The sequence below is a fragment of the Toxotes jaculatrix genome, chromosome 4 (genome assembly GCF_017976425.1).
Source record: "Toxotes jaculatrix isolate fToxJac2 chromosome 4, fToxJac2.pri, whole genome shotgun sequence".
Lineage (NCBI taxonomy): Eukaryota > Metazoa > Chordata > Actinopteri > Toxotidae > Toxotes > Toxotes jaculatrix.
Genome location: NC_054397.1, coordinates 2,104,003 through 2,167,500, shown reverse-complemented (window position 1 = coordinate 2,167,500; position 63,498 = coordinate 2,104,003). Strand labels below are relative to the sequence as shown.

Below are 63,498 nucleotides of genomic sequence, written 5' to 3'. Positions count from 1 at the left end.
AAATCTGAACGCTGTTTAGAAGATAAAGAAAGAGAAAACAGCAGCTTTACAGGAGAATAAGTATAAAGCATTATTTCTACTTGTGGTTTCACATCAGGCTTTTGATGGAGAGGAAGGTATTTAGTGTTTGTGGTGAATCCGCCTCAAGTCGAGTTGAGCTTTCATTTGCCAATTATTCCACACAGAATGGGCTACTTTAATCTTTAATCCCCGATTCACCGTTTCTGTCACCAGAGATCATAATGGAAAAGCCGTGTTGAACTGAGCACAAAGAAACAAACCGAGCTCTGAACTTTATTTACTCACTCATTGTTGTGTGATGAGCAGCGAAGCAGCCAGAAGACCTGGGCCTTGTTTTGGGACATGAGAGAATAAACAGCAGTGATCCGTGGTTTGCTCCAGGCCTGAAACCTTTTCATTTGTCTGTTGATGCAGAAACACGTGCAGCATGTAGTTATTATAAAATATTGTGTTGATTATAAATATTATACTTTCTTCAACATTATAAATTAAAAATGACGTCTGGTTCCTAAACCTTTAACCTGCTGAGCACTGGACTTATATATGTTTTTAAACCTATTTGTGGTGATTTTTATTTTATATAACCATTACATTAGCTTTGAGCTAACTCATCAAAATAAAACATTTATGTTTAGTGTTGTACATGCCCCTTTACAAATAAATGGAATTAAACATATAAAGAAATGCCATCCAGCGGAAATGACACAGGCACATCTTTGGTCATTAAACAGGTTTAATCAGTCATGAGAGACCAGGTCCTGCTTTACAGATTTAAAGCTGCATTAATCCAAATCTTATATCAACAACAGAATAATATGTGAACTCGTGCAGTGACAAATTAACCCAGACTCTGAGGTTCCCCTCAGCTCTGTGAAGCCTTTTAGCTACTTTCAGCTCACTGTGTTGGTTTATGGGCCTGTAAAAATTTACTGTCAGAGCTCTCATCATCATCATCATCATCATCATCATCATCATCAGCTGGTTAGAAAAAAAATGTCCATCATTCGTATATTATTATAAGTCAGGGATAGTCCTCTACCCTTGACATTTAAATCTTTCTCTTTCTTCTTTATTTGTCCAAACAGGTGGCGTCCTGCAGTGTCTCTGTTGGACAAATACCGTCCGGTCCAGTTTTAAACCTCCTTAAAGTCCCTTCTGTTTGCTGCCTTGTTGATATGAATGAAACCAGAACGCCCCCACTACCAGAAGCAAAAGGTCAGGGAGGGGTCGCCGCTGTCACCAGCGCAGAGATGGGAAACTATTATTGGAGCTATTGTGGAGTGGCTATAACTCATGTGAAAGGAAGTTGTCTTGTTGTGTATATGTGTGTGTATCTACATGTTCTAATGACTGTAGGTTTACACAAATCTAACTATAGACTACATGTTATTTATGATTTATTGTACGTCAGTGGCACTTTAAAACTCCCATGAATCCTCTCTGCTTCAGGCTGAGATACACAGAATAATGAGCTGAGACAAGAAGTGATGATTGATCACTTATATTTCCTTTTTTTAGGCAAATTTACTTGATTAATTAATAATGTTAGACGCTTTCAATCTTTGTCCTTTGATGAGAAAATCTAAGAATTCAACACAAACATGTTCATGAATCTGCAACGTGAAAATATAAAGTTTTTATGTAAGTTTACATGCGTGCGTGGCAGTGTGTGTGTCCCTGTGCTCTGATGCGGCCTCGTGACCTTACAGGCAGTAAACATAGTTTCAGTGGGATGAACTCAGGCTGTTGCTCTCTCCCCCTGTGGCGTCGCCATCAAAATGACAATCTGTTATTGGGAGAGACTGCGTGACTCCTCCATCACACGCCAACGCTGTAAATAAAAAAGCTCCCAGAGTCGAGCTTTGGGCCTGGGCGCTGCGCTTTTTAGGCAAGAGATTCTTTTCCCCAAAATGTTTGGGGACAGTAAACTGCACATTAAAACACACACACACACACACACTTGCAGCTGCAGCTTTGTCAGATGCTCAGCGGACACAGGACAGCAGGCGTCAAGGTCTCTGAGGCAGAACGTGTTCACCTCCGACTCCTGTGGTCAGCGCTGACACCAGCAGGACACCATCACTCTCCAGATACTGGTACTGGTCCCAGTCTGTGGTTCCCATTGATTTTTTTTTTTACCCTTGTCATGTTGCTCCTGCCCAGAGAGCACACAGAAAGATAACACTCTCCCTTTTTTCCCTCTGAAGTAGCTGAAAGTGCTGAAAGATTATCGTATCACGTACTGTGTCAGCTTGTTTCAGCTCTTTGTTGAAGTTATCTGATGTTCACAGTGAAATATTAAATTCCCAGATGCTGTATTGTCTTGTCCCTGCACCATCCATCAAGTGGAAATATTACAGGTTTCCTGTGCTTTTATTTTATTTTTAACATTCCCTAAAAATTCAGTATTTTTTATTTCTCCTTTTATCAGCTTATATTCATTTTTTAATCACATTGTTTCATGGATTTTCTTAATTTATCAGCAGCTAAATTTACGTTTTAATGTTTAACTTCTTTTTGAACAGAAATATAATTTTCAATCTGATTTTTAAAACTTCAGATTCTACTTTTAAAGCTCCTCTGCTGATGTGCACTGAAAACACAGTCGTCCTCTAGTGGAGAGAGTCGGCAGCGTCCTCCTGACACAGAGACATAGAGATGTTTGGTGCTTGTGTGCTTTGTTGCGGTGTCTCAGTGGTGCATGCCAAGCTGAGGACAAACACACACACACACACACACACACTCGATCCAGTTCCCATCAGTCGCTGGCAATGCCGTGTCAGTTCCCCTAAGAAAGTGGCCATGGAGACCCAAAAATAGGAGCTGACTGTTCTCGGAGGTGGGACCATCTTGGAGCCCAGTAACCTTGACTATTTTTTTTTTTTATTGTGGACAATAAAAGTGCTGACAAATTTTAATGTTACGATTTTGCTTTGTAGTGAGAAGAAAGTAGAGAAGAGGGGTCATCTAAAGAACCTGAACCGAGGCGTCAAAACTCTGTGCTGTATCTTTCAGGATCTCTAATTCACTTCACGATTACCGAGTCCACTTCTTTAACCTTAAGCTCCGTCATTCCCACCAACTCTGGCTTATCTTCAAGCGCTCCTCTTCCTGCCTCGTCTCCTCTCCACGTCGAGCTGAGGCCTGATGACAGGCCAGGCCTCTGGTCAAACAAACAGCAGACACGCCGCTGCTAAAGGCTGTCAGTCAGCAGTCCCCTCCCACTCTGACCCCTGACCCAGCCAGCCACCTCCACCCTCCTCCTCCTCCTCACAGACCCAGGTCCTGTTTGTTGTTGTGTACACAGTAACACGGATCACTTCCTGTCAGAGATCACCCAGACTGAGCACAGTCAAAGATGGCGGAGAGGGAGTGTACGGTGTATGTGTGTGTGTGTGTGTACTGGGACATACTGTACACACACACACTACAACCTACACTCTGCGTAAGGTCTGGATCTCGGCTTAGCAGTGTAAATTACCGTGTTGACAAGTTGTTGTGCGCACACGTTTGACAGAGCAGGAAATGGGACGTATAGCTCGCTGAAAAACCACACCCCATTAACTGTCAATGGCAAACCACGTCCACAGAGACACAGAGACAGTCCAGGAGGCCGTGACCGAAGAGGCTTCCAGGGAAACTCAGAGGCCCCGTGGAGGCTGAGAGGTTAGGAACAGCTCTGTGTTCCACTGATGTGTCTGTCGGTGTTTTCATCAGTTTCACCTTCAGCAGGAGCTGGTATTTAGTTTGTTGAATATATTTTTAGGAAACATTTCATGGCATTTATTGGAGATTACAGAGTACAGCTTATGTACTTATGTACAGCACATATGTGGATGTGTGTGTCTTGGTGTGTGTATGCATTCTTGCGTGTTTCTTCGTGTGTGTCAGAGCTTGTTGGTGTGTGTGTGTGTGTGTGTGTGTTTGTATGTGTGTTACTGAGCATGAGCAGGCAGAATCTCCCTCTAAGCAGCTGTCAGAGCAGCGCTGGCTATCGTCTTCCCCGGGGGGTCGGCCTGTCAACTTGTCCCACTGACGTCTCTCCTCTCTCAGCCTCACCTCGTCTGGCCCGGGGCTGGTTAAGATGTGTGTGTGTGTGTGTGTGTGTGTGTGTGTGTGTGTGTGTGTGTGTGTGTGTGTGTGTGTGTGTGTGTGTGTGTCCTGCTCCTGCTCCTGCTGGGGCCCTGGCAAATCTGATAATTACTGACCTGACAATGAAACCCCCCGACCCCCCCCACCCCCCAAAAAACATACCCTGAAACCCTTGCGCCCACACCTCCCCTATAGGCGCTGAACAGCCTCCACAGAGAACAGGCTTACAACTTAATACAGACGTACAGTGGCTGATACACAGCAAAGGGCACATGAGATCCCTCCTTTACTTTTCCATACATGAAATACAAATACACACACACACACACACACACACACACACACACACACACACAGTTTTCTCCCCATTCCTCAGATGTTTCACACATGAAACGTCAGAGGAATGAAAACATTTGAAGCCTGAAAGAAAGTTTCGGGGGGAGATGGTGTGTGTTAAAGGGGTGGGAACAGTATGGAAGTCATCATGCAGGTGCTTCGCCCCCTATATGCACTTGTTAAACTCACAAACACACACACACACACACCAGTCACTGCTGTTCAGAGGGCCTTGGTGCAGGATAACGGGTGTTGACTGAGAACAAGCAGCCGTAGCGGCTTTTGTTTTTCCAGCTGGATGAAATCAGATCATCTGACTGTTCACTTCTAATTATTATTATCATTCCTTTGACTTTATGATCTTTGGTTCTTCAGCTTCCTCTGCACCCAGTGGGGTGTTCACGCACTTTAAACAGGGAGCTGATTATCAGTCGTCATTTACACACGAGATATTAAAGAGTTCAGCTCTGTCTGCTGCTGGATGGGATGAAAACATGAACGACATATCTGATTCTTCCTCTGTTGTTTTTCAGCCATTCTGGCAGCATGACTGAAAATCACAGCAGCTATCACATCAGGACATTTTGTAACGACATCCCTGGTCCCCCAGAGGATGAGGTGATCTGCTAACTTTACCTCCAGCGCCACCATGAGGTCGACTTTTGTGGTTTTGAGTGAAACGTCTCAACAACTTTTGCATGGATTGTTATAACATTTGCCAGACACATTCATGATCTCCTCGGGATGAATCATAGTTTATTGCTGCTACAAACCCCCGCATGAAGTATAGCTGCACTCCACTGCTACAGTTATTGGGGCATATAAAGTACAGTCGACTTTACCATTAGGGGAGCTGTACATACACTTGGTTATTACAAACCTAATACAGATTCAGATTCAAAATTGTCAAATCAGGGTTTGGTCGAGCAGGTCTTTCCCCTCTGACGCTCACCGGCCACTAAAACATCACTCTCTTTCACCCTCCTGAAAAATGTCTGAAAAGCCTCTGTCAGCCCCGTAGCCTGAAGTCAGCAGGAGAGCAGGAGCCGGGATCACAAAACGTCCATCATGTCGACAAATTGACTCAATCAGCTTCATGCAGGAGCATTAGCCCCTCGCCCCTTTGAAATTCAACACTGTTGACGGTTCACCAGAGTGTTTCTGGAGAGGGAAAGGAAAAAAGTGGAGGAGAGAAGGAGGCCTCATCATCTCTGGCAGTGACAGAATGAGAGGGGAGCAGCGGGAGATGTGTGTGTGTGTGTGTGTGTGTGTGTGTATGTGTGTGCTTGTGTAGTGTTGTCCTTCTGAAAACCACTTTGAGTTTTTAGAAAAGTGAGGTCAGTTTTTATCTGATATGTGTTAGAATATGTGTGTATGTATTAATAATGTTTGGGTTAGTTTTAAACTCATGGGAAATGAAGGTTAGGAGTGTGTGTGTGTGTGTGTGTGTGTGTGTGTGTGTGTGTGTGTGTGTGTGTGTGTGTGTGTGTGTGTGTGTGTGTGTTGGAGAGTCACACTTCACTGACACAAAAACATACTACTCTAGCTGCAGGAGGGCTGGAAGTGGAGGCTATACAGAAGTGAAGCTGAGGCTATTCATCAAACAATTCAGATCAAAGACAGGAGAGAGAGAGAGAGAGAGACGGAGTGGTGGAAGAGGAAGAGGAAGAGAAGAAGAGAAAAACACACCTGGATGTGTGCATAAACCACCACACATGAACGTCACTAAGTACATCTACTCAGCACTTAAGTAACAGCTGTTTCGTGTTTCTTTATGCTTCTATTTCACCACATGTCATAGGCAAAGATTTCACTTTTACACATTGATCTAACAGCAACAATTACTCCCTACAGACTGAGGCTTTTCATCCAAGATGTCAGAGATCAGTTTGTGAAACATGACACGCTGTGTTAAAAATGCAACTACCCAACAGTATCTTAAGTTGCTGAAATTAGCTCTGCCTCGTCCGGCTTTAGCAATGTTGTTTACATGTTAATCATACAGTTAGGGCTGCAATTAATAAATATTTTCATTATCAATTAATCTTCATATTATCTTCTCAGTTCATTGATTAATTGCTTTGACTATAAAATGTTATACTGGAAAATGCCCAGAACAAGTTTCCAAAATCCAAGATGGCGTCTCCATGTTGCTTGTTTTGTCTAAGTCTAAAACCCAAAGATATCAAGTTTAGTTTAATGTAAGACAAACAAAGGCAGAAAATCTTCAAGTCTGAGAAGCTGGAAACAGCCAGTGCTTGACATTTTTTATTGATGAATCCATTATCATTATAGTTGCTGATTATTTTCACTTCAGCTCTACATACAATAATTTATCACATAATATAATACTTACATGTTAGAAGGCCATTTTGAATCATGGATACTTCAGATTTTAGGTTTATTTTGCAGAAAAGTCTCTTGTATTAAGTAAAATTTCAAATGCAGGACTTTTACACTGTGCCACCACTAGTTTTATTTCAAAAAGTAGAGAATCCGATTATTTATTTCATCAGTGGTGACGAAGACATGGAGGGAAAGATGGCGATAAAATACAGTGTATGAATGTGGTCTGAAAGTCAAGATGACTCCACAGAGACTGCACTGGTCCTGCACATCCCTCTGCATGCTCACACTGACCTCTTGTGGCAGAACACAGGTCCTGCTTCGACACGTCGCACACATTCTGATACTCATCAATACCGCGCTCTGATGATTTTGATAACACACTCAACTTATCTGAACCACTTACTGCTTATCACCCGGTGTTTAAGTAAATCATACATACATACATACATACATACACACATACACACATACATACACACATACATACACACATACATACATACACACATACATACATACACACATACATACACACATACATACATACATACACACATACATACACACATACATGCATATACATATACACGTATATATTTATATATTTATATTTTTTATTGTTTAATTTTTAAAAAAAAATTTTTTAACTAATACTTTTTTTTTTACATATATGTGATTTATTTATTTATTTTTACATTTCTGTGCTGTCATTGGCTCTCTCCGAGAACACGTCAGCGTTACGTGCCTTCCCATTGGCTGCCCGAGCTACGCCTGTCTAAGTTTGTTCTGAGCCATCGTCCTGATCCAGCTGGGTGAAGGTGAAGCCGGCCCCGTCTCGCCTTCTCTCTCTCTCTCTTTCGGCCCGTCGCTGGAAGCGCCCTCTCCCGTCTCCTCCTTCTGCACCGCACCGGGATCATCTGCTTTGCCCCGAGCCATGTCCCTGTTCAGCGATGTCCCGCAGGCCCCTCCCGTGGCGGTCTTCAAACTCACCGCCGACTTCAGAGAGGACAGCCACCCGCAGAAGGTGAACCTGGGAGTTGGAGGTAAGCGATGGCTGCTGTCGGCTGTAGTCGAAGCTAAGTTAGCTTGCTCTAGCAGTGAGGCCGCCGACTAAGCGCTGCTGCCTCCGACTGAGCTCCCTAGCCTCGTTTAGCTACCTAGCCTTGTGGGTCCCATTCGAAGCGGCGCTTGTGTAGCAGAGCTTTGGTTTGACCTTCGCTACAAGCTAGCTGTGAAGCTAACGAGCTAGCGCACAAGTTAGCCTCCCCTCACGCTGACAGCGACTCGTGTCAGCTGAGTAGAACCGTTACCGCTGCATCTCTGACACCGGATGAAGCGACACTTTAAGGAAGCGGAGCCTCGCTGTGTGACGGCTCTGTCTGTGAATCGCTTCTCGGCTGAAGAGATTTGCCGCGATGGAGCTAAAACATACATCAGGTGTCGGCCGCCGACTCACCTGTGTCCTTGAACGCATCATCCTCCACTGAACCAGAGCCACTGTCTAAGTAAGTGGTGACATTTATCATGTTCTCTAAGCTCCTACAGGAACATGAAGACCGAGACTTTCTGGTTTGGTGAAAATCTGATCTCGCTGCTCCTGTGAGTTGTGAAGCTGTCAGATCGACGCCTTTACAGGGAGCCTCAGGAACCAGCATTAGTGTAGTTAATGTGGTGTGACAGCTTGTTTTGAATCTAGGGCTGTACACCTCAAACTCAGTGGAGTACACGATATGAATAACAACAGAGCCCTTCAGTATCTCGCAGGCCATTTTCATAAGGTTGGAGTGGCTGAAAACATGAATCCTTTGAATTCTGGAATGTACAGATTAAAAAAAAAAGGATAATCACAACAACAGAAAGTCAAATCATGGTTTATTGTAAACCTGACATCGTTAGTCTTTTATCCTAGTTATAATTACACCACAGACCTCAGTTGAGATGAGCCCTGGAATTTACTGTCCTGTCATGCATGAAAACATGTACTTGTATGTAGTTGTGTGTGGATGTGTGTGTATTCCATCACTCTCATAATAGATAAAATAGATAATTGCAGTTAAACTTTAAAAAAACAGAGGCAGTCATTTATTGTTGGAGTTTATTGGCCTTAGAAAACTATAGATATATATAGTCTCATATCATGGAACAAATATTGTGTCAATAAATAGTTAAAACACTGCAGACATTTGTAGGTCTGTGAACAATCAGCATCAGTGCTTTCAGTTAGCAGGAGCATTGTGTTACTGTACAATCATTGTTATTTTCAGCTTTGTGTTGTTTTCTGCATCCTGCTCTTTACTGCTTTGGTAACTAAACACCTGCAGGGTTGTTAAAGTTCACCTCATCTCATGATGCAACGCGGACTCGGACCTTAGCTGCACTTTTGCGGCTCGTTGCCAAAACACGTCTGAGGGTACCAAACCAGTTTGGTCTGGAAATAATCAGCAAAGGAAAAACAAATCATCAGAGAGCCTTACTCACACGACACGGTATATTCCAGTCAAGGCTTCTGTGTGATGGGAAGCAGGAAGCAGCAGCAGCTCACACATGGCACAGAAATATTCCTCCAGGTGATCCACTCATCCAGGACCAACACACCTACCAGTTTTGATCTTATAAATGTGTGTGTGCCCTTTGATTCATAGTACTGGTCTACAGCTGTGGTGCAGGCCTGATATTTGATACGGCTCTGCACAGGCCTCAGTACAGTATGAGGGAGCACGAGTTCTTAAGGAGTCAAACATGTGCAACACACACACACTTAGTTTAGTCTGGTTATTAAGGGTGACCTTCAGAGAGTCTGTCTTTAGAGATATTGTTTCAAACTACAAGGTTATGTTGTTAACATTCACAGGTTTAGGCTCCACATGTTGAAATAAAACTAAAAATACTTTGTCCTTGAGAAATGGTGCTGTAGCATGAGGCAGTACGACGATATGCTCTTGACACGAGTAGAAGAAGGACGTACAGAAGCAGAGTGACGGTGTAGATATTGAAGGTTTTTTTTTTTTACTGTAGTGTCAGATGACAATAAACAGTAGCGAAACATATTTTTATATAAATGTCAAGATATTGCACAAAAGCTTTTATTGGTTTGTGTTTTGCTCCGATAGAAACCCAGATGTGATTGATATTCTGCTTTAACTGCAGGGTAACCAGAAGCTTTGTGTCCCTCCAGCTTACCGTACTGACGACTGCCAGCCATGGGTGCTGCCGGTGGTGAAGAAGGTGGAGCGGCTGATTGTGGAGGACGACAGCCTGAACCACGAGTACCTGCCCATCCTCGGCCTGCCCGAGTTCCGCTCCGCTGCCTCCAAGGTCGCCCTGGGAGACGACAGCCCCGCCATCAAGGAGAGCAGGGTGAGACACACGCTGGCGTAGAGTGATCTGCATACTGACCCAACCGTGGCTGACATGACAAAATGCCTTCATCCCCAAAGTTTCTGTGTGCTCAGTACCGCACAAAAACACAAAACAACCACACAAAACAAAAAATGAAGTCGTAGGATTCTGAGCTTTGCTAACCTGTGATGGGCATTTGTCCTTATGTTTGACAATCCTTGTGCTATGGACCATATTTCCATTATCTCTCTTTTATCCATCCTATGACCCTCCTGCTGTTGTCTCTCTCAGGTTGGAGGAGTCCAGGCTCTGGGCGGGACCGGTGCGTTGAGGATCGGGGCGGAGTTCCTGCGGCGCTGGTACAACGGCACCAACAACACAGACACGCCCGTCTACGTCTCAGCACCGACCTGGGGTTCGTAAACAGCTGAAAAGCAAGTGTGATATTAGTCAGTGCTCTAAACGTCTGCTGCTGACGTTGGAACAGGAATAGAATAATAACATGGTTTGCTTTTATGATGAGTGGGTGGTATTAATGTGGGCCACAGTCAGATTCATTGTAGATTCAGGGTTTTAAACATCTGCTTTATGTCCTTCTTCCTCCCAGAGAACCACAATGGTGTGTTCGCTGATGCTGGCTTCAAAGACATCCGGCCCTACCACTACTGGGATGCTGCTAAGAGGGGCCTGGACCTCACCGGGCTCCTGGATGACCTGGAGGTGAGGAGGGACCGGCGCAAAGGGTGCACGCTTGCTCCGTGTTAGCGTTTTCACATCATGATAGTGAATCTACAAAAAAAAAAAACATCTGTGTGAATCCTGTAGTTTGTGCAGTTTTTTTTTACAGGAACAGGAACAATTAAAACTAAGATCAGAAGTTTTGGGAACATTCTTTCACGTGTCTTATTTTTCCATCTTTGGCTCTGATTCCTTCCCTCTCCACAGAAAGCTCCAGAGCACTCCATCTTCGTGCTCCACGCCTGCGCACACAACCCCACCGGCACCGACCCGACTCAGGAGGAGTGGAAGAAGATCGCAGAGATCATGAAGGTGAGTGTGTTTTCTCTTCTGCACACAAATGTGCCGTGTCAAACTCTCCTTACATTTCCTGTTGAGTCTTCACCTTTCTTACACTGCACATACTCCACAGAATCTTTGTTATTTCTCTGTTTCCTTCTCCAGAGGAGGAAGTTGTTTGTGTTCTTTGACTCGGCGTACCAGGGCTTCGCCTCTGGCAGCCTGGACAAAGACGCCTGGGCGATCCGCTTCTTTGTCTCTGAGGGATTCGAGCTCTTTGTAGCTCAGTCCTTCTCCAAAAACTTCGGCCTGTACAGTGAGTACAAGTAACCTAATAATAACCTGTATAACCACACAGTATACGCTTTGTTAACAGAAGCATCAGTCGTGTAATTCCTCTCTTGCTCTGCCGCTGTATTCAGATGAGAGAGTGGGGAACCTGACAGTGGTTGCCCATGACAGCGAGAATCTGACCCGCATCCTGTCTCAGATGGAGAAGATTGTCAGGACGACCTGGTCCAACCCGCCATCTCAGGGAGCACGCATCGTCAGCAAGACCCTCAACTGCCCCGAGCTGTTCGCTGAATGGTATGATCCCTCTGACATTAGGCAGTGAGCATCAGCTAAATCGCTGCTGGGTGATGGCTGGTTGTTTATCCTTTCACCTCTGTCCTCCGCCCTGCAGGAAGGGTAATGTGAAGACCATGGCAGACCGGGTTCTGCTGATGAGGGATCAGCTGAAGACAAAGCTGCAGGCTCTGGGCACCCCGGGCACCTGGGACCACATCACCCAGCAGATTGGCATGTTCAGCTTCACCGGCCTGAATCGTGAGTATTAAATACACACACACACACACACACACACACACACACACGTTTAGTTACATCCAGCTGAACAGATGCTGTTATACAAGACTGCCATAGATATTCTCCCTCCTACAACCACGGAGCATCCATTTGTCTTAATGTAGAAAAGCAACAGAGAGCTGAGTATGTTCAGTAGAAAGTAGTTTCAGATTGTTTTACCAAAAGAAGAAGAAAGAATGAAGCACCATTTCTTCTTCTACACCCTGCGTGACTGTCGCTGTGTTGCCATGTGCCTTGCAGCCAAACAGGTGGAGTACATGATCAAAGAGAAGCACGTGTACCTGATGGCCAGCGGTCGCATCAACATGTGCGGTCTGACCACCAAGAACATCGACTATGTCGCTCAGTCCATCCACGAGGCCGTCACCAAGGTCCAGTAAAGGCCGCTTCCGTTGTCCGCCCACTTCCTGCCTCCTGTACGCCACAGGAAGTATCCTCATGCCCTCGTGTGTGTGCCCCCCTGTGCCCCTTCCTCTGCTTATCCTCTCCTCTGATTGGATGAACTGCAGCAGGTTTTTTTTTTTTGCAGTTGAACCAATAGGAGGACAGATGTGTTTCTCCCCCTCACACAGAAGTATAAATCTTTGGGAGGTGCAATGACGTTAGGGAAACTCTTGAACAGTTAGGTATCGCTGTCATCAGAGCTCTGTGTACCCACGTGTGTGGGAGATAAAAGTTAAAATGTCTTTTATCCAGGTCCCTTCATTTTTAGATTTCCTGCCTTTGTGCTTTCCCAATCATTTCTGCTCACAAACGGTCCACTGAGTTTTTGTTTGTCTCACGTTGGACATCAGAACGTGGGCTGATGAGAGACTTTTTAATGAAACTGTTGTGCTTCCTCAATAATGTATAGCACTTCCAGGGATTAGATATGTTGAATCTGTAGTATTGAACAAATGGCAGTACAGAGAAGTTCATGTAAATAGATGTAATCACGGCTACAGGTCCTACCATTTCCTGCAAGAGCACTGAACTCCTGCTTTTCTTTAGCTCTGAAAACATTTTAAAAAAATCAAACTCATGTTTTCAAGCATCAGAATTTGCACACAGTAATTAACTGCCCCCCGCAGACTGAATCCCGACGTGAGTGAAGCGACGGTTCGTTTTAATTTTAGACGTGTTGAAGAAAACCGGTCAGCACAATCAACTCATCCCAGCAGATTTATTATTCTGAAGTCTAAAGCAGGGCATTACGGGTTTCACGGTTATTGTCTCTGTCATGTGACGTGGTTGAAAGGTCATTTAAAGGTAATGCATGTTCCTGGTGTTGGGGTTTTTGCCTTGTCATTACTGTGCAGCTATGTAGAAGATCGTAACGTTATTTGAAGTCCACGACGCGACTGTGTGTGTGTGTGTGTGTGTGTGTGTGTGTGTGTGTGTGTGTGTGCCATCAGTGAACAAAAATCGCCTCTCCGCTCTGTCACTTCCTTCTCACCCTGCAGTGTCCTTACTGTGTCACACAACGCCTCTGTATAGCCAGGTGATGTTAACGAGCCACTCTGATCAGACCTCAGAGCCTGACACCTGTTAGCCACTCAGCCACACTCCCATTATGTGGTGTTGTCTGCAATGGCACGAAGCAGTATGTGTGTTCATACTGAAATAAACGATAAACCACAGGAACCGACCGATCTCTGCGCTGTGCCTGCTTTTTTCCACCCACACCTGCCTTAGGTTTTACAGTTTCTACTAACATCTGCATTTACAGACGCGATCGTGACAAAACCTCAGAAAAAGACCAGAAGACTCAGATTCTGAAGCTGACTCTGCTCTCAGCCTGCTGCTAAAGCAGCTTGGAACACCAGCTTTTGGTTCTGTTGCACTCACCGTCACTCACTATTTGAATTTCTGGTTCCTCCTGAAGAGGGTAAATTTTAACAGGTCACAAATATGGAGTTTAATGATTTAAACAAATGGTCAGTCATTTCCTCAAGCAGCTGGACTCTGTAGATTTTAGCACACGTTCCTCAGGCTGGAGGAAAGAGTGGGTTTGTCAGGGACTATTTTCAGTGGTGGATTAATACACATTTGGTTGTCCAGTGAGTGCTTCTAGCAGCAGGACAGAGCACTACAGTGTGTGTGTGTGTGTGTGGTCGATCTTATTTCTGTATATTTTGATGCAAAATACCATCACATGGTTGCTTTCTACTTTTGCGGGTATCAGGTCATCATAGTCTGTTCAGAAACACTTTGCTCTTTCATCCACACAGCAAAACAGCTGAAAACAACACAAATGTCCGCTGAGCACCAATCAGACGTCAGCAGAAATACTGAAAACTGATGTGAGAAATCAAACGGATCTGAAAAAACTTGTTCATCACACCCAGAGTCTAATCGACGACATCCTGCAGCAGAAGCAGCAATGTTCTGGTTTTGACCTCAAAGGATGATGCTGATTGGCTGTGGCCGGTGCTCCAATGCAGCAAAGTGACTCAGCAGGTTTGATATATTGCACACAGTGGGGATGCTTCCCCTCTCCCTCTCCGCCTGTTACATTAGCCAATGAGCACAGTTAGAAAGCACCGCTCCTCCCACTGTTTGATCCTCCCCAGCCTGCGATGGATTGATCCGGGTGTGTGAAAGTCAATACTACTGTGAGAACCCCCCCCAAAAAAACCCCCCACACACACAGTCCTCTGTGCTGCAATGGCACAAATGTGATCCTGCAAACTCAGTCTGACGGAGACACACCCGTCCATCTTGTCCTCTCAGCTCCAGTGGTGTGACTTTTCCCAGGCTTTCAAATTAATTTCACAAATTTTTCCTTCTGTTTTGAAAACATTTATTAGATCAAATTTTGAGATTTTAAGGCTCCAAAATTAGTTGTATGATAATGCTGTAACATCCAAGTAGGAATCTCGATAAATAAAACTCATAAAAGCCATATTTTTTAAAGAAGGCCCTACAAATGATCCTACCATAAATATTTAAATAATAAACCCTCAGTCTAAATATATTTGGAGCTCAGTGTGACCCTGTAGGCGTCTCCGACAGGTGAGTAAGGTTCATTTCACTCAAGCCACTGCCCAAAATATCTCTTACTGGACAATGGATCTATTTTTACTCAGCAAACATTTTGACTTGTCGTAGCAGGAAAAGCACAGATGTTACTAATAACTAGTGAATAACAAATTCAGCGTTTCTCGTCCACAAACTGCCGAGTCATTCACATTAAAAACTTTGCACTAAGTGTTTTCAGCTGAGCTTGTTAAAGGCATCCCACAGCATTTTACCATTCTGGAGAAACTCTGCAGTTCAGGCTCAGTTTGAACAACAAAGTGTGTCCAACCCGTATGTTCATTTTCAACTCCCGCCACCAGGGGGCAGCAAATATGATATGTAATCCAGAGAATAGTCATGTTGGATACATTCACCTCTGATCCTACACAGATTTTTACAAAAGGAATAAAGATGATAAAAAATCTTTATCCTCTTTGTATATTTCACTCCTCTTTTTATTGATAATCCCTGCTTTGTCATTTCCATCTGTCACTTTCTTAATTCCACTCTGTCAAATCCACGACCACTCAGACATTTCTGTTGGCACCATTCTGTTGGCCAATTATCTTCCTGCTCACTTTCCTGGAGCCAATCAGTGACTGATCTTTAAATGGCACTGTTACTTTCAGTCATACAATTGCCACGCCCACCTCCCACCTCCCCATCACCACCTGCATCCTCCTGCAGGTTGATCCAAGTGCTTCAGCTGAAAAGTTCCACCTGCCAAATTTACTCCACTAAAACCAGTGTCCAGACTCCAGTGGATTCTGTCTTTCTTGTCTTTATTGGCCTAAAGCCTGTCAAGATGCGTCCCAGTGATGGGCCGTAATCTCCAAAATCTTTCTGTGCTGATAACCTCACTAAACATACCACTTTCTGTTGATGCCTCCATTAAGAATTGTGCATGCAGATTTGACAGCAGTATCTCAAGCTGACCACAAACTCAGCAGTATAAATAATGTAGTGTTCATATGCTGTAGGTGTCCTATAGGGGTGAACAGTCCCTGCAGTCAGACGCTCAGTCTCACTTCACCTCCAATAAAGAATAGCCAGAAAGAACGAGCTTCATGTAAATAATTGAAATGGGTCTAATAAAAAAAAAAGGCTCGGGTCAGGTGATGATTATTTAAAGAGGCTAAGTAATCACAGATTGTGTGATGAATAAATCTGAACTGAAATGAAAGCCTGACCCCAGATTTCTAAATCTCTATGCAGGCAGGGAGCCTCCTCCACACACTGTGTACTTTGTTGAGAAGCGTGAGCCAATCTTTGTTTTGTAAAGCGAAGATTTCTTTTAAAAACTGACATCCAGACACAATTTGGATTTAAAATACTTCGTGTGTAGATAAATATAAGATTAAAAAAAAAAAAAGAATGAATCTAATTAGAAGGTGACAGGAATTAAACAGGTGACCTTTCAAATCAAAAGCCCAAACACAAAGCAGCTACTTCACTTCTGTTTAGTTGAGATTTCTCCTGTGCATTTCAGAGCAGAACAAAACAGCAGCATCTTTGGTGTCTTCCATCTGTTTCCTTTAGCTCCACTGGAGAAGTGACCACACGTGAGGAGGGTACATCGTGTATAAAAACTCTTATTTTTTTCTACAAATCTTTTACATTCGCAGTCATTCCTTTATATACGAGCATCAGCATGAAAAACCTGTGAAGACGAGAGACTACCCCCCCCCGTGATAAAATGGTGTCTTCCATCTGTGTTTTCTGTACATTCCTGGTGATGGGTCCACTTCATAATCTCCGGGCCGTGGGGGTGTGTGGAGTGTGTCCTCAGATAAAACTCTGATAGCTGTAGTTCAACCACATCGTCTTTACAAACAGCTTAAAGAACCATCAGATGATGGAGTGTTCGGGTCTGTTTCATACACGCCCTGCTAGGTTTTCACCAGCGGCTGTTCTGAAATGTCCTCTGGTGTTTTCTCTCCTTCGCGAGACTTTTTCCTCTTCTTGTGGCCTGAGGACACAAGACATGCTGTCAGCTATGGAAAAGACAAAAGAACTGAGCATCATTCGAAGATAAGGCAGCAGAGGACGGCGCTCTTCATCACAAAGTTGCGGATGCAACATAAACGATCATAAAGGTATTTATCAAAGAAGGAACCTAAACATGTTTTTAACATGACAGTTTGATTTTTTTTACAGTCATTATTGTGGAAAGCATAATAACTAATTTCATCATAATGTTGTGTTATTGCAAGTTGTAAATAAATGTATATAAATACAGAAACAATCAGAAATCAGTGGCTGCCCGGTGAGAAGGAAATACAGTCAGAGCTTAATGTCTTTGTATTTTTTCTGTCTGTATTTAGTTAGTTAGGTTTATGAGCTTTGCTTTGCTGACTGCTCAGCGGTAATGTTCACATCTATAGAGTGAAAAAAAAAAGTGGAATGGTCCTTGAAGAAACAACATGAGAATACAAAGTAGGCAAGTTCAAAACACGAATGTAAGCTTAAATAGGAGGCAGATTCTGGAGGGGAAGCTGTGATTGTGAGAGTGTATACATGTGGATCAAAGCCAAGGAGGGAGGGGGAGAGAGAGAGAGAGTGTGTAGAAAAGGCTGGTGAATAAGAGGCTTGTGTGTGTGTGTGTGTGTGTGTGTGTGTGTGTGTGTGTGTGTGTGTGTGTGTGTGTGTGTGTGTGTGTGTGTGTGTGTGTGTGACTGACTGAGTTTGAGCAGGAGTTTCTTGCCCAGTGTGTCCTCTGAGCCGCTCAGCGACAGGCTGCTGATGAAAGGGGATGTGTCCGTTTCTATGGGAACAGAGGCCATGTCTGAGAGAGAGAGAGAGAGAGAGAGAGAGACCTAGTCATGACCCTGTCTATGATGAATAAGGCTGGTCCCTGTTGGAGGACAGATTAAAGTCCTGCATGACTCTGAGTTTGTAAACAAGATGAAACCAGCGACGTCGTGACAACCAAGTTTTCAGAATTTGCTGCTTGAGGAAAGATTTTGATGAAAAAATGAAATGTCTGCACACGGTGAGGATCTGTGCTCACACTAACGGCCCAGCCCTTCGTCTGTTCATTAAACATGAAGGACAGACAATGAGGACGTGTTATGATGATGTGGAAATGGAGACAGACTTCGTACCAGTGTGCGTGTCCGTCTCAGATCTGTCCTCTCTGATGTAGGGGATCTCATCCATCCTGAGAAACACTGAATCGCTGGGACTCTTCTGGCCGTCAGATTTACTCCCTGAATCACACACACACACACACACACACACACACACACACACACACACACACACACACACACACACACACACGTACAAATGAGGCCTTTTAATCTACAACAAGCAAACACAAATCCAGTGTTTTAAAAGTCCCTGGAGTCCAGGATACTTACGGACGATGCGGTTCTTCTCGTTCAGCAGGGAAGTGCTGTGCGTGACCCCGGACTGCTGTCCCTGGGTTCTTGCCGAGCCGGGCCGGACGGGCTCCCTGGGCGGGGGCATGAGGGTGGCTGTGGCGTGCTCCCGGGGCATCCGCGTGGCCGCATGCTCCGCTGTCGGCGGGTCTGGGGTCGGAGTGTTGCCTTCTGTCAGACGGGTGTCGGCATCGGGCGTCTGAGGAGAGCTGTCCATCCGGGTGGCTGTTACAGCATTCTGGTAGTGGCTCCGGGTGATCTGACACAGGGAGCATTATGGGTATTATTCATTAAGAAATCATCTGACACTTTAAAACACTGTTTTAATGTTCCCCCCACTGAAGGTGTCACCTTGATGATCTGGAGATGTGTGAGCTGTCTGACAGAGTAATCTGGCAGGTAGACGTTCCCCCCTCCGTTCAGCTGTCCCATGCTTCCTCCGTACAGCATGGACTCAGAGCGGTCCAAACCACTGCTGCGAGAGGGGGATCTGTGGACTGCAGAGGGAGCAGAGGCTGTGAGTGTTTTATCAAACATGCATGTCCATGGGGGACGGAGCGGAGCCGGCGTTGTGCAGTGAATCACCAGTGAGCTCGGGGGTGCTGCTTCGTTTCTCCCCCCTCCTCTTAATATGCAACGGGCCCTGCTGCTAGCTGAAGGCTTTCATTCATGTGAGGCACTTCACTCCATGAATGCTGCATTCAGGTGTTTGGCAGTTAAATGACTTGGAAGTGTTCGCATGTTTTAATGCATTCAGACCAACTTAAATGCCACGGCCGAGGAGTGCGGGTGCTGCTGGTCGGTCTTTTTCACCCTCACAGAGCCGCTGCACGCTTAAGAATGCAACACCTTCAAAGTTTAAGGTGTGTAATTGTGTATTTGTACCTGTTGGCATGATGGCAGGTACCCCGAAGTAAGAGAACGCTCCATTCTCGAACCTCAGCGCCTCTTTACCAAACTCCACTTCAACTCGACCCTGAAGAAACAAACCAGAGGAACACAGAAACACAGAGTGTTGACATCATGGTTGATGGTAATTGCTTAGTGTTATTTAGGCTTAAAATTCTCGACAGCCCCATAGACAGGCACTGGCAGTTAGCTCTTCGCTAAAGCATCGGCTGAGCTAGGCGGCTACATCCAGAGGCCTCCAGCTACCTCCAGCGGTTGACAGGGGCTGCAGTGTCCGTGTTTGTTAGCCAATGTTCGGATAGGTTTTTGTGACAGTATGGCTTGTTGTAGTGTAGACTGTACTAACCGACCGTCGAAGGAGTCTGTGTTGCAGTTTTTTTCGGTAAGTCAATTTCTCACTATTTTACCTGGATGTTTACACTAATTAGCATGTATTAGCATATTTTGCCGCTGGCCTATGACTTGATTGCCGATTTCTGGTCGCTGCTGATACAGATAGAGGACCGGAGCAGCTAATGTTAGGAACGCTGCTGCGGTGTGTTCCGTCCGTTTATTGCCCCCCCACAACTCCACCAAACCCTGCAGCTCCACCTAAAACCTCTCCATCTGAAACAGTCATGTTTAAAACACAGCAGCAACATTATGATCTCTGTTGTATGCTGTGTGTCGCGGTTACACGGGGTCGAGCTAGTCGGGACTCGGAGACTGTCGTGTGATGGATGTAGCTGCCGCTTAGCTTGTTAGCCTAGCTGATTAGCTTTAGGCTAGCTCGGTTGCTCCGAGCTAAGTGGCCGGGTTCTCGGCCGGCTGACCTCGGCTGACCCGTAGAGTAACCGCCTCTTCGCCAAATATGGAAAGTACACTCCCACTAAAATCCAAGATGGCGCAGCTCTAATGTCCATGGTTTGGTCACAGAGCCGACTCCCCGAAACCAGTGGGTGACGTCACGGGTGCTACGTCCATGTTTTATAGAGTCTATGGTTGAAGGCAGATACCTGCAGCACCAGGATGAAGTAGTCCACTGGTTTGTTGCGCTGGAATAGAAAGTGCTGCTGCGCTCGCTTGTTCTTCTCATCAAACTTGAGCTCCTGAACCACGCTGGGGTGTTTGATCAGCCTCAACAAGATCTTCTCTGAGATGTGAGCTGGTTTGAAGGGCTCCACCTCTGATGGAGGGAGGAGAGGAGACTGAGTAAGTTAGGATGGAGATACAGTTACACAGACACACAGTAGCGAGGCGATACCCCTGTTACCTGTGGAGAGGAAGCGATGTGTTGCCAGGAGAAGCTGAGGAGAAATCTTCACCTTCATCTCGTTCTCGGACAGCTTGAAGATGGAGAAGTCCTGCTGCTTCCGCTCGTGGTGAGAAACGCGACGCTTGGTTCGATTATCAGCTGACGGCACAGACACACACACAGACTGAGCGTGTTCAGATCATACAGGTGCCAAACACTTTGACGCGTGTTTGTGTCGGAGCATGTGTGCGAGCCGTGCATACGTACTGTAGAGGTCGGTCTCATCCAGGATCTCTGATTTGATGATCTCCTCGATGACGTCCTCCAGGGTGACGATGCCCATCACCTCATAGAAAGGGTCTCCTTCGCCCTCGTTGTTCACTCGCTGCACGATGGCGAGGTGCGATTTTCCTGGATGCAGAAGGTGAAGAAGGAGCCTCGAGTCAGTGTCATGTTTAAGCCTGAATGAACTTTAGAAAATGTAAGACACTCGGATAAAGGAAAACATCAGTGACAACAAAAAAAAAATCTATAATGAGGGGAAAAGTTATGAAAAATACCAAAAAACTAGTCGAGAAATATGTCACATCTATGCTAAAACCCAGCACACAAGCTCACGTAGAGCGGTTGTGTGTCTGTACTGTATGTGTGGGTTTATGATTGGTACAATGATTCAGAGTCTTTGTGCGCACTGAGTGGGAGCAGAGCTGTTCAGTCTGAGGTTCAACAGCAGGAGCTGAATGGAGTGGGTGTAACAGCGGGGAGGATTCAATACAAAAACACACACACACACAGTCACTGGATGCAACAACACAATCCATCACACAAATACACTCAGGTGACGTCTCCAGAGTCTGCAGTTCTTCTGCTGCGTTCGCCTCCAGGATGATGAGTGTGTGTGTTTCTGGAGCTAAAATCTTGGGCTGTTTCCAAAGATAAATGGAGCCGTTAATAATCTCTGCAAAACTCATTCAGCGGCAGATTTTTACAGAGGAAGAGAATCAAAACAGAGCCATTATCAGAGCGGCTGAAAGGATCCGAGATGGCTTATTTCATTCAAGGAGGGAGGGGTCTGCCAACAAAGCAGAAGAAGAAGAAGAAGAAGAAGGCAGCGGGTTGTGTGTGTTTGTCCTGATGCCAACATGTGTCCAACGAGACACCACACTGCAGACAGCAGCACTTGAGGTTGCAGTCATCCATCTGTTGCATAATTCACAACTTTAGAAATGCGTAACGTGCACATGTGCACACACAGACACACACACACAGAAATATACACACTGACAGAAAACATAGAGAATCCTTGTTTGTAGAGTTCACTTCTCCTCAACCATCTGGATCTAAGTCAACTTCTCTCTCTGCCTGCCAAATCCACCCCCCCCCCCACACACACACAGGAACACACAGACACACACACACAAATGCACACGACTCTGGCAGAGATGCATTCAGCTAAGTGGGTCAGCCTTACATACAGAGCAGGCCAGTGGAGAGAGAGGAGAGAGCATTTACAGCTGACGTGCATCTGTTTTAAACTGTGTCAGACTCACTGGAGTCAAATCACATTTGGAATTTAATATTTAAACAACTGTTAACATCAAGTTTATCTTCATTTATCTTTGTGTGTCTGTAGGTGCACATGTGCGTTACTCACTGAGAACTTGATCCCAGAAAATCACGTTAAGTAAAATTCTGTGACATAACTGGGATATTGTTTCTGGAGAGAGAGGCTGTTGTTGTCTCTTTTGTGAATTGTGTAAATTGACCTTTTACTGTCGGACAACAGGTCACGCGGCACTTTCACCTGATGGACTGCATGAACATTTGACCGATGTTTAAGTGGAAGCCGTCCTTCAGTTTTGAAGCATCACGTTCTGTTTTCCACCAGTGACTCCACATCTGAATTTAAACTGGACATCAGAGTTAATCTACAACATCCCTTTAAATCTGGATGGTGAACTGTTCCACTGTGATTACTCCTGTTGCCCAGCGCGGCTTTAAAAACTGTAAATCCTGCAATGTGCTTATATACGACCCAGAAATAACACTGCCTGTCCCTGTAAAACTGGTTCAGCACCGCGCAAGAAACAGAGTCTTTAAAATTAAACAAGCAATACTGTACATTAGGGAGTCAGGAGCCCGTGCACAACAAATATTTAGAAATGGTCAAATTTGTCCCTCGTAATTATTTTCATTAATCAGATTCCTGTGTTTGTGCAGCTATTAGTCCTTTACAGGCCCCAAACAGTGACCTAACTCAATGCCGTGCTGCTAAATAATCATTCAAAGCAGAGGTGTAATTAGTAACATTAACAACGGTCCAGGTCCATAGAGGAGTCCCGGCGGCCAGGCTGTGAGCCAGCATCCATAACACAAGGGCCCGAGTGGCTGCACTGGAACACAGCCGTGATTAATGAGCCGCGCCTGGGCTGGTTCTCCTTTGACGAGTCAAAATGACGGCTGGAGAAAAGGCCACAGGACAGAACTCCATTAAAAAAAGTCAAAAAAGAAGAAGGTACTTCACTGAAGAGCACAGAGAATAAGGGTAAGATAATGATCGTTTAGTAAGTGTTGACAGTAAAGGATAAAAATCACTCACTGAAAATCTTTTAGGTTACTGTGGATGTCTACATACACTGTAAATGACACTTTATTCCACTGCTTGTGTTTGCAGGATAAGAGCCGATCAGCTGACATGTGTGGAAAGTAACATGAACACAGAGAGCAGATGGCAGGGAGACAAACTGTGGAAGTACAGCACACTGAATATTTCATACTCTGCCTCCTGGGAGACTGTGCAGTGACAAGGACAGAGGGAGAAGAAGAGCGGATGGAGGGGGAGAACATAAAACGCAGCAGGGCGTATATTTCGAGGTAAAAGGGCATTCCTGTGTCATTAATCAGTTCCTGTTAATGGAGGAATCGATTAAATCAGGATTCATCCCTTTTATGTCTTATATGTTCTGTAAGTTAGAAAGTCTGAGGCCTCAAAAGTCCTTAAAGTCACACGCAGACATTTATTATCTTAATTTTGATGTTCTTGTCATTTTGGCTCATTGTTGTTCTGGCAGTGGGGGGTGGGGGTGGGGGGGACGCAGACATGCGTGTGATATTCATCGTTCAGCTTCCATCTGTCTAAACAAGACGCTCCTGGCACTGGAAAAGTTCCCCCGCACCAGCACGCTACTGTTGCTGTTGTTCACAGCGGGGGAAGGTGCTACTTGGCCAATTTGATTTGTGCCAGACATACTGCTTAACATTCAGGCCAAAGAATCCCTCTCCAGTCTCAACAGACCAGCTGACTCTCTGCTACAGCTCTGCAGTGTCTTTAAATGGACTGAAGTCAGTGTTTTACGATGTTTGACAAGCAAATGGACATGTTTTTCCATCAGTTATAGTTTTCTATCCAATAAGATCTTCCACTGCAGTTGATGTGTTCTTTCAGGAACAAAGGATTTGGTGAAAAACCAGATTTAACAGAGGTTTAACCACGAGGTCTCAGTGAAACTGGACAGATTACCCAGACCAGACGTCCCGGGCTGACGTTCACTGTACGTACACTCAGTAACGCAGTAGTTCAGTCTGCCAGCTCACAGAGGAAAGGTTATTTACAGAGGCGGTCGTCTTGTCATGATTCCCAGCACCGTTCATTTACTGTAAGCACAGAGAGACAGAGTGGGGAGTGGCGGCAGCAGATATCTGCCCCTGGAGACACAGCATGCAGGAGGATTCTGGGGATGCTGCAATAAAGCAGTGGTGGCAGTAAATCAGCGGAGGCAGAGCAGAAGAAGTGACGTCCGTCCTCTGACAGTTTGAACAGACTGTGAAAGTGAAAGGTTGCACTGGACAGGTGATGCAGAGAGTGGAGTATATTGGGCGCAGCAGTGCGGGTCATGCTGACTAACCTGAAGCAGCCGAGCGGCGTGGCTCCGATTATTTTGCTGATCTATTGGTGGCTCTTTCATTTTCATTTTTGGGTGTGTCCATGTCTTTACCATCGTGCAGGACCGTTCAGAATCATACTAATATTTATAAAACAAAAAGATTTTTGCAAATCGTGTTTTTTTTTTTTTAGTGTAATTTGAACGTGCAAATACACGATATTATGTTTTACAGCTTTCCATAAATAAAGCACAGCTTAGTTGCAGGATATTTGTATGTACAACAACCTGAATATCACCTTAGGTGTCCAACTACTCAGCAGGCTTGTTGGCTTTTGGGTTTGTAGCTACAGGGTAAAGGTTTGACACACTTCATGCCTGTAAACTACACAGCTGTTTGTACTAGTCTTTGTTTTTTTCCTGGAGCTCTCTGTGGCAGCAGCAGATGCTGCAGGGGTCTCACTGAAACGCATGAGGGAGGCAGCATTTTTCTGCTGCAGTGCCTGAAAGGGTTGTTACAGAGAGACAGAGGCACAGGAACAGAAAGAGAGCAACTCAGGGAGAGAGAGAGAGAGAGAGAGAGAGAGGGAAAGACCCAGTTCATAATCCTCTGCTCTGTGGAGATTATCATCCAGATCTCCAGGAACACACACACAAATACAAACACACAAATACAAACACAAAGCCCCTTTACAGTCAGCAAGACGTATATTGGACGTGTAAGGAGAAGATGAAACACTGATTTTCACTCTGTCCTTACAAAACATGCAAAAATGCAAATAAAGAAGTTGTCAGTCGAGTCCTGTAAACAGAGGCTGCCCGGGTCAAGGTGTCCTTATCTGTTTACCTCCGTCTCTTCCTGTCCTCTCCACAAACCCAGCAGAGAAAAAAAAACACCAAACAAACACAAAAAGCGCTGACCGTGCAGGGTCCCTGAACATGCAGGAGGGTTGTGGGGAGCTGGGAGGACTGTGATTGGCCAATGAGCACCCCACCCATTTTAAAGACTACGATAAAGGAGGAAAGCCAGCTGACTGCATACAGGAGAAAATACTGCTGTGCTGCAGCAGCACTGCAGGCTGGGCTTTCACACTTTTTGATGCAGGGAAGGGTTGTGCGTCCTGTGTGCGCTGTTTTCCAGCTCCAACTCACACAGACACGCATTCACATTTCCCGAGTATCACAGTACCTCACTGTTAAATGCTGAGGTGCCTCGTTAGGGAAGAAAGAGGTTTCAGTATCTTGCTCAGGGGAAGCTCTGCTGCCTGATCTGATTTGTCCAGTCAGTCCAGGGACTCAAACCAGTTTGACAGACCTCTTGTCAAGTGTCCCCAACTTATAGATCTCAGAAATAAAAATCTCACAATGTAATGTCTGATTTTGAATGTGCGTATTATTCAGCCAATAACAGATGTTAACTGTTTGTTCATGATTTTCCCCAAATCATGCACCCATCGTTTTCTAACAGTCCCATCATGGGACATCTGACATGGGACATTGAATCTGGAAAAGTAGGACTGACTGGACCGACAGGTTACAGTCACAGCTCTTATTTTTCTTCAGGTTTTTCAGTATCACCTCACACTGATGACATGAAGATCACACATTGCTAAGCAACAGATACGATGTTGTCAGTGCCTCATGATGAACAGGCCAGTCAGTATCCCCCACCCTAACCTGCTCCTGGAGACATCCGAGACCCGTAGGTTGCCATAGTAACTAGCCACCCATCAGATGCCAGTCTCTAAGTGGGTTTTCCTTTTCTGCGTGCCAACGCTATCTCTGGCACTGCAGCGGGAGAAACACCCCTCACTTCCTTTACATGTCCTGGAGCGAGACACTGAACCCCGGTCCCTGCTCACACCGTGAACAGGGACAGATAAAAGTACCGGAAAAATGTCTGTGAAGTATTTCAAGTGTAAACTGCAGAGAATTTTTATTTTTTGAGATGAACCAGGAGTGTGAGAAATGAGGAAAAGTACAGTAAAGTGTCCTATGGTGATTAGTAGTACAAATATTATGAGGCCTGGTGATGAGGATTTATGTCGGTATAACTTAAGGTTTAATTTGTGTGAGTAAAAATATCTAATCTGAAAATTCAGATAATACTTTGCAGCTAGTAGGAAAACAGAGCAGGTGGTCAGAGTTTTGGACCAGAGCCCTGGTTTAACAGGCCACGTATTACTTTAGGCTGCATAAACCTCTGACACTGCCTTTCATCTGACCCCAGATTTGCCCCCCTGCTGACTCTTTGCCCCAAACACGCAGATAAACAACACGCCCACTCACCCCCTGCGCCCCGCTCACCTTTCTTGAACTCCTCCAGCATGGCGTCCAGTTTGGTGTCGTTGAAGACGCAGTGCAGCGGGTGTTTGTAGAACTGGGTGATGGTCTTCAGCGGGGTGCAGTCATCCGGGTCCACGAACGCCAGGTCCTTGACAAACAGGATGTCCACGATGTTGGACCGCTCGTTCTCAAACACCGGTATCCTCGTGTATCCGCTCTGCATGATCTCTGTCATGGTGTTGAAGTCCAGCACCACGTCCGAGGCCAGCATGAAGCAGTCGGTCAGCGGCGTCAGGACGTCCTCCACGGTTTTGGTGCGCAGCTCCAGCGCTCCCTGGATGATGTTGAGCTCCTCTTTGACCAGGTCGTGGTACGGGTCAGTGACGCGCAGCATCTCCAGGAGTTTCTCTCTGGTGTAAAAGTTGGAGATCTCTTGGTTCAGGATGAGGTCTAGCAGTTTGCTTATGGGGTAGGAGATGGGGAAGGAGAGCACCATCAGCAGCCGCGTCACCCAGATGGTTTTGGACGCGATGGCCAGGCCGTGCCGCGATGCCACCGAGTGCGGAAGGATCTCCCCGATGAAGAAGATGCCGAAGGCGCATATGACCGTGGAGAGCCAGGTCATGCCCAGGATTTGACACATCCACACGGCGAGCGAGGCGTTGATGATCGCGTTCCCCAGGAGTAAAGTGCAGAGGACGTAGTTGCCGTGCCGACGCACAGACTCGATTTTCCGCGCGTAATTCTGCTCCTGGTCGGTGCCGCTGTTCTGCAGGACCTGCAGCTCCACCGGGTCCAGCGCCAGCAGGCTCAGGTTCAGCCCGCTGAACAAGGCTGACAGCCCGAGCAGCAGGACTGAGACCAGAACCTGCAGCCAGAGGTCCGGGACCGCCGAGCGCTCCACCACGGCCACCCAGAAATCTCGCGTCCGGTAGTGTTCCCATTTGGATCCGTCGAAGGCGCACATGGAGTAGTATTTGATCTTCTCCCCCCTCCGCAGGTCTTTGGCCAGCAGCTCCACCAGCACCGAGTTCTGGCTGGAAGCAGACTTGAAAGAGCCTAAAACCTCGATGTCGGACGTCCTGGCGTTCTTGTCCATGCACATGTTCCGCTTCGGGTGAACTTGTCCCTCTCGCCCGGGAGTCGGCTCCTCGATGAAGGCGATCCAGGGCGCGGCGTTGTTGGCGCGAGTCGCCGCGGTGCGGTTGAGCCTCTGCGGGGACGTGGAGTAGTAAACCCGCAGCATGAAGCGGGTCCCCTCGGTGGCTTTCAGCACCCCGTCCTCCACGGACAGTTCCGCTCCGGTTTCCTCCGGACGAAAGCCGAGCAAGCCGAGCGCCGGGGAGGGGAGCAGGGAGCAGGCGGACAGAGAGAGCAGCAGCAGGCGGGACGGAGAGAGGGGAGCCCCGCGGGAGAGCAGGGCTCCGGTTCGGAACCGCGCGGCCGCATCCTCCGCAGCCATGATGCGGTGTGAGATGATGAGTTAGTCCAGGGCTCCCGGGTCACGTGGCACTGCGTGGTTCCGGTCCATGTGGGTGAAGGAGGGACCAGCAGTTCTCCGTTACAGGCGGTGATTATGATGTTCTGCTGAACCGAGAGAGAGATGCGCCCTCCACCGTGAGGTGACGTAACTTTCTAATAATAGCCTCGTGCTCACCACATGAAACAGACAGTAATAGCTCGTTACTGTAACGATCCAGGAGTTTATGACACTCGGTGTCTTATTTTTAAGGACTTTACGATCATCTGTGCCTGTGAGTCTGTCTGTGGCCATGAACAGCGAGTTAGAGCACTTTTAGTTTAGTCTAGTTTTAGTAAATCATATCACGTGCAGGTGGTTGTAAATGATTAACACTGAGTTTCTGATTGCCTTACTGTTTTTACCATTCAAAACTGTGTAAGTTGTAACTAATGGTTCATCACTTTGAAGTAAATAACAAAGAGACCTTATGGGTTCCCAGGTCGTGCAGACTCTTGCACTCCTGATGTATCATCCAGACTTTTCACAAATAGCAAACAGAAAACCAAGGCTAGACTTTCCAGTCAGGTAAAGCAGGCAGCTGCCGGGGGGGCCCATAACACCAGGGGCCCTGAACACCTTGTCTTAGCTGGTTTATGCTATAAATTTTTATTAAAAGTGTGTTTGAATGTGCACACTATCAGCTGACATGTTAAGGTCAGTTTCATCGCCTGATCTCGAGACCCAGTCTTGAGGGTGATCCCTGTGTCAAAATCAAGTTGTACAACCTAAACTTTCTTTAGTTTCCTGATTCATGGCAAATTACCTCAAAACAAACCCGGGGCCAGGTGAGCAGATAAAACGGTGCAGGTCACAGAGGAAGGCCCCAGGTCACCCCAGCAGGTTTTTCTACTTATGAATCATTAGACCTTTTGTATCTTTATTTAAAAGTAAGAGCTGTAAGATATTTGAACATCTGTTGTGATAATTGTGTGGGATTCCTCTTGCATGTTTAGGAGTATTACAGGTTGTATTTTTCTGTCTTATTGTGTCTTGGTAAAGATGTTATTGTGACTGAGTCTTCAGGTATGATAACGATCAGCCAGTTTCAGCGGGGAACAACATTACCTGAGTCAGACACTGAACATCAGACCCGGATGAGAAAGAGGAGAGCAGGTAGGAGCTCTTTAATGCCCTTTCAGCCATAGTGAAGGTCAGCACTGATACTGGATGGTGAGGCCTGGGTCTTAGTCAGCGTTCCAGCTCATAAGGGTGTTGGGGGGGATATATAGGTCAGTGTGGACCAGTCTAGTTCTCCCACACCAAACCAGTTAAATCGTTTATTTTTGGGACTGGCTTTGTTCACAGGAGTACTGGCATGTTGACAGAGGAAAAGGCCAAATGCAAACTGTTCACACAATGTTGGAAGCACACTACGGTGAAAGATTTACTGTGGCATTAAGATTTACCTGAAGCGAAACCACAGAAAAACACCTTCAGAACAATAGTACACAAAGGAGTAGCAGAGGTGTCCACATACTTTTGTGCCACATGCTGTGATGTTCGTGTGGATGGGGAAAAGAGAGAGTTTCATCATTTTTAATTTTAGGAGGTAACGCAGCCACAGTCACCAGATGTCAGCCCAGATGAGCACATATAGGAAATTACATGGAACAGCGCCATGATTAAAAATAACAGTGGTTCTTTGTGTTGCATTTTCTTCCATAAAAACACATTTAATGGCACAAACTGCAGAAAAAGTTCCAGTGATTTATGCATCCATGCAAGTTAACATTTCTCCACATGGTGGCAGTATAATAAAGGCTATCAGAGGTTGTAGAGAGCATCACATCCACAAACTGTCACATTAAACATGAACCAGACAGATTTGTGTTTAATAATTAAATTTAAATAATGACCAGTAGGTTCAGGAGCTACAAGAAACCCCAAGAAACAGATATGACTTAAAACTTAGTAAGAGCTTCATAAATACCTTTATTGAACATTAAAAACGGTTCTTCTATACCCTGACGGATCAAGCGGAATAGAAGATGAGCTGGAGCCTGTCCCAGCTGGAGCTGAGGCGCGCTACACCCAGGACAACCTGGCATGTTTTTGGGCTGTGGGAGAAAACCGGAGTACCCCGGGGTAAAAACCCACACAGAGAACATTCAAACTCTGCACAGAGCGGTTCCACGCGGTAACCCTTTTGAATTGTGGGGACAGTTCTAACCTCTGCCCCATGGGGCAGTGGTTAGGTGCAAGTGTCAGTGAAAGCTTTTGATTGAACTCTAACACCTCACTCATCAATAATTAGTCAACATGTCTTACTGACAGTCCTGGGACATGTCTGGACCATCAGTTTGCGTTAACTCCGGAACTTGCTTGTGGTTGATGAGCCCTGCTTGATCCTGGGCGGAGCTCCGGGTCTGTTGGCGCAGACTCCGCTAACGTTGCATGGTGACAGTCATAGAATGTTTGCGACCGCCTGACAGTTAATCTTCACAGGTGTCAGGTGAATTAAAGTTTCAGTCATGTGCGTTTTCGGGTCACATTAACTTCGTTCGGCTTCGTTCAGCTTTTAAACGCCGCGCAGAGCAAAACGAGGCTGATCAAAAAAAAAAAAAAAAAAACCCTGTCCTGAAGCGAAGTTGCTCAAAAATCACCAACCCTGGTCAATATTTACAGAAGCAGGTTAGTGATTAACTGTCCTCGGCTGCAGCAGCTGCACAGAGTCCCATCACTCAGGGAGCGAGCACCGGTCACTGTGTCCGCTTCACAATGCTGTGCGTTCGGATTTGGAGGGGTCTGAGCAGAGGGGGTCGCTGGACGGCATGGAAACGGACCCAGAGCCACGCTGCCGCTGCCAGGCTGGACATCAGAGGGATCTATCCCCCCATTGCCACCCCGTTTACCGCCAAGGAGGACGTGGACTACCACAGACTGGAGGAAAACCTGCAGAAATATGCCAAGATACCGCTTAAAGGTCAGGCCTGAGGCACAGAGGGAAAACTAACCAAGTAGAGTCAGGGGTGCAGGGGTCTCTGAGAGGGACCCAGACGGTCCACAGTAAGATAGGTCTGAGTTCATAACTAACACAAAGGGAGAACACGGAAGCAGTGAAGCTTCATCACCTGTACTCAGGTGTGTGTGTGTGTGACTCAGATGGATCCTTAAGGAAAATATCCAATAAGATTTTAGTCTGTGTGTCTTTGGTGAAACTTGGGACATTCAGGCACATTTCAAAACCCCGAGGAGGTTCATTGGTCTTCAGTCCGTGTTTGCTTAGGGGCCTGACAGAGAGGACAAAATTCAGTAGGGAGGAAAAAACGTAAAATCACCTGGAAGCATGTCGCCCTCTGGTGGTCTTCCGTTGCTGTTACAACCATAATAATTACAGCATGAACAGTTTCTGCTACTACTAAGTATATTTAAATTATGATGACACTCCTCCTCCTACTACACCTTCTACTGCTGGTTCTAGTTCCATCTCTATACTGTTAGTTTTTACTAATCTGTATGTTGTCATATTAAAGTGAGGATGTTTTAAAAATGAGAGGCATGAGAAAAAATCTGGTCGTTAGTTCTTCAGGATGTTCAGTCACAAACAAGCAGGAAAAAAAACAGACAAAAACTGTTTTGTGTTGCAGGTCTGGTGGTTCAGGGCTCCAACGGTGAGTATCCGTACCTGACGGAGGAGGAGCGGGTGGAGGTGGTGAGGACGGTCCGACGCTCCCTGCCGGCGGACAAACTGCTGATGGCCGGATCAGGCTGTGAATGTAGGCCTCACTGTGTGTGTGTGTGTGTGTGTGTGTGTGTGTGTGTACATACTCTCACTCTTTTTTCAGATTTTTTGAGGCACATACAGATGAATATAAAAACTTTGAGAACAGTGCGTCTTTCAGGTGTGTTGTGTAGTTAAAAAGGTGCAGATCAAACCCGAGTGTGTGTTTGTTAGTAAAGTTATTTCTCCTCCTTTGTCTGTTCAGCCACCAGAGCCACAGTGCAGCTCACGGAGAAGATGGCGGCGGCTGGAGCCGACGCTGTCCTGGTGGTAACTCCCTGCTTTTACAAGGGAAAGATGGACGGCTGCGCTCTCATCCAGCACTTTACAAAGGTAAACTGACAGCAAATACAGCACAGTACAAACTCTAACTGATGCTAATCTTAACCTTAACCTAAACCTAAATCTGACTTTAACCCTGAAACCTAAAACAAGTCTTAATCCTCGGACAGCTCTTTGAAGAAATGAGGACTGGCCAAAACGTTCTCACTTCTCAAAAACAGTTAAAGATTTCTTCCAGATATGTTTGAAGACGTAAAAATACGCTGCTCTGGAAAGTTCCCAGTGTCTGTGCACTGGTGCAGGTTCATCCACATTTTAAACTCAGATTCAAGAAGAGCGAGGAGAAACTTTCCCTCTTCCTCTGACGATAGTAAAAACAGGCCTCCAGGTGTCAGACTCTGCTCATGCATCAGTCTGCACAGTGAACGTCAAACCTTCAAGTCAAGTAAAACTAAGCAAATCTAAACTATGTGGCAAAATCTAAACCACTGTATTAAAAACTATTGAATTTTTCACATTATATTAATGTGTAATATGATGTTTTGTTGTGAGAATTATAAGCTGTGACTACAGTACAGCTTTTCAGGGTTTCAAGGATGGAAATTTCACAGGGGTTATATTTCAGGACTCCCTGTGTCCCCCTGCAGGTGGCGGACCACAGTCCCGTGCCGGTGGTGCTGTACAGCGTTCCTGCCAACACTGGGCTGGAGCTGCCTCTGGATGCTGTGGTGCAGCTGTCTCAGCATCCAAACATCGTGGGCCTTAAAGACAGCGGAGGAGATGTAAGAAACACATCCACAACATCTTTTCATTTTTCCATGTGATGAAGAAATCCTGATCAGGTGTCGGTGCGGGTGTCCCTGAGTCGCAGGGAGAGAAATCTCAGGCACGCTGATGCTTAATTGACCTGCGAGGGCTGTAGATTTCCATGTAATGCATCAGGGTTTGAATCTTGATTACATCATGTTATTTGATATTAACCTGATGAAGCCGGACGACATCTCATGAGATCAGCTTTCTCTTCGAAAACACTGAGAATTGATTTTGCCAGAACAGATTTTCCAGCCCAGTCAGCAAACTGAGTGTTATCAAGCCGTTTAAAAAAAAAAAAAAAAACCTCCTGAGTCTGAATCGTTTGATGTTTAAGTTTACTGCTCAGCCTCTTGAAATCTTGCCAGTTTTGCCTGAGTACAGTGAGTGAAGTGGACATGTGTGTGTGAGTTGTTGCTGATGAAAACTGATGAAAGGATTTTTTAGAATTTAAAAAAACAATTTTTTTAGTCTCACATCTTTACCATTAATGGGGCAAAATTTGTCCTGAGGGAGGCACCGTAAGAAAGACCATGCTGTAGCCACAGACTGTATATAAAGAGAGCTGTTAGCTAAATCAGAGGGTTTATTCTCAGACTCAGCTCTGCATTAATGCTGCACTCACACCATATCCTTCAGATCATATTTATGAACAGCTAAGTCGTAAAAAAAACGTTCAAGTTGGCCTCTGATTTGAGAATTTCTGACAGCTATGGCAAAAAGAACTGCTGCCCCAAACCATCACCACTCACAGCTACATCTAAATAAAAACCAATCAGCTGTACAATCAGTTCATCCAGTTTAAAAGTAGTTAAACAGCCAGATATTTCCCTGAGGAGTGGGTGGAGACCAAAAACAGAGCTAAAAAAAAGAGTGAATATATGGACCTACGTTTGCCAAGTGGCCAGGAACATAACTCCGAGTGGATGATAATGTTTCTCGTCTAACCGCTGGATGTGTATAAAGCCAATGTTGTGTTGACAACTTTGTCCACTCTGCCTTCAAGTGGCCAAAAACACAGGTGAAGGTTTAAAGATATTTATCTGGTGTGTGTGTGCGAGTCTCCACCAACGTTAGCATGTTAACATGCATTTTAACAGCTGTTTGACATTAATATGTTAGCATGTTAACATAACATTTAGCATTTCTGCCACAGGATCATCAAAGTCATCAGGATTCATCCTCAGGACCATGAGAGTCAGAGAGGATCAGTAGTTTCAGAGGATTTGTACCAAACAGCCAAGAAGCTGCAACGAATAGAGACTATTGTGACTCCTGAAGAAGCTAAAACTAAAGTGTGGGTAGTTTTATCCCTCAGGGCTGATTGCAGGGTTACCTGCTCGGAAAAAAAAAAAGAACAGTTTGCTCTTGTCGATTTCTTTAATACCTTTTTGTCTGTGTGGGAAGTGTGTGCAAGAAGTTGCAAATGGATTTCTGATTTTGGAAATAACATGTTTGTCCACTTGCAGGGAGACAGAAGCCGTGGGTGTAGTTCAAGCACAGAGTGGCCCCGCTCAATTTGTAGGCGTGAAGAGGCCAGACGCAGAAAACAAGGGGTGACGGGTCAATTTGAGGAAGGCAGACAAGTTGCAGAAAGATTATTCAGAACGAGAGCAGCACAGATTTCCACACATCCGTCAGCTCCTGCCATTTGGCTGATTATTTTCTCAAAAAAAATCTTACATTTTTATCATGGATGGAATTGAATCTTGTTTGATTTTTGCCAAAGTAAATTTGAAAGTGGTTTTCAGGGATGAGAGGACACATTTCCAGAAAAGAAATTAGTGTTATTTCTGCACACTCTGGTGTGGAGGGGCTTAAATTTGTCCCTCAGCAGTCTCTCGCTGCATGATCACTTCTGATTGATCTAAAATTGCGTGTGATTGACTGTGGAAAAGCTTCTTTTTCCTTTTCATTGCCTTTGTTTCCGTCAGCAGGCCACCAAGCGTTTTCATACAGCTTGGTTGTTTCCCACTAAATTTCATCAGAGTTGTTCGTGTGTGTTTCCTGCAATTAAGTCAAAGTCATTAATAGCTGCGTTAAATCTGTTGTTTAGGTCATAATATTTTATAACTTTATATCTTGCGTTCGGTTGCCTGTGACACAGAGCCATAAGTTTTTTCAGGGCTTGTGGATTAACATTATTATTCATCCTAAATTTCTAGATGTCTTTAAAGTTCTGCTACTGATTCTGGGCTCTAACACTCACAGCTGTTGGCATTGAAACGTGGCTCTGAAGGGAGTATGGCAAAAACTTTTATTGTTTGAAACATACTGAGCATATGGACAGTGGAGAAGCAAATCACTGAGTTGCTGGAGCTGAGATTCAGTGTGGAAAAACAGGAAAGTGTTTGCAGGCTCCAGTCTCCCTGATGAAAGCTGAGGGTCTGTAACTGAGGACATCCTTCATCAGAACAATATTCCAATCAGATAGTTTCGCTTGTTAGAGGATTAAAGAGCAGGAAAATCCTCAGATTTTCTCAGCTGCTTTTGAAGTAGATGTGGCGAGCGGACACGGACACATTTGTGGTTCCATGTGTTTCTATTTTGGGCGTTGCAGACTTAGCAGCAGCTTGATCACGGTGTTTGTATTTTCTCTGGACGGTAGCAAGACATGTTGACGATGGGCGGAGAGTGACAGCAGTCAGATCTGACAGATGTGGAGCCGCAAATTTGTGAATCAATTTGATGCTGTACACTAAAAGTGAAAACAAGCTATGTGATCATACCAGAGACTCACTGTCACTCATGTCACAGGTTCAAATCCTGCTTGAGACAGTCGTCATCCATCAGTCTTTCCTAATTGTCTCCAATTTTAGCTTCAACGTTTGAAAAAGAGACTCTGCTCATCTTTAGAGCCTTTAAAGTTCTTGTTGTGTAGTTAAGATATTTGCTGCTTTACCAATTCTCCCCTCAGGGATCATTAAAGCTTCATCTCGTCTCACCTCATCTCCTCTGATCTGATCCTCTTGCCAACAACTGCTGCACACACACGAGTGTTTTCATTGCACACAGACTAAAATCTACCTGTCTGATCAATCCAAACAATTATCTCCTCTAAGTGAAATAATTACATCCCCTACAGCTCGCACCTGAAAAATAGTCATGAACATTTAAATATAAATATGACATGATAAGACATCAAGGAATGCTGCTAATTTTTTAGTCCATTGTCACAGAAACGTACGCAGTTGATTATGGTGACAAGCTGAAATAATTTTAATATATTTCCTCCACGTTCTCAGCATGTTCCGTCAAACTAATAATAATTCAATCAGATTTCCTAACATTTTAACAATTTACAGCTTTCATAGTTCATAGTTTTTATAAACTCAGAAGTATTTGTTTTATTTCTATCAAAACTGAAGAGCCTGCACCAGAGACTTGAGCCCTGTTTCATTAGCCTGTGTTTCTATACATTCTTGCATAATTAGCTTTTAACAGTCCATGTTTCTAAAACCACTGATGAACGTACAGACATTTATCACTGGGTCACTTTGATACTGAAGAAAACTTAAAAACATGCTGATTCTCAGGCAAGTTCGAAGAAGCATCTTCTCTTTTTTCTTTTAATGATTTCTATGCAGATTCATGGGCTTTTATTTGTGATGGACACTGGAAATAATGATGAAAGTGTGAGCCTCAGTTGTGACTCAGAGGAGGAGGAGGATTTTTGATTCTTCTCTTTTTTATGACTTGAAAAAACTGTTACCTGTGGTCCTGATGCAATTTTTCTAATGTAGCGTTAATCCCAAAAAAAGCCTCACGAATTTCACCTAATAATTGTTCTATCTTAGTTTTTTGTGGTGTTCCAAAGAACAGGGGAGTAGGAATTTTTCTCCCTCAAAAAAAAGCTCAGTTCAGACATTAGAGGGTTAAGTTTCCCCACTATCTTGAGTTGCACACTTCAGGCTAATGACAATAACGAGACTTAAAAAATAAAAGCTAATGAGTGTTTTTCTGTCACCAGGGCAGACTGTAGTCTTGCTGCGATGCTTTTTTTTTTCCCACCGGGGAGCTGTATCTAAATAGCCAGAGTGCTCAAGCTTTCAGGGGACCAGCAGGAGCTCCTATAACCTGATTGACTGACTGATCAATTATAGTCCTGCGTGTTTGAAATGACTGATATGGGGAAACTGACTGACACCCGGTGGTTAAAAATAGACCCTCCCTGGTAACGGTGATGGAGGCTGAAACCGGAGGCTGCAGGTTTTCCCTGTGGAGTTTTGAGCTTCATGTGCAGAGCAGTCGCGGAGTCCTCTTATGCTTCCTTTGAACATTTCAGGTTTATTTGGGTTTGGCGCTTCATATCCGGATTGACAAAAGAGCATTAAAAGATGCAAAACAAAATAAGGAGCTTATAAATGATTCATGAGCTTCTCCCATCCTCCTCCTCTTTTGAAGTCGATTCCTCTTTTTTTTTTTTATCTCACTTGGGACTTGTCTGTTTTTCCTCTCTTTCCCTTTCTCCTTCTTCTTCTTCTTTCATTTGGGATGTTGAACGATACCCTCCTCCCAAAAGCTCCACCACATAAAGAGTCGGTGCTCATCTCAATTTGAACGATTTGTTTACCTCGTGAGATGTTGGGTTTGTCATTGTCACTTGTGATAGCCTCCCCTGAGATTAAAATGCTGCACCAGAAATTAGTCCTGACAGCAGGGAGGAGTGATGACAACGAAACAGTGCTGATTTTTTTAAACTTCTCTCTCTCTCTCTCTCTCTCTCTGTCTCTCTCTCTCTCTGTCTCTCTCTCTCTCTCTCTCTGTCTCTCTCTCTCTCTCTCTCTCTCTTTCTCTGTCTCTTTTTACCCGTTCCTCAGATCACACGGATCGGCCTGATTGTTCATAAAACCAAAACACAGGATTTCCAGGTGTTGGCGGGCTCAGCGGGATTTCTCATGACTGCCTATTGTGTCGGTAAGAAGCCTAAAACTGGACTAACAGTGCTGTTGTTCCTCACAGGGAGCGGTTGCTTGCATATCCCCCAGGCTGCCATCTCTCCTACTGTTTGCTTCTTTTATCCAAAACCAAAGAGAAGTTGACTTTGTTGTCTTTAAGATGTACATAAAGACAACAAAGTCAACTTCTTCACTTTGGCTTTGGATAAAAAACCAACATCTTTCATTTTGGGTCCCCACTGCACAATCTCAGTAGTGAAGAAGTGTCATCATAAATTGGTAATATCTTCATTCTGTTTTGGTCGTCCACAAAGATCCGTTGGCCGTCAGACATCAACATCCAGCTCTTTTTCTGTCCAGAAACCCTCGCATTCTGGGGTCACTTCCTGTTGTTGTTTTAGATTTCACTCACACTTCACATAAACCGAGCAGGTCCCTGAAGGGATTGTGTGTCACCGTCTACTGAATGTGCAAAATTTCAGGGACATTATCCTGATATTGAGGTGCAGAGAATACATACGTCCTAAACATGTACAAATTACTCATGCTTTACATTCGATGCAATCTTTTCTTCCTCCCACATAACTGTTGTTCCTTCATTTCATTTCACTTAAAAACCAATTAGTAAAAGCATGTAAATTACTTGAGATATGGTAGGTAATCTGTCATGGAGTACAATTAGTCAACTTTAATTATTCTGCTGAAGTTCAAGAGCATCTGCAGCTGGAAGTGTTAAGTGTTAAAAACTCTCCTTGGTGGTGCTTTTGAGGAGATTTTAGACTCGTGTAATGAAAAGCATTGAATTCAGAGTTATGTGGTTGGTAAATATAAACAGAAGATAACAAAAAAAGCAAACAGCGACCTTGTTGAAGGAGGATGTGAATTTGAATTCACTCTCTCACAGATGTCGCAGTGAATGCACCACTGACAGAGAGTTTTCGGGAACAGTCCCTGCTCACAAATGCCACTACAAGAAAGGCACTGTCACAAAAACATAAAGGCAAAGAATGTTCAGTGTGTTCAATGTTCAGTTTCACTGTCCGGTCCAGTGCTGGATGGATATTTTTCTTGGGAGTTGGTGACGAAACCACATCATATATTCATCTCAACATTACAGCCATAAAACCAGCAACCCCCCTGAATCAACCTTGCACCATCTTCATACCTGGAATGTCACCTGTGCTCATTGTGAAAGCCTTTCTTTTTGTATGCATCCAAAATGTTGGCAACTTTAAATGAAGCATCACATGCAAAGCAGCGTGTGATGCTTCATTTAAAGTTGCCGTAGATCATAAAACATCAGCAGAACATCTCTCACAGCAGCGTTACGAAGAGGTTTGGTATGTCGTCCACGTACAGTGGACTGTAAGCTTGGATTAGATAACACGTTCGGGGATAGGCATCAATATGATGCTCAGGAACCTAATGAGTCATGTTCTCCCACTGCCAGCCCTGTCAAACACACTGTCTGTCTCACACACACACACACACACTCAGACTCCCACAGCTCTCTGATCTTTGCTCCTTGACATGTTCTCATCTCCATAAATTAAATATGGGAGTAATTGGCTGCGTGAGTGTATGTGTGCGTGTGACTGACGCAGCTAATGCAGAGCAAGGTAGGGCCGAGTGATTGATATGATAATGTGTCCATGCTGAGAGTGTGTGCTCAAGTTTTGATGTCCGAATTCGTGCTCTCAGCACCCCCCCCACCATGATACTGAGGGTGGGCGGTCCCTCTACCTGTCAGTCAAAACCAGAGCCTCATGGCAAAAAGCTTTGATGGAAAAGTTAAGAATTGCTCTAAACTACGTCTGCGCTCAGAGAAGTTTCCCAGTCTGCAGACTTTGTGGCGTTTTGCTGTGTGTGCTGTGAAAGTTTTCAGGCTGAAGCTGATGTCTCTTGCTTCATGCGAGTCCTATTTCTGGGACAGAAATTTGGCAAAGCACAACATGGTATCATGTGCTGATGTCGTTATTGCTTGACTTGTACCTTGTTTAGGAATTATGCATGTTTTTGCATAAGCACGTTGGAGCAAAACATGTTGGTGTTGTCAGCATTTTAAACCATTCAGCTTACTGTCATGTCTGCTGCCGCCACGAATTCAGCTCTGGAAGGCATTAGGTGGGTCATCCCGAGGGGCTGCGGGCTAACAGTGGGCGATAGGGCGCCGCCCTCTTTGACCCACACGAAAAACATAGTTTATTTTGCCGATCCAAGTATGAATATCATTGTCCAATCAGCAGGCTGAACATCATTGTCCAATCAGCAGCCTGGACATCATTGTCCAATCAGCAGCCCCTTCGGATGATTTCGGTCAGATTGAAAATCTCTCATAGACTTACATGTTAAATGTTTTTTTTTTTTCAAACTGTGGACCCTGCGATGCATTGCTATGGGCTCCGGGAGGGCGTGCCCCGACGTGCTTTCGTCATACGCACTGATGAAGTCGCGTGCGCATACGCATCGCGTTCACGTTCAAGATCGACATGGCTAGCATCACAAATCAACGGATCAACTCCACCGTGTCATTGCGGGAATTACCAGGAATTCTGTCGTCGGAGCAATCAAGATAACTTGGCTGTCAAAGAATCAGGACCACCCAGACCAGATTTAAATATCCAGCAGGTGTCTGCAAAGGCGGGGGAAAACCTACAGCCGCGGATTTTCACGGAGCTGCTAGCAGGATGCTAAGTAGCTAACGCGCTGTCCTGCTACGCCTGCCTTCTGCACCATGTCGACGATTCATACGGACAGCTGGCTGAAACTTCCGTCTTTTGGAAGAGTTAACGTCGCCACACAGAGGGACGGGAGCTACATGATGGCTGTGCGTCGTCACAACGATGAGGTGAGCAAGAACCGCCATATTGTAGGCCGCTTTATTGACTGTGTCGGATTCTGTGGCGTGTTTGAGTTAGCTTTGCGAGGCAAAGGCGAAATCGAGGTAAAGCGGGTTTTCACTTACAGAGGCATAAATGAGGGCAACCTAGTACATGACAATGTATGTGTTGATGGTGAATTTAATGTAGCTATACAATATTGTGCGTTATGTACAAGTCATGTCTGATGCTGCCATCTAGCTAGTGGTTGAACAGGAACGGTGACCAGGAAAACCAAATTATACCATGCAATGTAACGTTGTAAAGTGACTTTGGTTATTAAAGGGGTCATGTTAGCCATCATCCCAACAATTGCCCCCCAATTTGTCAGGAGCTCCCACTGGTCATCCCCAAACATTTACTTTCATGTCTGTTTTTAGTTGGTGGCTCATTTCAGTTGGTCCTGGCCTTGGAACCTCGGTCATTCTTTCAATTTCCTGGACATGTTCAGCTATATTTTACCTCACTCGAGTCTTTAGTGTCTCCGTTCACGATCTGTCACTGGCAGAGCAGCTCGGAGGCTCACCTGTCAGTCCGCAGCGTTAGGTATGCTTCTGTTCAGCCGTGTGATCTGAGCGTCGAACATAAATCAGACAGAAAATCTGCCCATCACCAGCCTCCGGCTCCTCTATCCACCACAACTCCAAGGCCACAAACAGAGGCTGATTCTCTGCTTTTCTCCTCCACCAGACAGACAATGAGATGTCACACTGAAAGGCCGTGACATCTTGTTGCCTGGGAAAATGTCTGTGTATCTGGTTCTGTAAAAAAAAAAAAATAATAATAATAACAGGCATTGTATGAAGTACTGCTGCCTACTGATCTGTCAGGAAAGAAAAAGAGCAGGATGTTGAACAGCAAGGCTGGACGTCTATCTCCAACATGTTGTGTGCTGACAGTAAATCATCTTTGGCTGTGTGTATGATGGATGGCTTTATTTAAGAGGAATATGTGTTCAGCTTAAAAACTGCTCAGAGGACATGCCTCTGTCCTTCCTGTTGTGCTTTATCTCGGGTTGTTTGAACACTGAATTCTGTTCACATGTTCTCATGTCATGTGAAAACTCCAGCTGAAGGATTACATGGTTCTCTGCTGGTTGGGGAAATTCTCCAACCTCTTGGGCAACTCAAGTGCTTCTTGTGCTTTGCTGTGATGCATGCTAATGCTTCAGCGTGTTGTTCATGATTGGTGGATGAAACATCTAAGATTCTAAACGTATGTGACTGCAGACAGTAAACCGATCATACGTATCTCTCAGGCCACGTCCTTCAACCTTCCTCGGTAAGAAACCAAAGAGAAAAAGAACCTGCACTGGGCTTGTTTGCAGAAATCTGACCTTCACAACCCAGAAATCCTGCAGGATGACCAGAGTCAACCAACATCTTGTGCCTTTGATCAGTGGTTCGCAGGCTGTTTTGCTTGTGACCCCCTGAAACAAAGAAAAGTGCACTTGTGATCCCTCATCACAAGTTCTCTGTTCTTACTGTGGGTCTGAGCTGTGAGCAGGATAACCAGAGGGATTTTTCCTTCTGGGATCATTTCATCTGGAAGTTTTTCAGAAGCACCATTATCAGCTATTTAATGAGAAACGGTAAACGGAAATTAGAGAAAAGTCAGAAAAAAATAAACATTAATTTTGTGTAACTTATTTTTTTCTTTATCCTTTTAATAATGCCACGACCCCTCAGGTTTTACTCCCAGATCGGGAAACATTACTTTATAAAAATGAAAAGCAGGTCAAATGTTAGCAGTTCCATTTACCCTGAATAAAGCTTCTTTTCCCAACGCATTCACACAACTTCTTTTTCTGATTAAGGCTGACAAGACCAAGAAGTATTCAATATAAAAATCTTTTGATTTGAGCTTTTGTATGTGTCTACTCTGCTTTTTCCCGCTTTTATTTAAACAAATTATTTTACAAGCAAAGAAAGTTCAAAATGTCAATAACATATCTCATTGTAAAATAGTTTCTAACTTACAAACAAGGTCACAAGGAAAATGGAAAAAAAATTAAAAACCCAATTCATTTCAGTCGTTTGCCTTGATCCTTCAACTCTCACCGGTGTGTGGTGTGTGTTTGTAGGTGCAGTTGGCGGAGTGTGTGCGCTTGCTAACGTGCTGGGCCCGGAGCTGTGCGAGTTGGAGCGTCTGTGTGTGTCCAGTCGCTGGGAAGAAGCCAGAGTCCTGCAGCAGCGCCTCATCGAGCCCAACGCCGCCGTGAGTACCATCTGCTGCACGGTGGACGCTTTTATCCGCCGCGCCGCGAAACACACACACACACACACCCCTCAGACACAAGCTCCCACAAACAAGTGACAGATTGGAGGCTCTCGTGGCTCTCTGAGGCGTTCACATTTTTGAGAGGCAGAACTGATCTGGAGCCTGAAATAGTTCCACTGATTGCATTAAACCTCAGTGGGCCGAGCAAACAAACCACACTGTGTTTTGGCCAAGGACCGCTAAAAACACTCCTGTCATAAAAACAAAAGAAAATGAGAGAAAATAAGAACTTTTTTTTGCCATTGAGGTTTGAATGCTGTCTGCCCAGAATCCAGGCAGCTTCCCTCTCGCATGCGTGTGCCAGTTTTACATCAGGCACTGATAATGTGATCCGCAAACAGTAAAATAAATCTAATTCAGAGTTAACGTTAAGTTAAAACTACCCTTATTCATGTAAATATCTTCTAAGCTCAGTACTTTTTAATTTGAGTTTTGATGAAGTAATTTACTCAAGTGGTTGTATTCACATATGAATGACAAAATTAAACAAAGTGAAATTTCCATCATTTCTTAGAAACACGTATCTGCTGTGACACAGTGATGCACAGCACAAAAACTGTTTAAAGGAGGCGGCTCAGTTCTTCAGCAGACAAACAGTTTAAACTTTTACTTACTGGATCCTGTAAAGTAAAAAGTAATGAGACAGTTTTCTTCCACATAAACAAACTGTGTTTCAGTGTCGAGCCCTGAGTTGACTTCTACAGTAGAGACACCGAAACAGACAGTGTGTGCCCTCAGTGACTCCACAAAGTTAAATATCAAAGTTGTGTGCTGGATGTTGTGCGTGCATGAGAAAACAGCGCCGAATAATTCGCTTCAGGCTACAAATGTGTCTGTTAAGGTGTGTTAAATGTCACTGCCCTGGCAGCATCAGCCCACCACACAACCACCTCCACATGCTGCATCACGAAAACCCAGCTGCACTCTAACAGCAAGCGATCCAGGGTCTGGATGGAGCTGAGCAGCCAAAAATCCATCACTGAATGCTAAACCTGCCTGATTTTAACTGTCATTATTGATAAAGCTTTGAAACCACACTGCAGTTCCTTCTGGGGTGGGGGGGGGGGGGGCGGGGGTGCATGGCAACTGATTGGAGCTCCGTGTTGCTAGGTGACCAGGAAGTTGGGAGTTCCCGCCCTCAAGCAGGCGATGGAGTGGTTTGGTTTCCACGGTGGCGCCTGTCGATCACCTCTTCAGCCTCTCACAGAGGCTGAAACCCAGCAGCTGAGGCGGGACTTCACCTCCAACGGATGGCTGTGAGGTGACCCAGGCAGTGTGTGTGTGTGTGTGTGTGTGTGTGTGTGTGTACATCATCAACAGACCCCCACCCCCCACCCCCACCCTCCCAATAATATCAAAAATCTAATCGTGCTCTGGTAAAAATAATTATTCATGTTCCACAATCATCAGAAAAAGCCTGAATCACCAATTTAAATGAATTAGTACAAATTTAAATTTTTTAATTTAGTTCTCTTTACTCCACACTAAAAGAAATCACAGTCGTTCCATCAAGTTGCTCGTTTGCTGCAGTGGAACAGGACAAACATTCTGTAAAGTTGGAGAAATGTTAGAAATAAAACTCTGTATTGAGTTGTTTTGACAATAAAATTGTATTTTACTTAAATAGGATTTATTTCCCTTTCTTTTAACTGTAAAGAAATCAGGTCAGCCTCAACGGGCATTGATTTTTTTTTTTTTTTTTTTTTTTTTTTTAATTGGAGACGGTCAGAACGAGCTCTCTGATTGGCTTTTCCAGCATAGTGAGTGAGTGATCTACAGTTTTCCCTGCAGCACTGACCTGTTTTCAGTCGACAGTAGGTAAGAGCCTTGTTTTAAAACGGTAGAATACCTGTGTAGTTGGGAAAGTGCGGCCCGTGTGGTCATAGATACAGGGAATCCAGGCTCTGTTGGCTGCAGTGATTCACGTATCTGACGTGTCGCCTGATTGACAGGAAAGGTTGCGGGTTGATTTTGTCTGAACGACGGACATGTGAAATGGCAGATTTCTAGATTTCAGATCGGCCGCGGCTCAGTGGGAGGCAGAGCTGTAGGTCACATTCACAGTTTGCAGCGGAACAAACTGCCAGAGTCTCTTTGACGTGGAAAAAGTTAAAAGCTGAAACGACTGCAGTAATTAAAGCCAAGTGAAGCAGGTAGCCATGGCAATGAGAGCCTTCAGCTTTTTCACATAGCAGTTTCTTCGCTTTTATCTAACCGTGACTCCAATTAGCACCTTTTTAGCTGGAGATATTTTCAAAAATACTTATTGGATCATGAAGAAAGGATGCATTATGTTTTCTGTTGTGCCTGTGTGACGAGGTGCAAGGGAGTCCTGAGGGAAAGCTCTCATTACACAACAGTGAGTTTACATCAAAGGCTTTTGGGGATATTTCCAGACTGACGTTACACCCCCGCCTGTAGCATCTATGATATCTGTATTTTGGGGATGTTGAAGTTTTTGTCAGCTGTTTCTGTTTGCAGGTTTAAATTTAGCTGGAAATTGGAAGATAACACTCAGTGGCTCATTTCTGGTGGTGTATGTATCCTTATAACCACGGGTTTTTTGTGGTGTGGCTAAAATAAAATTAACCATATTTTAACTGTGTGTAATCGTCGGTTTGGTTTTCAGGGACCTTCTTTGCGTTTTGCAGACTTAAACGGAGCAGAGCCTTCATCAAAGGCGCGGTGAAATGGCAGTTAGAGCCTTAGAGAGATTTGGCGTACTGTTTACCTCCACCTGCACCTTCCACACCTGCGTTTTAGATCAGGAGGACGACGAGAGAAATTTATAAACTGCACCACAGCTGCACATTCTGTGAAAAAAAAAAAAAAGGTTTTTCCGATCAGATACCTTCACTTTTGAATTAATAAACTTTCTGTTTTTATCCCAACTGCAGGAAGATAAAGTTTTACATGAAGAGAGAAGAAAGTTGTTGATACATAAATGCTCAAGAAATAAATATAGAAAAAGTGTCTGGCAGCGTCGCTGAAGCCCTGTGTGATTAAAGCTGCATTCTGTGTTTTTTTTCTCGGTCTCTCGGGGACAGAAGAATTTCACAAGAGGCTGAAAATCAGCACATCTAAAAAGATGCTCTGGCTTTAGTGTTAGCTAACAGCTGCAGTTTTCCACATCCGGAACATTAGCACGGAGAACGTTAGCGTTTGTGTTCACCTGATGAATTTAAGTCCAGCGTTCTCTCTCCTTTAACGTGTGTTTTTGGTGTCCACTGACTCCTGGGGAAAACGTCTGGCTCTTCAGCTGCTTTATGTTTTCTTCACCAGCTCGTCTCTAACTTTGTCTGCAGGTTTGGTGTTGTTCAAAGCTCAGTTGAGCTGCAGAGTTTGGGGATGAAGGCAGTCGTTCACTTCCTACAAAGACCTTGTTGAGTTGTCCGTGTGTAAAAGTGTCTGAAATCCTTTTTGTAATTGTCAAAGTTAAATGAAGTTTGATAATAACAGCAACTTCATACAGAAATAGGTAAGTTTGTCGAACGATGCTTTGCATGAACTACTTCATTTCGGGCTTCACCCGGCCTTAACCCTCTGTCGGTTCGACAGTGAGCGACGCCCTTCACCCACCACACAGTTACTGGAACCATTGTTGAATTAAAATACCGATTAGCAGAATTTTACTGACATGAATTCCACCAAAACAAGAAAAGAATTAAAAAAAGGTTTATTTAAAAAAAAAAAAGTCTGTCAACAATTTCACCTCGTGAAGATCAGGACAGAAGTATGAGGCTCTGAACTTTTCTAGTTTGAAAGGTGTTTTAGTTTCAAGTTCCTGTTAATTCATCAGTTGGGGAACGTTACTACCGTATCATGCAGAAAGCATTAACTCTGTGTGTCTGTGAAAACACTGAAAACTGTTTTCCTCACGTTGAGGCACCTGTTCAAGGATTTCTGACAGTATGAGCTGAATTCCTTTTAATCACTTGTTTCTAAAGCCTCTTTGTAAGGGCCGTGAGAGTGCTTCAGATTTTTGCCAAAGAAATTAAAAAAAAAAAAAGGATTCTTGTTTTTTTAACACTCGTGTTATTACTGTCTGTCAGGCTGCTAAACTTTTCATTCCTTTCAGAGGCAGAGAGGGAGGAGGAATGATTTCTGACATTCTTTTAAGTTTCCTAATTCACTTTTCAGTTTGTATTAACTGCAGACATTATTTGTAAAACATTCATTGACCCCTATTGCCCCAAAGCGTCTTGAAAGGCATAAAGGTCTCAGTGAGAGTGATTATTTGAAGCTTTCTGTTCTTTAAAAAAGAAAAACAAGTTAGTTTTGTGCTCTTCTTTTCTTTCTTTGTCTGAGTTGTAGTTTCTTTAAGTGGCCACTTGGAGGCGACACTCACCACTGTGCTGCTCCCTCACTGCCCGCTCTGCGTCAAGGGCATCCCTTTGATCTCAATTAGAGGACCCGCAGGGGCGAGCGATGCCATCGCTCCCAGTGGGCACGCAGGGGGGGTGGGGGTGGGGTGGGGGCGAGGCTGTGGGGGCGGCATGTATCTCACTCCTGCTCCTGGAGTGAGTGAGCGAGTGGCGAGTCAGCAAAAGCTGCCCTCAGTGCTGCAGCGTCAGAGGGAGGAGGGTGAGGATGACATGGAGAGGACATCAAGTTGACCCCCCCCCCCCCCCCCCCCCCCCCCCACACACACACACACACACACACTCTTCTCCCCCTCACTGTCTGTAGCCTCTTGTTTCCGCTGCACTTCATCATCCCTCCACACCTGACAGTTTGTCGTTCGTCTCCTCCTCCTCCTCCTCCTCCTCCTCCTCCTCCTCCTCTCCTTCCCTCCATCCTCTCTCTCTGCTCTCACTTTCCTCCTCCCTCTCTCCTCTCTGTGCGTCCCAGCCCTTCAGGCGATGTGGTGACCTCTCTGTGTAGTGTAGCATGTAATGCGTGGTCCCTCTTTCCCTCTCTCTCTCCCGTACTGGCAGCGCCCCAGATTAAAACCAAGCTTAAAAGATTCCCAGATTCCTCCCCTTCCCCCTCCCCCTCCATTTTGCCTTTCCTTCTCTTCCCTCCTCCCCCATCCTCTCCCTCTTTCCTTCCCTGTGGTTAGCTGCTGCTGCCTGACTCACCACACTCCCTCCTTCTCTCTGAGAATATGTCCACACTAAACTGGCTGAATGTGAGATTTCATCTTCTGCTCTCTCTCTTCTTCTTTTTTTTCCACACATCTGGAAACACCGGCCTCTGCACCTTAATGCGGATGAGTAAACGTTGATGTGAACCTGACTCAGACTCAGCCAGACTTGTTTCTGGCTGTAAAGTTTCTGTTCATGCTCCCATCGTGTAACACGTTAGTGTTAGCGCTGTTTAAAGAGGTGACATCATCTATAGTTTTTTAACTGCCAGCAAATCCCGTGAAAAAACTAAAACCAACGTAACCATAGCTGCTCAGTCTTTACAGTGAGATTTCAGACTCAGGTGTAGCCTGACAGCTGGATGCCGGTCCAATCAGGAAGCTGCAGAGAGCGCAACCTGATTAACAGCTATGTATAATGGGCGTTGTAGATCTAAAATTAAGCATAATTGAGCAGCTACATGAATTATTTCGCAGTGCGTATGGAGACCGTGCTCGCCAGAGGAACAGAAAGGCAGCGCTGATTGTTCCAGCGCTTTGAATGACCAGTGCACCGGTCAGTTACAAATAAACACAGAAGCAGAGGTAGTTCGACAGTGTTGCGGCAGAGCAAAAATGTCAAAGAGATAATTCGCGGAGTATAAAATACTGAAAGCTCCGTCCAGGATAGTGTGTGCAGGGATCCACCGGCAGCGTGAGGAGTGTTTGCAGTCTGAGTACATGCTGCTGCTGAGAGCAACGCTCAGTACAGCAAACTCCACCTTGATGTTTTTGGTATTTTATTGCCACGTTAGCTGATGTTAGCGCTCACTGTAGCTCAAAGCAGCGCTGTGCCTAAGTACGGCCTCACAGAACAGCTCGTCGTGCTCTTAAATCTGTTTTTAAGTTGCTCAGGTTTCTCCCGGTGTTTCTGGAACAGGCGTTTAGTTGCTTAGTACTTTTAGTTGCTGATTTAATTGCTGTTTTTTTTTTTTTTTTCACCTGGTTGTATTCAATTCTTGAAGTGTTTGCTTGTAAAGGGATGTAATACCTCAGGGACTTTGAAGTGGGCTGGAACTACAGCCCACAGGCTAAATTTAGATCCTTCAGGTAAAGTTCCTGAAAAGGTTCCTGAAAAGCCTGCTGTGCTTGAAAAGGACCAAAAGTGTGAAACGAGTCTTCATCCCTGAGCAGAGGGCCCAGTTTTAACACCCACAGTCGCCTCGATTGAACAGGACAAAGCAGCCACAGCAAGAAAAGTCCAGCCATGCTGGACTTTTCTTAACTGGAGACCTTTAAGTGTGCTGTCCCCGTCGCCGTCTCCTCCTACGCCGTTAACCCGAGGCAGAAAGCTGAAGTTCAGACACCTCTGAGCTGAAAAACCAAAAGTCTGTTCCAACATGTGTCACAGAGAAGCTGCTGGAATCCAGTCAACGCTGCAGATGGTGGAGATGTTCCTGAGCATCAAAGTGTAGATTTTTCCTCGATGGGACTCAGGATGTTGAATATGTAGATCATGTCTTCACATCCCTCGGTACACTTACATCCCTCCCCCTCTCCCCTCCTCCTTTCCTCAGGTCTGTGAGCCCAGCTCAAGTGATATTCCTCCTCTCCAACATTTACACTCGCGACTCCATCCCTCTTGTCCTCTTTCAATCTGCTCCTGCTCTTCTGCTCCTTTTTTCTTTTTTTTTGCCTGAAGCACCTGCAGCAGGAAGGCATCAGCGTGTTGAAATGTTAAAATATAACCATGAAATTAACGTGTCCTGGTCTTAAAACCAAGATGTGCAGTGATGAGTAGCCTGAGGGTGAACTGTAATAAAGATCTGACTTAATAATGTAGGAAACCGAACGTGTGGATCAGAGTCTGTTTTTAATTTTGAGGATATTTTAAAAATCCAATAGATGCATAAGTCACAATTATTCTCCAAAGTAATATATTTACACCCACAGCTGTTCTGAACCGTCGGCGGGTTAGGAAGATTAAGGCTGTGCCTGAAACTTATTCACTCATTCACGGGCGTTGGGAGATAACCAGAGTCCAATGTACGGGGTATAACAAGGAATAATAATTATCACTAGACAACATTTTACAACTGAGGATATTTATTTATTTATTTATTTTCTCAGATTTATTGTTTAGCCTGTAAATTGTCAGGAAATAGTGGAAAATGCCCGTCACAGCTTCCCAGGCAAAAATATTTCAATATATAAAACAGAGAACGGGACAAATGCTTTACAGTGTTTTATAAATAATGCAGCCTGAGAAGGGCAGCGTAGCGCACGCTATGCTCAGGCTCACTCACACTCACGCTCGTGTTTCCGTTCTCATTATTTGACGTAGTATTTTTCCTGTTTTTTTTTTTGTTTTTTTTTCTGGCACTGGAACGTTGTGGTAGTGTGGTGTAGTTAAGTGTCTCTCAGCCTATTTTTAAATCCAGAATAATAAACCGGGAAATGAACCTTTGGGCCTCGAAATCTGATCAGAGTTTGCTTCCTCTGAGAGTATAGAAGCTGCAGTTAAACCGTCACTGCCCCACCTGTGATCTCTTTCAGGGTTAACAGCTCGTAGAAGCGAGTGATGTATGATTTTTAATAAGACGACGCCAGCGTTGGTCGGATGTATCTGTCGAACTCTCTTCCTCCTCCTCTCATCCTCGAGTGGAAGAGCTGCTGAAATTTTTATTTAGCAGATGAATACACCTATTATATGTCTCCCCCAACGCGCTCATGCATGCATGCATGCTTACACTCAAAACACACATATACACAAACTCCCAAATGTACCGTTGTGAGCAGTAGGAACCCAAAGCAATTAAAATCTGGTAAAATCCACGCTGGGTGCGTGTTTTTTTTTTTTTTTTTTCTGGCAGTTTTTATTTCTTGTGCTTTCGTGTGCAGTGACACTGTGCGTCCCTGCAGTGCCAGGCCTCTCTTATCTGTATGCCGTGTGCACTTCCTCTCTAAACATGGCCAAAGCTTTGGGGAGCCGTGAAGCTTCACTGATAAGATAACAGACAAAGCCTCCTCTCTTTAAGGAACGCGTGAAATAGAAAATAGGCGATCCCTCCCCGAGGACTCGGATGGAAAGAATAGGGGGAGAGGAGCGATGAGAAATCACATGCTCGGGAAAATGAAATTTTAAAAAACAGGCGAGTCAGATATGAACCATGAGGTTTAGGGGAGGAAGGGATTCATTTTTAGAGAGGACGAACAAAAGAACACACAGAAACACACATTCATATAGCTGCCACTTCTGGTGTGTTAGGTGAAGATGATCTGCAGAGCATATTTAAATACTTTGCCATGGCAACAGGCTCTATGATTAGGGGCAAACAGGCAAAACTGCTGCAGCACTTGGGATTGAGATGATACAAATTAAGGGAACTCTGGACAGTTTCCAAGGAGACGAAATAGGCGGAGGGGTTAAAGTCCAACCTAAACACACCTTAAAGCTATTTTAGTGACAGCGGAGCAGAGAGTGGGTGGGGGGAGGGGAGGACGGAGCAGGGGGAGGGTAAGAGGGGGGGGGGGCTTTCTGACAGCCAAGCTCCACAAATAATCGGTACACCTGCCGAGATATGTGATCAGAGTTCAGAATCACTCCATATGTCTGTGTGTGTGTGTGTGTGTGTGTGTGTGTGTGTGTGTGTGTGCGTGTGTGCGTGTGTGTGTGTCTGTGTGTCTGTGTGTGTGCGTGTGTGTGTGTGTGATGCCTCAGTGTTTCATGTTTCTCAGCAGCCTCTCACACCTCTGCTCGACAAAGACACAAAAGAGTAAACAAAAGGCTCCTGATCTGGTTCATTTTCATGCTTTCGCTTTATTTTTCCTTAGCGGATTATTTTCCATTTAAAATACCAAATACTGCTTTTTTTTTTAATGACATCATCATCTTGCAACAAATTTATAAGAAAGGAGACAAGTGACATTATGGCTTTGTGACAACAACAGGCCTCAGGTTTCAGTGTTCAGATGCTTTTTCAGTGTTTAAAGATGCTGAGACGGGCACGAAGCCCCGAGCCAAACAGATGTGTGTCAGAGGATTCGCTGAAAAGATCCCACATCATCCAGATTTTATGTTACACTGTGGGCCAATAATGTTAATAATTTTTTTTTCATCTTTAACCCATAAAAAATATGTTTCAAGCCAATGTGAAGTTTTTGAAATTGACTGTGATGCTTCCTGACCGAACAGAAACAAACATCTCTGCGTTGTAACAGTAAAACTTTCTACTTATTCCTTTATTTTGAGAAGACAGGAAGTGGGCTGTTGAGCTCATGCTGTCTTCACCGTAGTGCGACCTTAGTTTCACAGTTACAATGGTTTTAGTGAATAAATCTGTAAGACGCATAATGTGGACGTCATTATAGCAATGGACCAAACTCCCATCAGCTTCAGCAACATTCAGAAAAATACCCTGTGGAGTTTTTGACCATCGCAGCCATGGTGCAGTGTTTTTAGGAGCTGGCTCCCTCTTTGTTGGACCTGGATGGTGCAGTGTTTTTAGGAGCTGGCTCCCTCTTTGTTGGACCTGGATGGTGCAGTGTTGCTGCTCTTTCGCTGCGGTGCCGTTGTTCGATAGGTGGTGGTGATAACGCAGCAGTAAACGAGGTTATGTGTAATGCAGTGTGAAGAGTGGCTCTAAATTTAAACAAAGCTTTTGTTTACAAGAAAACTCCACGGGGCATCTTTAAGGTTGTTTTGTAAACCTGCAGTTTCTGGGGTCAGGAGTGAACAGCTTGGTTTGTCAGTAAAGAGGCAGAATTCAGATTTACTTCATTTTCAAAAATTCGGAACTTTTTTTTAGGCTCTTTCTCTTTAACTTCAGTAAGATCGTGAGATCGTGAGTGGACTCGGTCCTCACGGACTCCGCAGCGAAAAGCCTCCATGCTGCAAGTTTACCTCATTTAAAATCAGCCAATCAGAGTCCAGCACCATGCAGCACATTATCCGTCTTATCGTGGTTTAGCAAAAACTGAACTCTAACGATTAAGACACCGAGACAGTGTGGGACCTTCGCCAGTTTAAACCCAACTGTTTCATTTCTTTTGCTGAAAATCTAAATGTTTCACGTACCGAGTCATTTTAGCGTTAAAGGGACGATGTGTAAGAACAGCTGTCGAATCCACACTCCAAACAAACAGGGGGCAGCATGCTACCAGAAAGCTGGGCTGTCATCCCACCGGAGTGTAATACACACTGGCCATACACTGTCCTCCACCCCCACGCTGCCTTCCTCACTTTTCATCATTACGCAGAGAAAAGACAAACAGCCTTAAAAAAAAAACTGTGATGCTTAAGAAAAAGTTAGTAAAACAGTCAGGCAGTATTCAAAGCACAGTAGAAGAAGGTTTTAGTTCAGGCACACGTTAAACTCCCTCTTTGTCCTTCATGACTTTTTTTTTTTCCAGCCTCGACTCGTTTGTTCATTTGTTGACCAGTTACAGAGCCATGGAATGCTCTCTCCACATTTTCTCATTATAATGCTGATTATGGTAATGGGTTAGTTTCAGCCCTGCATCAGGCCGGCCCAGACTCGTGTGTGTGTGTGTGTGTGTGTGTGTGTGTGTGTGTGTGTTGGAGCTAATCAAAATAATGATGCTGATTACATCTCCAGTCCTCACCTGTGTGTGAAACGTGTGACACAAGTAAACAGTTTCTCCCAACACAGACTCAGAGATAATAAAAAAAAATAAAAAATTTACATTCAACTTAGGATTTTGACAGAAAAGCAGCAACAACAACAACAGCAACAGCAACAGCAACAGAGTGCAGGTGTAAAATAAACAGTCATAGAGCCTCAGCGAAGAAAAACAAATCAAGACAACCTCAAAATCGACACGTTCTGTTAAAACAACCGATTTAAAAGGCATCAGGTCTCCTCAGATCGTCTGAAATCAGCTCTAAAACAGAATTCACATCAAGGTTTTCATTACAAATCTTTCATGCCTTAAAATAATATGTTGGATGATCCAAGTAAAAGCAACACGAACGAGCACAAACTGTCATTTATAAAAATATGTACACTCACTTTGTTTAAACTGAAAGGAACAGTCTGTCTTCTCACCTGACCTTCACAAGCGTGAGATTCCCGGGTGTTCCCTTAAAGGTGTCGTCTGACATTTTGGGAAATATGCTCATTTGCAAATAGGTGTAAACAAATGGGTGAATTTCCCGAATACTGATCTATTCCTTTAGACTAACAGACTAACATTTGGACGAGCTGAGGACTTTGTGAATTCTGTTTCAGGGTGGATTCCTTCATCATAGGAACAGCTCACAGTCCAACAGAGACGAGTTCACAGTGAAACATGAAATCAGACAAAGTGAGTGAAAACCTCACAGGTTAATATCAAATGGCAACTTTTCAAGTTGAGATTTTAAGGTGCGTCTTAAAGGGTTTAGTGATCCGCAGTGTTTTCTCAGACTGTGAAGGAACACGGGATCAAATATCAGTAAGAACATACTGTCGTCACAAGGTTTTTGCCTGGTAATAACACAGTGTCCAAGAATGACAGATCATTGAAGTGCACACAACCCCCACCCCCCCCCCCCCCCCCCCCCCCCCCCCCCCCCAATCTGAAAACACCACCTCAGCTAAAGGCAACAGTCAGCTCCATTTAACAGTCTCTGTTTGGTTCCCAGAGCCAATTAAAAGGTGTGAGATGCCGCCGTCGGTCCAGCTGTTTTAGGCGTCACTGTCAAACTGTTCAGTGGGGGACACATCAGCCCCCTGAACCACTTCCTAAATGAATCGTACTCTGGGATAATCACATAACTGACAATTAACTCCATTTCCTATATAATACCCCCCCCCCCCCCCCCCCCCCCCCACCCTCCAACCCACAGTACGACTACACACACACACACGGCATGTCTACACTCCAGTCTCGTTACACAGACAGACGCTGATTCCCAGCAGGCACAGCACACGCGTGAAGTATGTGTTAGCTGAAGCTTATCACGAGCTTTGTTAAGTTCACAGTGACACTTACACCTCTTTTTTTTTTTTTTTTTCTTGGGAGGGGGGGATTTTTGGCGATTTATACACAAACACTAAACACTGGAAGTGACATCATTAATCAGGGACGTGATAAGTAGAAAAAAACACCTGCGTAAAGCAGAAGATCGAGCTGGGTGAAGGAAGAGTTTCATTTCAAAAACAGACAAAAAAAATAATTATAAAGTCTTGTTTTTGGGGAAATGAATCCATTCAGGTAAAGCACATTATGGATTCCTGATTAAAAAAAAAAAATACAAATTACAAATGAGCTTATATTTTTGAAAACAAAAACTTGTTTTTAAAAATATCATATTTCACGTGGAAAACAAGGCCCTGCATGTAATTCTGGAATGAAACCCTTCGAGTTCAGGGAGTCATTTTACAGCCAGGCTCCGTTTCATCAGATGAGCCTCTCTTTGACCCACAAAGCCTCTTTCGCAGACAAAGCATCCGGCTCCTCATCCTCGTCGAACCTGCTGGAGGGGGAATCTTGCGTTCAGGCAGAAATTGCACGTTATTATCAAATTGCACCTCCAAAACAGAAATTGCACTCATTACTGCAGCCCGCGACACTGCAGGCGCTTCCATTCCCCTCTGCCGTTCACCCCCACGCTCCACCCTCCCCACTCCCCCTTCTGATTTTGAGCCACTGATTCTGGATCAGCTGCAGCCTGTTGGCACTGCGTGTTTGGCACTGAGGAGGATGTTCCCGCTGATTTGCGATCAGACTGAGCTATAATGGCACTGAGTGAAAAGAAGAAGAAGAAAAAACAAACTGCTCACGTTTTCTTCGGCCAAGATCTACACCCGTCTGACATCTCAGTAACTTACAGTAAACTATTTAGATTCTGAAACCAGAGCACCGATGAGAAGCCAGATGTCAGAACAAATTTTTTACAGGAAGGCAGGAAACTCGGTCAGCACTGATTTGGTGATTTAAAAGTCAAAACATGTTTTCATGTCTGAGTTGAAACGGAGCTAAATTTGGTTGAAGAGTAAGTCTGCGTTGATGCTTTAGTGTACAGGTCCATCATTTCCTAACAATTTCTTACTAAGTTTTATAAAAAGAACTCAATTTTGAGTTCAGTTTGGTGCCGTTGGGTCAGAGGTTTTAGTGAGAGGAGAGTTGTGTAGAGTTTATAAGCAGTAGTTTGTTTTTTGTTTTTTTAAAGAACTGCTCATTGTTATTCAATTCAATTCAATAATTATTGGAAATTTCATTCACCATACAGTGTACGGTGCTTTCTGTAATCTCTACACTTGCATGTAGACGATGTTCACATTTTAGCCGTCTCAGCTGACCTGAGCTGCACTGACTGAAGCAATTAGTTCATTGGAAATAATTAATTGAAGGTTGAACCAAACTAACACGGTCTCTTTGTTCATTGTAATTGGTACCAGATGACATGATCCTTTCTGGGTAACTGCCCAGGAATTTATTAGGAATTTATCAGGAAATTACAGACTTGTAAAATAAAGTGTTACCAACAGTTTTTATACATCTTGTTTTTACAGTATTTAAAAGACTATATTTTTTAAATATATCCATTTAAATACTTGTTGAAACAGAGATTATAATGTGTGTAAACAGTATCCAGGTCCGAGGACCAAGGACTGAAGAGACCTCACGTCTCGTCGCTTCAGTTTCGGGCATCGTGTCAGTAGGTAAAGCTTGTTAGCCTAATAGTTTTGATTTGGGATCTACACAAGTTGCAGCAAGCAGCCTGTTAATGATAAAAGTGTGAAAAGTAAGTAAGCTACTGCTGTTATTTTAACATGTCAGACACATTTAATCAACACGTTCTAGCTTCTGCTGCTCATCTCTTTTAAGTTGTAAACATTAAATCAGGCTGCCGCTAAATTTTTTTCTTCCTTCTCACCAACAAAAGATAATGACAGATCTAAATTGAGTCTTTGAGTATTAGTTATTTATAACTTTAATTACTTCTCGATGTTGTTCTAATTAGAAACGGTAAGTGATTAAATCAGGGACTTGAAAGCATTCAGAAACGATAAGATACGATTCTGAAAAATTCTCAAAAACGTTAAACTTTTTAACCATGATGAGCCCAGTTTAAACCCAGACGTTTCACATGTTCTCTGACATGAAAACCACCACATCAGTGTTCACCGGAAAACGTCCGTATGCACTTTTGAATCCAGAGTTGTGTTCAGGGTCAGGTTAGCTGACCCTGAAGCAGTTTTAGCACCAGTGTGTTAACTGAACAGTAAATCAGTTTGGCTCAGCTGATCCTGAATCAGTGGCTTGTTTATCGGACGCAAAGTAATAGATTTATAAAACACATAATAAGTTTACTGGAGCCACTGATTTCTTCTGCAGAGAAAACTGCAGATTACAGAGAAATAACAAAAAAAAAAAGAGTAACCAAAGAAAAGAAATGAAATAACATAATCAGCCGCTCAAACCAGTAGGACGACGATGGGCGGAGGATGATCCTGGTACCGGGGCACTGTGGGTCACATGGCCAGAGCTCGGGCCTTGGCGGCTGCTGCCTGCGCCCTCTGCACGGCTCCCTGGCTGTTCTCTCTCCTCATCAGCTGGTTGGTCTCAAAAAACCCCTCATGGCTGCCGCCTCCACCACCGGGGCCTCCGTCCACAAACGTCAGCACTCCTGCACCAGACACACTGCTCATAAGGTGCAAAGTAACCAGGCTAAAAGCCAAGTTCTTAGTAAGTAACACTGTGTATTTCAGGACAGTGAGGCCACAAATGTAGACATGTAGTGTCTCTACTTTCAGGCAAAGGCGGGCTGCATTTATTGGCTGCACTGTTTATAATGAAATTACCTGTGGTTTGGATTTTGTGACCTTTGGACCGAGCCAGGCTTTAGGTTTCCCGTCTTCATGCTGAGATAATCTAACAGTCCAGCTACATGTGTCATTTATCTTACAGACATTAGAGTCATATCAAGCTCCTCATCTCACTCTACAAGAGTGTGAATTAACGTCTATCACAAAATGTCTGACTGGCTTTTGTTTTTTAGGGTTAGGTGAAGATCATGGTCTTAACTGATGCACCGTTGCGTTGCCTAAACTCAACTATAAAACTGTTAGTCATGTTTTAGAGAATGGATATGAAGGAAAACAAATGAAAGACAGCAAATGTTTTGCAGATGAGTTCAATATAAATGAATCCTCGTGTTCGTGAAAAAGAATCCTGGTGGTGGTTTTCAGCAAATCTTATTTGCAAATTAGTTGTAGGTGAAAGTAATTTTCAGGGGACAGAGTCGAAATTCGGCAAGTGGAGGAAATCTGATTTAAACGTTTCAGGCATGGATGGAACATGAACTTCAATAAATCATCAGGAAGCCAGGTCAGGTTTATAAATAGTAGAAACCCAACACTGAATGGAACTGACTGAAAACAGTCAGAGTTCAAATCTCATTACACAACATTTCTTAAACTAATTTTTTTTCTGCACGGAATTACGGAGTCGTTTTTGTGACCTGTGATGTGTTTCGCATGTAGTTTTCTTCAGATTTCACTCACTGGTGCAAAAAAATGGAAGAAAATGTCACCCAACTCTGGCAATCCTTGGATTTCTCTAACATGAGAAATCCCCAAACCAGGACAATAACTTTAATACATATATGGTGTTATTAGTTATATGATTCACCACCTTTATCTTCTGTCACCTGTTTGAACTCTTGTTTCCGTCGCGCAGTTTAATGGGTTTGGGTTAACTGTTACCTGAACTCAGGTTAATGTTTAACTGGAAACTGCAGAAAAAAAACCCTTTAAGAATGAAGCCCTTCCCTTTAGAACAGCTCTGGGATCAGCTCTGATTTCAGGTTCTTCATTAGATCTGAGGAAACTGACGGAGTCGTCACGTTCCGTCTCTATTTTTATTTTTAAGTACAAAAATGAGCCAGTTGTCACGGCGACACATTGTTCCACCCTCGCCACCCGGCAGTCTTCAAATAAAAAAAATGTGTTGATTACCTCCAGAGACTCAGAGCCTCGACACACGGGGGGCTTCAGACCAGACAATTAACACATTTCACTGTTTAATATAATTAAAAGTATTTAAAATGCTTGGTATCAGAACAAAGAGCACAGAGCACTAAAACACTGTAATAATGTGAGACTGGAGCTTTTTTTTTCAAAGCTTGGAGATGAAATGCTGCCTTAATTTGTGCAAAGTGACACAAACTTTAACACAATTAGAAGAAGCATAAAACTGAAACTTAAGTACAGCAAGTAACTTTAATCAAAGGTTAGTGAACTGAAATAAACCTCAGGAAATTTTCCTTTCTGAAGAATCAGAATCTGAAGAAGCCTTTTAGAGTTTTTATTTTAATGATAGGATGATCTTTATGAATGATTAATGTCATTTCTACAAAAACAGAACACTAAATAATCCGTCAGTGTTCAACCCCAAATGCAGTTTTGATTTTAGGCCGGCGATGACCGAGAAGTCACAGCATCCAGACGTTACCAGTAAAACAGAGACGAGTGGCTTAAAAATAAGAATATTCTGGTTTATTTGTACTTTCTGAAGAAAGTTAGTTGAGTAGTGAAGTCTTACCATAACCGTCCACACATCCGCTTTTAAACTCGCCCTCAAACCTCATCCCGTCGAAGCGAGTGAAAACTCCGGCGCCTTGAAACTTCCCCTGCACAAATTCACCTTCATATCTGGAAAAAAAAAAAAAAAAAAAGATTCACCAACACAAACTTTTACCAGCAGAACATAGCTGACATTCCCTGCGTGCTACAGCACAGCATCCTAACAGCTAATTTGGAGTAATGAGTGAGCTGTGAGGATTTTTCAAAAAGAAAGAGGAATACTTTTATAGCTACATGAAGTATAGCTGAGGTTAGACTGCGACATGCGACATCGCAGCAACATTGTCCTTGTATGTTTGGAATTTCAGGCATGAAAATCACAAATGAAATCAAGTGTTTGTGACTTTAACACATTAATATCAAAGCTTTCCTCAAACATTCACGCCGTTACAGACTTTGACAGATACACAGATACACACAGCTCAGCACAGACAGTTTTCAGATTTGTTTCTGTGAATCTAAAACAGCTATTCACTGGAATCACAAACCTAATGATGAAAAAAAAAAATTCTTTCTCTGCAAAACCTGCTAATTTAAAACCAGCAAAAAGTGGCTCACAACATCACTAACTCAAGATATGATGCAGAAGTAATAATATCACAGGCAATATGTCACACTGTGCAACAAACTCATCTATGATACTGCACGTTATGAATCTGTGCAACCGAACAGGACAATAATAAATAATAAAAAACCCAAATAATCGTATGAAGCAGGTAACAAACCTAATTATGGCTCTGCTGTTTACGCCACATCATTAAGAGCTTTCAGTTTCCCAGACTTTTACACTCAGCTCTGATAAAATGGTGTGAACCAAAGTGCACACGCTCACACACAGCGTGAACATCATGTCTGTGCTTCAGTGTCAAACAGCTGAACGAGAGACAGAGGAGAGCAAAATGGAGGATCGTGTGCTGGAAAATATTAATGATTAGTTTGATAAATAATAAGTGAGAACCAAACTGATGTAAAACTGGTTAATTAGAGTTCTTTCACTGCATTTGATTTTTAATGCTGAGGAATGAATCAACCAGGTGATAACACAACAGGTAGCCTTGAACAGGCTGCACTTCCATGTACTCGAACTGTTCACCTTCACTAAACAGTGAAAAGCAGAAGCTCGGGAATAATCTGCATCTCATATCACACCAAGAAATAACTGCTGCTGACAATCTGACATTCAACATGTTCATGCCATGAAAGTCCTCCAGCAGTTCTGAAGTTAGAAAGATTTTTTTTTTTTTTTTTAAATCACACACCACATCTGTCTTTGTGCTACAATCGGTGGATTTTCTAATCCTTCGCTGTTTGTTTCTCTCTTTTCTGAGGCTGATAAACTAGTCGTTAAGATTCTGCTCGGACTTGTTTCATTATGTTTAAGGGTACAGAAGAGACTGGGGATAACCCAGCTTCCTGTCTGGGACATTGTTATCTTACTGACTGGATTTACTGGATTTCAGCTGTTTTATCTGCAGTAACTGTGAATCAAACTGCTGGTCAGACGAAACCTGAGATTTAAAGTTGTTACTTTGGCTTTGGGACCTTGTTATAGGTGTTTTTTCATCAGATTCATTTTATGGACTACAGAATTAATTAATGATTCATAAATATAGTAAGCAGAATAATCGCTAATTGTCATTGGTTGTAACTTGCAGCCCCACAGAACATCATGGTGAGGGGTTTCAGACGGATGTTAACTGCCTGAGGATGGAGCCTTTTAAGGAAACTAACACACTAAGTTTAACGAGAATCAAAACAATTCATTGATTAACTGATTAGCTGACTGGCAAAAGATTTATTGGCAACTATTTTGATTATCTCTTAATCTTGTGACGGTGAAAACATTTCCTGGTTTCGGCTTCTCAAACGAGACAAAACGAGATATTTTCAGTCGCCTCAGGCTCTGACAAGTTGTGACATTTCATAGACAAAACAATTAACAACCAACAAAAAAATAATAATCTGCAGATTAATCAGTAACGAAAATAATCTTTAGTTGCACGACTCCCACAAGTGACTGCTGCGAACACCTGTTGGTGTGGGCAAAATGTTTGCAAAGTAATATGAACAACATTCAAATTAAAACTAGTATTTAATAATTTAAGAGTGATTTTCTCACTAAAAATGAAATGAGTATCATTTTTTAAAAAAGTGGTTTAATTTTAAAAGGTCAAAGGTCAGGCAAACAGAAAGCGAGGCACAGACCTGGAGCCATCAGGGAAGACCAGCAACCCACAGCCGTTGAAGAGGCCGTTCTCAAACTGTCCGGTGTAGCACGTCCCGTCGCTGAAGGTCAGCTGACCCAGGCCGTGACGCAGACCTGCAGCAGGAAACACACACAGAGCTGAGACAGATCCCGTAAATTAAAGGCGTGTGACAGATTAGATTCAGGGTTTGCACTGTACTGTTGAAACGCAGAGAGGAGAAAATCATTTTAACGGCTCCAGAGAGATGAAAAACTAAAACAACAGGCAGAGCAGGACGGAAACCAGAGGACACGAAGACGTTCTGTAACAATATGCACATGAACTGCACATAAATAACATCATCATTAAACTGAACACGATGATGTTAATAATGAAATCATCAGGGGATTAAGTTTGAGAGTCTATTTTCATTCATGCACTCTGGCCATTAGTTTTGATGTCACTGTAAATCTGTGTTATATTTTTTAGATTAAACTGGGAACGTGTACAAGACCCAGCTCCAGTGAAAACCTCACGGTCTCTAATAAATGTCAGTATAGTAAGTTTATTTATTACAGAATTACTTCTTACTTAAAACTGCAGCAGCTTCATAGCTTTCATCTTTATATATTTTTACTTCTTAAATCAAGTTTCATGCACAGTACGTTGGTGTGTACGTGCTTTTATTTATTCTTTCTGATTATGCCATTTGATGTCCAATTAGATTTACTATTCAACGCTGATTATAAAGGCTATTGTACAACAATAAAATGTCCTGCCAAAGAAAAATCAGATGTGAAGGGTCCTTGCCAAAAATGCTGATGTGATTACAGGAAAGGAATATTGGCCAATACTAATACTATAAAGTCTCAAACAACATCAGTATCGCCCTCAAACACACAGTAATCATCTGCTTTTATGTTGTTGTTTTTTTTAATGTAGCTTTGTAGTTTTTGTGCTTTTTAATTCTTTGCGTTGCAGTTTGTCATAATTAGTGGGATCTCAAACTTCAACACCTCTGGGTCACCGGAAAACTCTTTGTGCCGTCAGGAGGCTCGTGGCCCAGAATTATCAACACTTCAGCCGCTGTGCTCACTGTTTGTCCTCCAAATCCTCGCAGAGCTGAGGGAAAGTGAGGAATCTCAGGACTCCAGGGCTGTTAAAACTCATCAGTAAAAAAAAAAAAATAACTAAATGATTTCAAATGGACAAATGGAGCCATGGTAATAAATGAATACCCCCCAGTCTGTTTCCGAACTGATGGTATAGAAAATATCCTGTTTCTATGATATAGACAAAGTTTACAGCGTTTCCCCAAGGTTACATGACGAAATTGGACAAATAAGAATATTACATTCTATTTATCAGTGCCACTTCCACAGTCGATAGACCTGTTTGTGAACCAGAACAATCTGGCTGCATTGCTCAGACTTTCTGCTCGCATTGTGATTATTCTTTACAACAACTGAGCAGTAACAATCTAATTTAAACAAAAGCGCTGACTGAAATCCTTCATTATACAAAAACACAGCTGATTCTATCCTTGA

General features: G+C 44.0%; 4 protein-coding genes across 4 annotated transcripts in view; 2 read left to right on the top strand and 2 right to left on the bottom strand.

Moving 5' to 3' along the window:
- The first annotated feature begins 7,577 nt into the window (after positions 1–7,577).
- LOC121180662 (aspartate aminotransferase, cytoplasmic-like) lies at positions 7,578–13,638 on the top strand. Its single transcript, XM_041036253.1, has 9 exons — positions 7,578–7,841; positions 9,974–10,155; positions 10,429–10,552; positions 10,745–10,857; positions 11,083–11,187; positions 11,320–11,470; positions 11,577–11,742; positions 11,840–11,982; positions 12,262–13,638. Exons 1-9 carry the CDS (start codon positions 7,733–7,735, stop codon positions 12,399–12,401), a joined length of 1,233 nt encoding a protein of 410 aa, XP_040892187.1. The 5' UTR covers positions 7,578–7,732; the 3' UTR covers positions 12,402–13,638.
- A 2,843-nt stretch (positions 13,639–16,481) lies between these two features.
- Positions 16,482–28,176, bottom strand: LOC121180559 (metal transporter CNNM1-like). Its single transcript, XM_041036073.1, has 10 exons — positions 26,736–28,176; positions 20,815–20,958; positions 20,566–20,706; positions 20,309–20,478; positions 19,290–19,380; positions 18,756–18,901; positions 18,384–18,663; positions 18,126–18,230; positions 17,702–17,806; positions 16,482–16,990 (listed from the first exon to the last, which is right to left on the bottom strand). Exons 1-10 carry the CDS (start codon positions 28,174–28,176, stop codon positions 16,911–16,913), a joined length of 2,703 nt encoding a protein of 900 aa, XP_040892007.1. The 3' UTR covers positions 16,482–16,910.
- A 2,460-nt stretch (positions 28,177–30,636) lies between these two features.
- Positions 30,637–44,730, top strand: hoga1 (4-hydroxy-2-oxoglutarate aldolase 1). The gene is made up of 7 exons (XM_041036307.1): positions 30,637–31,159; positions 31,824–31,952; positions 32,163–32,290; positions 32,887–33,021; positions 37,870–37,966; positions 42,910–43,043; positions 44,217–44,730. The coding sequence occupies exons 1-7, from the start codon at positions 30,955–30,957 to the stop codon at positions 44,364–44,366; spliced, it is 978 nt and encodes a 325-aa protein (XP_040892241.1). The 5' UTR covers positions 30,637–30,954; the 3' UTR covers positions 44,367–44,730.
- Positions 44,731–57,644: 12,914 nt separating this feature from the next.
- The window catches only part of LOC121180938 (MORN repeat-containing protein 4-like), an 11,997-nt gene continuing 6,143 nt past the window's right edge, over positions 57,645–63,498 (bottom strand). The window contains exons 2-4 of the mRNA XM_041036642.1: positions 61,971–62,085; positions 59,725–59,834; positions 57,645–57,808 (exon numbers count right to left, since the gene is read on the bottom strand). Coding sequence (XP_040892576.1) covers positions 57,654–57,808; positions 59,725–59,834; positions 61,971–62,085 — 380 coding nt within the window. The 3' untranslated portion in view covers positions 57,645–57,653. The remainder of the gene's footprint in view (positions 57,809–59,724; positions 59,835–61,970; positions 62,086–63,498) is intronic.

Excerpts from the sequence above, each read along its gene's own strand:
- LOC121180559 (XM_041036073.1), bottom strand. The coding sequence starts at position 28,176 with ATGGCTGCGGAGGATGCGGCCGCGCGGTTCCGAACCGGAGCCCTGCTC. Across the intron at positions 20,959-26,735 it reads GCTGGAGGAGTTCAAGAAAG|GAAAATCGCACCTCGCCATC; the intron begins GTGAGCGGGGCG and ends TTCTGCATCCAG. Across the intron at positions 16,991-17,701 it reads GAAACTCCTGCTCAAACTCA|GCCACAAGAAGAGGAAAAAG; the intron begins GTCAGTCACACA and ends TTGTGTCCTCAG.
- LOC121180662 (XM_041036253.1), top strand. The coding sequence starts at position 7,733 with ATGTCCCTGTTCAGCGATGTCCCGCAGGCCCCTCCCGTGGCGGTCTTC. Across the intron at positions 10,156-10,428 it reads CCGCCATCAAGGAGAGCAGG|GTTGGAGGAGTCCAGGCTCT; the intron begins GTGAGACACACG and ends TGTCTCTCTCAG. Across the intron at positions 10,553-10,744 it reads CGTCTCAGCACCGACCTGGG|AGAACCACAATGGTGTGTTC; the intron begins GTTCGTAAACAG and ends TCTTCCTCCCAG.
- hoga1 (XM_041036307.1), top strand. The coding sequence starts at position 30,955 with ATGCTGTGCGTTCGGATTTGGAGGGGTCTGAGCAGAGGGGGTCGCTGG. Across the intron at positions 37,967-42,909 it reads CATGACTGCCTATTGTGTCG|GTGCAGTTGGCGGAGTGTGT; the intron begins GTAAGAAGCCTA and ends GTGTGTTTGTAG. Across the intron at positions 43,044-44,216 it reads TCATCGAGCCCAACGCCGCC|GTGACCAGGAAGTTGGGAGT; the intron begins GTGAGTACCATC and ends CCGTGTTGCTAG.